Below are 72089 nucleotides of genomic sequence, written 5' to 3' on the forward strand. Positions count from 1 at the left end.
TTTTCTAACAAGAAATCGTTGTATTTTTGGGAGAAAAACTAGCATATATAGAAATAAACACTATCATGGTGGACAACAACAAATATAAGACCTTAATGTAGAACCCCACAAGCACAACGTATATAGTTAGGAGATAAGGCAATATCTTACAAGTACTATCTCAAATTATTTCAACAACTATCTTGGTGAAAAAGAACATATGAATTTTATAATCAACTTTGGAGCAAAATAAAAATGTTGAGAGTAGAGCTATCAAGAATATGTGGCTATCAGAACACTTGGGCTAGGAATCATAAACAACGATGTACTCAAACCAATGATGAAACAGACACATGTACTCGATATTAGACAACTTCAAAATTTTGATGTCTTTTACTAAAATGTCTCTAAGAGCTTTTATATTTTCAAGTGCCTTGTTTTAATCGCATAAAGCTTCAAACTTTTGATATAAGGAAGTTCTTGTGGTTTAATGTTTAACACTAGTCTTGTTACAAAATAGCCACTTTTGTAGCAATTTAGACCCTCTATAAAAATTTTCATTTCTCATCAACACAAAGTATTACTAAGAAAGGGTTGTAGAGAAATATGCTTAACATAAGAAAATAATTGAAAAAAAATAGAAAGGGTCAAAACAAGCTAAGAATTGTATATCTCCATGCCCGGGCACCTTTGAGACGAGTTTTACAAAAAATAAAAAACCTTTAGTACTTTTAAATTAGAACCATCTCCAAAAGAAATTATTGGGCTAAAACTTTCATGAAAAATACTTTGATGTGTATAGTGTATATTTCCATTAAGCGAAATGTAATTAGATTAAAAGCATCAATTTTGATCAATTTTCATGCACTTTTGAAAATCTAATTTTTGTAGAAAATGAAATTCAATTTAAAACTTCTTTTAAAATTTTTATTCTACTATATTAAAATATTAGTAAAGTCATATCCAACTTTGGCATCATATGCACATGTTATTTTAAATATAGTGAAATAGGAACTAAGCCACTAATGTGGCTTGCAGCCACTTTTGCGAGAAATTATAGAGTGTTAATGACTATAACCCATGAGGCAATGTCAGAACTTAAAGGTTTCCGTTTCAAAGTGGTGATGTCTCTGAACCATGCTACACTCAAGTTCTTTGAAATTAAACTCAGGAAGCTTCAATTTTTGATGACTCTAACACATCATGTAATGTAAGTAGTTAGATCTTCCATAGGTTTACAAGTGGATACCATTAGCACACTTGTAGCTGCTACTATCAGATTGGTAGCTACCACTATCTTGCTACTACTGGCTACCACTATCCTTCGCATAGCTACCTTTATTCTATTGGTAATTATCTCTATCCTCCTGGTAGCTACCTCTATATTCTACCTCTATCTTCTTAGTTACCTCTTGGTAGTTACCTCCTCGCTCCCTCCTCATAGCTACCTCTATTTCACTTGTAGTTAGAGAGTATCACACACAATGCGGTTGTCATTTGTCCTAGAGAGTACATGATGGACAAACAAGGAGGGGGTTACATGGGCATGGAGTATGATTTTTTTGGGTATTTAGGATGGAGTGGGATGGGATGAAGATGATTTGTTTTTCATTTTGGGAGGAGGGAGGGGCAAAGGGGGAAATCATGATTTTTTTGAGTCATGGTATGGAGGGGGTTTTGAGCTTTTCTTTAGAGGACAGATGTGGAGTGAAGTCTTTTCAAGTTGTGTTGTGGAGGAGTTTTTGAGCTCTTCTTTGGGGAGGGGACCATGGAGTGGGTTCTTTTAGGTCCTATGCCCCTCATCATGATGTGAGAGTTGCAGATATGATAAATTTTCTACCACATCCTACTTTTTGCATTGGAAACATGATAGTTGTGACAAGTTAGAGTTGCAAGGTAACTTGAGGCATTGATCATATGAGCTTAAATTCATAGGGATCTCCTTGTGCTTGCTGGAACCAAACTCCCGAATATTCCCACATGCATCTTCGAGAAAACTATCAGTCCTCATCTTTTCTTTTGTGCATTTCAAGATGCAAAAATCCAAAAGCTCTTTGTTGTCATGTACATCTATGACTATAAAATTATCACCAACACAAAGTACATCAATCAAAGCATCACTATGTGCTAGTCTTCCACCTCTACATCATTTGCAATTTCAAGGTAATATACTCCCATTACAGAACATGTATTTTCATAGCAAAGAATCTAGATTTTCACAGCCTACCTTTTTATGTATAAGAAAAGTATGCATGCCTATAACAAACGACAAATAAATATATTAACTCACGTGATTAGTTACTTCTCAAGTTGAGAACTTTGTTGCCAAATTGTGACAAAATTTTTCAAGGGGTGCTTTAAAATATCATTACTTATGATTGAAATCCCAAGGTATTAAGAGTGACACTTTAGAGCTTTCTTTGGCTTGCTATGCAATACAAATTAGGTTGTATTTTAATTTTATTTTATCTTCATTCCACTATAATTAACAATCCTTATACGAGAAATGCAATGCATATATAGTGTAGAGCTTCTTTTCCTAGTCCTCTTGAATTAACAAATTTTCTTGAAACTATGTGTCTCTTTCTAAGTGAGGTGTCACCCTTAGGCTATGATTGATGGATTGCAAGCTAAAGGCATACAAATGGCACATATAGACATACATATATGTAGACAAACAAACCTCTTTGTTGATAGGAGTTAATTGTTGCTATGAAATTTAGTAACAAATCTATAGATATGAGCTCAAAAATGTAATGCATTTAAGGTTCTAAAATCCCCACCAGTAAGGAGATGAAGGTTTTTTTCTTTTTTTTTTCAGCGGCGGGAGGGGGGACTTAAGAGATAGCAAAAGATAAAATGATCTCATGATAGACATGGGTGACTATGTGCGTGGGTTGTGGTGGTGGTGGTGGAGAGAGAGAGAGAGAGAGAGAGAGAGAGAGAGAGAGAGTTAGCAGGCAAGTAAAGTTCATCACAGCAGGCTGAGGCTGAGAGAGAGAGAGAGAGAGAGAGAGAGAGAGAGAGAGAGAGAGAGAGACTTAGCAGGCAAGTAAAGTTGATCATAGCAGGCTGAGGCTGAGAGAGACAGAGCGCCGCCTTAGCTGGTTCGTCTGTTTGTCGCAGCTAGCTAGAAGGGACTCCATTGACGATAGCTTTACTCGTTATGATGATGGTGATGAGAACGACGATGATGATGGTGGTGGTGGTGATGACGACGCTGATGGTGAGAATGGGAGAAGATCACAGTGTCGGAGTGAAGGGCGATGGGAGCAATAATGTGGAGATAACGGTGCTGACGGTGCAGGAGGCGAGGGGCATGCCTGATGGCATGAACGCGGTGTCGATGATAGCGTCATCGTTGCTCGGGACCACCGCCCCAGCCATGCATTGGGGCACCATCCCCGGTGACACTGTCAACTACATCTGCGACCAGGTTAGTGCGCGCACGAACACATCCCAATCGCTCTCCTTGGCACCGAGAAATATGTAAGTATTGTATGAGAGTTCAACAAGATGTTTGGGAGAATTTTACATCAATATACTTACACACGGGGTTTCTTGAGGCACTTCTGCGAAGAAACCATGAGTTCTAAACTTTTTTGGGTCATTTTATTACGCTCAATCTCGCAAACATGGGTATTTTTTAGTTACCTTTTGAACACACATGGTATTTCCGTCTTCTTAAGAGTGAACTTTTTGAGAGTCTCTCTCTCTCTCTCTCTCTCTCTCTCTCTCTCTCAAGATGTACAAGGCCTAAATTTGATATGATGCCCAATATTTCATGTGACACTCAAGATTTGAAATACCTTTCATCTATCTAGATTACCCCTTAAGCTGCCTAGAAACCTAGGTATATTATACATAATACTAATAAAAGATGATAGATAACATCTTTAACAAGACATATTACAATTTTTTAAACTTGTTTTGCCAAGCAAATCAACTCAAAGCATGCATGATAATCATTGAGTTTAAGCCTTCTCCCAAATATTCTATCTAAATAAAATGAGACTTTCCACTAACCATTTTATCACAATGTTTAGAGGAAATACATCCATTATATTCAAATTTTAGATTTGTAGTATACCTATTCCATGTATCTTAGAATTGTTCTTATAATGTTAAAACTAGTACATGCATGTGTGTGTGCACACGCATAATGTGTGTGTGTGTTTTGATATGTGATTGTATGTATGTATAATAATATTGTGTATGAGAGAGAGAGAGAGAGAGAGAGAGAGAGAGAGAGAGAGAGAGAGAGAGAGAGAGAGAGAGAGAGAGAGAGAGAGAGAGAGAGAGAGAGAGAGAGAGAGAGAGAGAGGAGGAGGACTTCTATGTGAACAAGACTTGATCTTGCATTTCTCGCACATACAAAGTAAGAAGTGATATGTAAAACTACTTAAACTAGAAAGATAACAACATCAAATGTGAAAGTAATTGAATATAAATTAAGACAAGATTAAACCTTTGCACACAAGAGCTTAATGTGTATAAGATCTCTGTACGTAACAATAGTAAATGAATAGAAATAATAGCAATCATCTTATGAAAAGCTTTAGCAAAGTATCACAAATATAAGCAAAATAGAAACCTTGAAACCCTCATAAAAGGAGGATTCAAAAATCTCAAAATATTTTATTTTTTCATTATAACTAGAATTTCCATGTCAACACTTAAACGTTGATCTTTATTGAACTTAATGACTTTACTAATGAAGGGATAAGTTTTATGTATTTCCTAGCTAATTTTGTTGAGAAGGGATTGCTGTACCAAACAATCATTTTAGTCCATTTTTATCACCACATTTAATAATATTAATTTTATTAAGGATAGAGTAAAATTGCAACCAATATTTCACAAAATGTATCCTTTAAAGTGGTTTGATGAGGTTTTCTCATACTTTGGAGCAGGTTATCGAGACTGGACAATATAGCTTCCTTGCTTCCATCACCTATGGTGGAGAGGTCAAATCTCATAACATGCAGGTACTGTTACAAGTACTTCCCTCAATCATTAGAGTGCCTTAAAACCCTCAAATTTAAAACCAGAGTAGAATTTCATTTTGAAGGTGTATTTTAGGAACATTTTTCTAATTAATCATATGATCCATAGCTCTTGGGGGGTAATGGAGGAAACTTTTTCCTAGATCATCATTCTTTTTAGGGTCACTACTTGTGTTACCTTTCAAGAGTATTACAACCTTCAACTTTGAGGGTTGGTGTTGAAAAAGAATGCAAGTTCATCTAACCATACATACCAAAGCTTGATGTAAAATCAACTATAAATAATCCAATATTCAAGAAAAATATTTGATAGACAATAACAAGGCTTAATTATAGACACTCTTTGACTCGATTAGACCTATTTGCCATTCTTATAGGTAACAACTTGTGAATTTAAGGGTTCTAAACCTTTTTCTTGGAATGAGAATATCATTTTATAGAATTCGAATTTCATATTTACATGAATCCTCAGGTTGGAAGGCCACTATGTTCTCACTAGATTCAAAAGTTTACTCCCCTTTCTAAAGGGTATACAGCGGTCCGATCGGACGGGTGTGTTGGGGGTAAAGGCGCCCCCGCCTAGCCGCCCGTGTATTACTACACTGACAGTCATCACTGGGTGCCATCATGTGAGAGTATTATTCACAACTTTGGCGATCGATTCACCAAATGAGACCAAAAGGAATTGTTTCTCCAAATGAGGATGATAACTAAATTTAGAGAGCTCTCATGTCAAAGGTGAGGGAATTTCTTGTTATAGTTGGCCATGATCAGACAAAGAGATACTATGAGAACCAACCTAAACTAGTTAAATTGCCAAAGACAAGCCTTTTAATAGGGATAAATTAATGTATTTTTATTTCCTTTAAATATCATTTTTTAAAGAAACATTTATATAGTATGTTTAAATTCTCCTATTCTCAAAGTCATGTAATGCTTGTTTTTAAATAAGCTTTTTGGCAAAGATGTTAGGATAACTTTACTTCTCTTTATGAAAAAAATTTAAAGGAGAAACCTTTGTAGGCTCTTTATGAAAAAAATAAATTTAAGAGAAACCTTTGTAGGCTATGTTTATATGTTTCTATTATTAACACTATGTAATGCTTGGTATAATAACACAATCAATTATGAGGAAAACTTTGGTTATCAAAGCCTCTTCTTGAGAATCATTGAGTTTTAATGATGGAACCTTAATCTTCTTTCAACATAATGTTTAAATGTGGATTGCAAAACAAGTTAAAGGGTGGTTTTTTGTAACAATTTACTCTTTTTTGGCATGTTTATGTGATAGCATTAAGCCTTTCTTTGTTAGACTAATGGTTGAACTATGTGTGAAATAATAGTGTCTAAAATGTAATATGTGTGTGTGTGTGTGTGTGTGTGTGAGCATATGACTTCTCTAGGTTTCATTTATCACTTTTTAGTGTAATACTTCAGATAATTTAAAGTATTGTCTTCCTCTCTTTTCTTCACTTTCTTAATATCAATCTCATGCTTAATCTAAAGAAAGGGATGGTTATGGTCAAAGTTTGTGCATTTGATATCATGTGCAAGTAAGCTTCTACTTTTATTTATGATCATTTTAATTTGACCCCTTCAATTATGTTGATTGTGATATTTTGATGATAAATTTATAATTAAATTTGTATAGATTGAGGAAAAAGTTCTAGATATATTAATATGTGGCTAATCTACATAGCCAAAAACAAAGAAGTCAAATTTATAGTTGAATTTTTATAGATCGAGGAAAACGTTTTAAATACATTGATATATGGCTAATCTACATAGCCAAAAACAAAGTGATATGAACCAATATAAACCCACTCTAATGGTGCTATAGGTTTTTTGTTTCAATCAGATCACTGCACTTGGTGGTTGTAGGGCTGCAGGAGACTCATCTCCTGATGGAGTAGAGGCTGTCTTGATGGATGATGATGGAAGATCACGAGCGGTATGAAGTGATACATACGCCTTTAGACATACACAACCAACTAGGCATTGCAAGCACTTCTAATTAGTTAACTAAATATTGAATGGAGTTCAACCATTACATCCTTATTTCTAAAGAAAATTACTTAAGAAAGGGAAAGCCCATATCCATTTACCTCAACTTTACTACTATTTGCATTTTAACTTTAAAAAATGTTTGGTTCTTTATGAAAAGTCTAGTTTGAGGACCTCCTAATATTGTATGCATGTACCGACCACTTTTTTAACATGATTTTTGCATTTGAGCGCATACCCACATTTTGAGGGCATTTCTTTGCCCCTATGATTGCATTAAGTTGATTGGATTCCACCCAAAATTTTCCACTCCTAGATCTATTTGCACATAATGAGCATAATTTCCATTTGAATATTGCCACTCATGCTACTTATATTAAGTTTTCATCTAGACATAACTTAATGCCCTTCTCTCTTGTGTATGATTGTAGTTAATATGTGCGCAAGGATCCATTAACTCTGGGTGTGACTTGTTTGACACGAGTGATGATGTTAGTAGTATATATAGTGGTGCTCTTCAAGGTAGTAGTAACAATGCAATTGCCAAGTCTACCATTCTTGGGGCCGGAAGAAGAAAACTTCTTGGATGTTTCACGGAAGGATCATCAACAGGTGAAAAACTTATGGATAGGAGTCTTTTGCTAAGTTTAGTGTCCTACTTTTTGTAAATTCCATAGAAATTCCAAAGTCACATGAATCTTTCAAAAATTTGCAATCTTGGAAAAAAAGTGAATGTACTTTGCTATAATGATTTGCTCAATGAAGTATTTCCATAGAATTTTGTCTATGATGAATTGTTGTTGTCATTTCTTGTGTGAAATGCACAAGTCACAAGCCCTTTAATTAATTTGAGCTTTTTAAATATGATTTAAGATTTATTTTAAATGCATTTTTGGCACCATATTTGTTACATAGTACATTATTCTATTGTTTAGGTTTGCATTAATGCTAGCTTTAAGATGAAAATGAAGGTCAATATATAAGACATTGGAATTATTTTAAAGTTGAATATTGACATTATGCAGGTGCATATTTTGGATTTGTAGCAGGCATCTTTGGTGCCTTCTTTTTTTGTGGTATACCAGTAGTAGATTTGGCATGTGGAGTAGGAGCAGCTCTACCATTCATCGGTGTAGGTGCAGGCATGGGGGTCTTTGTATCATGTGGCTTTGAGCCCCTTCGTTGCTTTCCAGGTATTAGTGTATTAGATTATAAAGCCCTTGTGAAATTCAAATAGCCTAGTTCTTTAGATTATGATATTTTTCAAAAGTTTAGAATTCAAGCTCTCTATGGACATCTATGTGATTAAACTTTGTGAATCACTATCCACTCTGTCCAGGAGCAATTTTTAAATGTGTGATTAAACCTTGTGTATCACTTCCCACTATTCTCGTCAAGATTCATTCTTTAATTTTTGTGATTAAAACCTATTTATCACTATCTTCTCTAGCAAAGAGCAAGATTCTTACTAATGATATAATAAACACTAGTCGTACATAAAAAAAGCCACCATTGTGGCAATTTTAACCCTTTATAAAAAATTCCATTTCTCATCAATGAGAAATATTAAGAAGAAGTGGCTTTAGGCAAATGTGATCAACACAAGACAATAGTTCAAAAATATATAAAGGGTCTAAACAAGCTAGGAAGTGTATATTCCTATGTCTACCTTTGAGACCATTTTCATAAGAAATTGAAAAATTCTAGTACTTCTAATCAATATCATCTCAAAAAAATGTTAACAGGATAAAAATTTCATGAAAATTCTTTTGATATGTATAGCATGCATTCCCATTAAGAGAGCTGCAAGTGGATAAAAACTATCAACTTTTTAAAGAGCTCTAAATAACATTCTTGAGTATTGTTTTGACCAAATTTCTTGCACTTTGAAAATATAATTTTATAGAAAATTAATTTCTACTTGATACTTGTTCCAAATATTTCATTCTTTCATCTTACAATATTGGGAAAATCCCATCAAATTTGGGCATCATATGCACATGTTATTTCAGATATAGTGAAATAGGACCTGAGCCACAATAATGGCTTACGATAACTTTTGAGGCAAATTACAATACTGGTGTTAAACTTTGAGTAGATATCTATAAAAATCGAAACAAATATCAAATTTATATGGATAACCATGTGTTTCACAAATAACTATGCATTTTGATTCCTACTACATAGGCAATGCAATGGTGACCACATCATATGGAATCAAGCTACCAATATCTGAACTCTCCCTTGGAGATAGAGTAAGTAAAACCCTTGGTGCTTATCTAATCTATATCATGAGAACATGTATTCGGTAAATTCGTTATGCATACCATAATTTTACCTTACTAGGCTCATTTTCTTCTCTTGTAGGTGCTTGTTCGTGATGATCATACTGGGCACCTAGCCTATAGTGATGTTTATGCTTTTGGCCATAAAAATCCTAATGCAACTAGTATGTTTGTTATGTTTAGCTTAATCAGAATGAACAAGCATAATCACACCCTGCAACAACATTATAAAGCTAGCATCATACTCACTTTTGATCATTTGATTCCAACCACAACTATGGGTGGTAAGGCAACCTTTCTTTCTACTTAAGCCCTTGGAATGTTTTGGTTTATATGACATTTGATTCTTATCATGAAGCTTAAATGGTTTATGATTCTTAATTTTTTAGATCAACATGCGATTATCTATAAGAGAGCAAGAGATGTACATGTAGGTGACTTCTTAATGGTGGCACAAGAGCATGCAAATAAATCAACAATAGACATCATAGACTTTGTTGTAAATGGTAAATGATTTTCATTGCACATACCCTTCCATTCCACCCATTCCCCAACTTTTTAAAAAGTGCTCATATGCTTTATAAATCACTAAAGATGTATACAATTGTGTCATCCTTTCAAGAACCATAAGCTTATCCCTTACAATTGATTTTAAATTAAATATGATATCTAATGATTTAATTTATTATTATTTTCTTTTGTGAATGCAGAAAAAGTTTCTGTCATAGAAAAGGGCTTATACAACCCTCTAACTCTTATGGGAAATATTATTGTCAATGATGTTGTTGCCTCAGTCCATAGTGAATGGGTTCTAGATGACCTTTTTGATACTTTCAAGATCTCTTATCTTCTTCATGATAGCTATCAAGTAAGTGATTTCTTTAAATGAGCTAAAATATGTGTAAAAGGTAGAAACTATTACCAACATTAATAAGAAAGTATTACCGATAATGATAAAGTTTCTTTTCTCTAGGTTCTTTTATGGCCAGTGAGAGCTTTATACTACACCCTTGGTGTAAGATTCTACATCGACATATACCAAAAATTTGATAGCTTGGTAGATATAGCTAAGATTTCTATTGCTATATATGGTACCAATATCTACATTTTAGCATTCATAATTGTAGTTCTTCTTCTTCCCATGACTAGTTATAAATTATTCTTAACAAAATAGGCTAGCTTAAGCCTATGAACTATAATAGTTCTCAAGCTTCCTAGTTGATTATTATCTATTTTTGTTTTCTTTCACTATATATGGTGGCAATACCTATATTTTAGCATTCATAATATTAGTAATCTTTTCCCATGTCTAGTTATTCATTGAAGAGACAGGTTTTAGGCCAAGACCTATAACAATTATGAAATTATTATCTATGTTGATTCCACAAGTTGTTTTTAATATTATTATTTTATTGTTATTTATATTTCAACATGTCAATGTGTAAGAATCTCCAAGACTTTCAATTTTACTCGTATGATAATTTTGGTGCCGAAGAGAGTTAGCATTATCACTAGGATTCTATGGATACCTTGGAAATGCAATAATGTAGCATATTAAAAGTAGTATATCCCCATTCGACAGTATGAGTAACTTGAAAAGAATTAATATACCATTTTAAAGGCAATATAGGTCTCCATCCTACCTTATGCATTACTCATGTATGGTTTCTTTCCTCACTTTATGATATTTCAAAACACTTTAGTACAATGAACTATGAGATATACTTTTGCAAATGTTGGCATTTTATTTTACTTCTCCACCAAATTGAATTGAGGTAATTAAAACCTAAATGTGGCATGCAAAATCACATATCTAAATGTGAGATGCACATGGAGTGATTAACTCTCTCTCTCTCTCTCTCTCTCTCTCTCTCTCTCTCTCTCTCTCTCTCTCTCTCTCTCTCTCTCTCTCTCTCTCTCTCTCTCTCTCTCTCTTTGTGGCTCTCTTGTATTGAACATTCTAGTCATACCCCAAAAAATCCATTTATAATAATCTTTTGTACAAAATGACATCTTCATGCAATGGCTCTTGTAATTTCATTTTTCTTTCAATATCAGATTTCTAGGATAATATCAATGTTTCCAATATGGATAAACGTGTGCTTGATTAAATGTAGTAGTCAATGACACTCATAACCTTTGTTGAAATAATAATCATAAAGTCTCTATTTGAGTAGAACTTGCTAAATAAGTATCTTGCATAGGTGACCAAGATCCACCAAGGTAGTACGAGAATCAATAGATTAAATCATTTTCTATGATAATTAAGTTGGTAATTTGAAATAAATTGACTAGCCATAAAAATTGATAATTAAAATTATGTTAAAACATTTTGATAAGAGCATCCATAGCTTAAATCATACAGTGGTCTTGATAAATTAATTATATATTTTATGAGATCATATAGTTTTGAATCACTCATATACAGTTTATTCATAATCATATATGGGCCTTGATAAATTAATTATATACTTGTATCCATGTCCATTCCTTCACTTAAATTAGTCATGGATATGGATATAAGAAAAAAAACCATTTTGAAAAGAAATGTTTATATAAATCATATTATCTTTATTCTTCAAATAACTATTTCAGAGTCCATATCAAGATTTTTCTCGAATACCAAAAATAAATCCACGAAGTCCACACTCAACTATTAGCATCCAGGCCTTCTAAGAGATCAACCTACACTCATAGGGAGTAAGCTATTCCTAGCATACCCAAGGAATTACTGCCATAGCCCCCTAGCTCCTTGGTAGTTTCTAGCCTACACAAGTCCCTACTATAGAGAGACCTTTTGTGTTCAATGTTTGATCCTAGCAATCCGAAGTGATAAACCAACTCTCTTGGTTAGATATAGCATAACTATCCTTGAGGGATGCCTAGTGCACTCAATCATAAGTTCAACCTATATATAGGCTTTCATTTTTAGAAGCCATAAGCATTTCAAATGTTCTTTTTGATGTAACAAGTAGTATGACAAGTGATATTGTGCATGAGTGCCCATTTAGGCCATGAGTTTACAAGCATAGTTTCCATAGATCTAAGTCATGATTTTGGGTCTCTTGCTAGGTTATCTTGCTTTAGCTAGTAGTGGTACATCTATTTGAACATTAGAGTTTATCCCTAAAAGATCAACTACATTATCCTTATGTTTTAATATTAGCCAAATACTTGCTAAACATCCACCCTAGTGAATTTGGCTAATATCTTTCTTAATTTACTTTATGAGATATCTAGGTTATGGATTTGAACTTCTCAAAATGAATTCTCTAAACCCATTGTTCATTACTAGTGTAAAACATCCAATTTGTTCAAGGATTCCTATATAAGGACTAGGTGCCATCACTAGAGAGTAATTCTTGATTGAATAAGCATCTATTGTATATTGTCATTTTACTCAGGTATCCACAAGGATCCCAAAATATCTAGTAGATGCTATCTAGATTATTGCCATTTCTTAAAATCTAGGTTTTCTATAGTTATTTTAGCAAGTTTGCTTTGAAATACGAAGAAATAATGTGGACTTGGGGTTGTGTGATGGGGACATCATTGATGCATGCTACCTCTTGTCCAACTCCATCGTTTCTCTACTTTGGGGGCATCTTGTTCATACATTTCTTGCCTTCCTTCTCCCTTTAGTCTTCGTCAATATTTTATTACTCAAACCAAGGCTTGTTGAGATATAATAGCAAGCTTAAAGGGTTATAGGTTGGGATGGATAGACAAGTTTGGCTTTGAGAAGTAAGCATTTAGTAGTAAGATGAAGAAAATATGATGGTTTTTCTTCTTCTTTTGTTAGGGGGAAACAAGCTCACAATAAGTAGAAAAATTGGGTTGAGAATAGAGAACTTCAGGTAGACTTAATAGCAAGGTGATAGGGAAATACAATGGATATGAGGATGGGATATGATTTGGAGTGGTTGAAGTGAGATGTGGCAAAGGGGTCTTGTTGAAGGAGAATGCGAAAAAAGCTCCACTCTATATACCTCTCACTATCTCTTACTTCACACACACACACACACATATGGACCAATGCTCAGAGACTAAGATGAATAAGTAATGATTAACATAAGCCTTACAATGTAAGGATTTATATAGCCCTTGGTCTCATATTTTGTTGCATCTAGCTTTTTATAGACAATCAAATCAAGCTTATCATGATCAAGATTCTATTGGAATGCTTTTGTGTCAATTAGATGTATCAGAGTCTGATGTAATTGCAAGCTTTATGATTGCAAGAAAGGAGGGATTGCTGGGAAAGGATGTGATGATTTTGTATAGCTTGATGGGGATTATGATGACACGCATGGTGACATCGATGAACACCCGTGAGGATGGTCATCATGTCAATGATGATGTGATGGAGGCGATGGCGATGATGAGATGCAATTTTGGGTTGAAATGTTTATTAATAATTTTTATTTATGCTAAGGTTGAATGAAAAAATAAATACTATGGTATATTACATCCTCTCCCCCTTAGAGGAATCATAATGTCCTCATCTTGAGAGAAACTAGGGATATTTTTTAGTAGGCTTCCTCTTCAATCCAAGTGGTAACCTTTTTAGGATAATCTCTCCATTAGGTGAGGTACTCCCTTAAAATTTTGCTTCTAAATATTTTCCACTCAACATCAAGTATTCTCTCAAGCTGGAGCTCAAGCACTCCTTGGCTCACACTTCCAATTTGTTGATCATCTAATACATTATCAAGATTTCATACATAAGCCTTTAGTAGACTAACATGGAAAACATTGTGGATCTTTAAGTACTCAAAAAGCTGCAACTTATATGCATTTTTCCTTTGGCACTTGAAGATTTTGTAAGGTCCACAATATCTCAAAATATCTTAACCTATAGTTTCTTAAATTCACCCAATGATAGTGAATTCTTCTTTGGATGGACACATAGAAACATCATGTCTCCTTCTTTAAAGATCTTGCTTACTAAGTTGCTTAGAGTACAACTTGGGTGCACTCTCTCACACACTTGATAGTGACCCATAGGCTGTTTATATAGCCTCTGCCAGGCTAGGGTTAGGGTTTCACCTGCTCCTAGGACTATTCACACCCATCTGCCCTCATACTCCCTTGCTTATAGTGGGTTCCTATGCCTATCTTCTAACACCCCCCCTCAATGCCAGGGTGGCATTGAATTACAAGGCATGTAAGATGTCCCCCCCCCTTTCTTGGGATGCCTTTATAAATCAGGCTTACAAGAGTGTTTTAGGTAGATGATTTAAAGAGTCAAAACAATTGATCTTCAGATGGATTTGAGGCATAGTTGGCCACCAATTCTTTGTGTACATCAGGAGTGTTGGGGCATTTACTAGTGATATGCCTTGTCTTCTTGCATTTGTTACATTTCATTTTCTCGGGATACTTCTTCCAACAGTTGTTTACAAGATGTCCTTTTTTCTTACAGAAAGAACATCTAGTGAGAGCTGTATGTACCAATACTTGATCACGGGAAGTTGAAGATGCCTGACCGTTGCTGCTTTCTTTGTGGTTCCTCTTTTCTTCATCCAAACAAGATTGAATGGTACTTGCCAATGTAGGATCTGGAATGTTGGTGAGAGTGGTTACAAGAGTAGGAAACACCTGTTTTACAGCTTTTAGGAGAATAGCAATAGCATCTTCTTCATGTATTGGAGCTTGTACAGAGGCAAGCTGTGCCATAAGTCCCTTTATGTGAGAGAAGAATTTTTCCAAATCTTCTCCTGATTTATATTCTAAGCTAAAGAATTCAATCTTAAGGAATATTTTTGTATTTTTACCAGTGGCTCCATAGAGCTTTTCAAGCTCATCCCATTTTTCTTTAGCAGTGTTTAGTTGATCAACATGATGAATCAGGGACTCATCTAAGTGTAGCATTATGATTGCTTGGGCACGTTGGTCATCGTCTATATCAATTAGATTTGCAGAGTTTACAACTCTAGTGCCTTGAATGAGAGGCCAATACCCTCTCTCCATCATTTTGTACTTTATAAGTACCTGCCATGGGTGAAAATCTTTGCCATTAAACTTTAGAATTTGAGGACGGACATTAGCATATGTTGTGGTCATTGGGAAGGTCTTACCACTTGTTAGGACAAGGGCAGTGTCTAGTCCCTTACAAATTTTCCACTGAATGCGGAAGCAAATTAGACAATTTGAAATCAAAGTTGCAATGAAGAGAAAGGCTGAAAATCATACAGATGTAATATTTCAAGGTATGACTATGGTGGTCCTTTCTTATGTTCAATCTTCTTCCGAGGTTTAATAGTCTTTTTAGGTTTTAATGAAGTAAACCTAGACTGGACTTCAGACTCCTCCTTATGGTATGGCTTAGTGGATGAAGCTTGTGTTGGACAAGGTTGGTCTATGATCTCAATACTTGTTGCTAATGATTCCGAGAAGAGTACAATGACACTCATCCTTTTGATTTCATTGACCAGTGTACTTGAAACAAAGTCACTCAAGATATGCAATACACTTCTAGTGTATGATGGTCTATGTGTTTATAATTGTACACATAACCTTACAACAATATATAAAGAGGAATAACACTCACTAGATTTTAGTAAATACCCAGCAAGCAAATGATTAGATGATTAATGATTAGTGTTTAGAAACACTAATATCAACCTTAGTGAAATGCTTGAATGAAAGCAGGTTGAGAGTCGGCTTCCTGATGCACTTAGTGATGTCCATTGAGCATGTCCAAGAGCTTTTAGATTTGGAATAAGCTTCAGAGAATATGCTTCAGTGATTAGAATCACTATTAATAAAGCTCAGAGTGAAAAAGGTGAAAAATGCCAAGCTTAGAGCTTGCTGGCTATGGCTGCCAGAGACCCACAGTTAGGGTTTTGATCATTGTAGGATGTAGGAGATGAATCAACACAAACCCTCTTAGGTTAGTATAATCCTCTATAGGAGCTACAATAGCCCTAAGGTAGCCGACATTATTGCGCCCTATACCAAATGAACTTCAGCTCAAACCAGTCACCTACGAAATCTGTGCCAAATCTGGAAAACAGGCAATGTCAGCTACCATGTTGACTAATGTCCGCCTTTGTTGTGCTAGGTTGAGTCGCCCTAGGATAGGCAAGAAGTCCCTAGAAGAAATCGGAAGGAGATATGGCCTCCTTTGTCCTCCCCAAGTCCTCCAATGGAGGTAGGTTGCAGGCAGCTATCGAGGAAAGAAGGATAAGATGAAAGAGATGAAAACTCATGTGCACTTAGTGACAGTTGAGGCTGAGGGAAGTTGAGGAGATTAAAGATGGCTCTGATACCATGTGGAAAATTAGGGTTTGCACCAATGGAATGAGAGAGCTTAAAGTACAAGAACAAAATCTTGCTTACTAAGTTACTTAGAGTACAACTTGGGTACACTCTCTCACACACTTGATAGTGGCCCATAGGTTGTTTATATAGCCTTTGACATATTTGTAAATAAATATTCTAAAATAATAAAAGTATAATAAATTTATTAATGATATTTAAAATATAATTAAAGTCTTACAATTAATATAACTTGGATATCAAACTTGAATTTCCTCATACCTCTCTAAAATGTGGATACTCCAATTGTCCTTTGGTATATGATGTATTGAAATTTGGAGCTATGGCAAAAAGTGTAGTCTTTATTAGTGTAGAGAGTTGTTGTGGAAGCTAGTACATGTGAATTACATGCTTGGAGTTTTAAAGATTAAACTTTAGTGTCTATGAAAGAAATAAACTAAAATAGTAATAAAGCAAAGAGAAGAAGTCGATTTTGGGAAGGAAGCCAATTGAAAATAGCCCCCTTTAAAAGATTGAAATAATCAATGAGGAAGATGGGAAAAGAAACAAATCCTTTCGTTAGGGTTTCCCCTACCCCTAGGGCTATTCACACCCATCTCCCCTCATACTCCCTTGCTTATAGTGGGTTCCTATGCCTATCTTCTAACAGGATTGAGCATGGTTTGATTTGGGAAGTGGATGATGATGATGATTTGGGAAGTGCGTGTAGCTAGATGGCAATTGCATGTGTCAGTGGTTGGATGACTTGGATTGATCATGGTTTGATTGCTCTTTTTCTTTTTTATTTGGAATGGCCACATTCTTTTTAGGGCCATTATGTGGGTGATAGTCATATCAATCCCCTATGTCGGTAGTTAACATTATGGTGTGGGTGATGGAATTTATGATGTGGCAATGGATATTATTATGCTGCACTTTGCATGGTTGATTGGACTTTGTGATGCAGCCCACACCAACCATGGTAGTGGCCATGGGTTGCCCCCATGTGAGCGATTAGGATTTGTGGTGGAGGGTGGGCCATTTGAAGCCAAAGGTGACATCATGTGAGTGATTGAGGAACCAATGTGGCTAAGATGGGTGATGTGGCCTACCAAAATTGATATGACCAATTGAATCATCAATAAAATAAGTTTCAAGGCTGTTCCTTATGGATGTTGTGGTTTTTATTCATTTGTACATTAACTAAGAAGAGGAGGGAGGTGATGCCCTTTTTTGTTTGAAAGCAATCAATGAGCCTTATGATTAAGGACAAAAAGAAAAGAGAGAAATCTAATTCCTAGAGCTAAGGGTGTAGGTTGTGCTTGACTATCAAAGTCCACGATATTGGAGATTCTCATTTTGAGGTTGTGATTGACATCAAAAGCTCTAGTCAAATAGATTCACCTAAACAACCTATAAGGCATTTCAAAAGGACGTTACTTGCTTCTTGAGTGTTCAAAACAATGGATTGAGAAAGATTTTGATTCATGTTTTGTAGTCTTTGTAATGGTTTTATTGCATGAACTCTCACTGAGAGTGGCTGAGGACTTTCCTTGCATGTTTCTTGAATCAAGCTTTTAGTCTAAAAACTAAGAGGGATTTAAGACAACCATTGTGCTATAGAAGCTGAGAAGTTTCATGATTGTCACTTGAGGTGAGATTGCGTTTTCATGGTTTGGACTTTGTGTTGCCATTACGAGAAAACTTGTGAGCTTATTGAGAGACTAAAAAGATAAGGGAGATTAGTCTCTTGAACTTGAGGTTTGGCACTAACTTATTGTAGTGTCATTGTGTCAAAATATATGGAAAAAACACGAGCATCCTCTAAGCTGGAAGGGGGGGTAAGTGTTTACCTAAGATAAGTTTGATAATAGATATAGTGACCTTGAGTTGTTGTCATTGAAGATGTCGATAGTATCAAAGGGACTTGTGAGAGACAAGAGAGGTACACACTTGGATGCTACTGTCATTGAAGATGTTGACATTATCAAAGGAAATTGTGAGAGAGAGGTACCCACTTGGATGCTACCACTAAGAGAAGGGCTAGAGGCAAAGAGGGATTGTAAAGAAGCCTAGATGTTGTGCTCTACAAGCTCAATATTAGGACTATTGGGACACATCCTTATTGATTTAATGATTTCAACACATGCAACAAGTGGCGATCTCTAATCTAGTCTACTTACATGTTTACAAAAATCCAAATGACTCGGTGCAATATAGCGAACACACTTACCAATACTTACAACATTGTAGACATTTATAACAGTAAGCTACACTCCCACAATCCATGCACGAAATCACTTGCCTCCTTGATTCCGTTGTCATCAATACATGTGAGAGGAGGTGATGCCATAAACAAGAAGAGATAAAGAGATAGAGAAGAGCTTTGCATCACATATCCCTCACTCCCACACAATCTCAACACCATAATCTGTAGCTCAAGTGCTCATCTCACCATGAAGGGATGAAGACAAAGAGGACAGAAGAGAACAATTGCAAAGAGAGACCAAAGTGAAGTTAATATACACGTGAATAGCTTGTTCTATTATTTTCATCCCTTTTATACATGATTTTTTAATGTTAGGGTTTCCCATTCCCCAAGTTGGGCATCCAACCCTCTTTGTGGCCACATAACCAACCTTCCCTCCTTTTTAATGCACCTAGAGCTTGGCTCTAATGAAAAAATTAACTAATGTACATCATAGCCTTATGTTGCTTCCTAATTTGATACAATTTGCATGGGAAGGAGCTTGACTCTCAATAAAATATACATTTGATTTATATAAAAATCTATTTAAAAAAATTATGGACATGTCTTTCCAAAAATTATAGAGCCTTTTGCATTTGCATTTTGTTCCCCCTTCTAGATAAGTGTTAGTCCGATGGAACTTATCTAGATAAGTGCCAATCCCCTTCTAGATAAGTGCCAGTCCCATGGCACTCCTGCCAAATGTAGCTTGTTGCAAAGAGCAAGGAATGTTGGAACAATTGAGGAGGAGGCCTTGGTAGAGAATAAATGATGATTGATACTAAAGAAGTAGGTAAAGCGAGATGATCTTGAAGGGTCAAAGAGTGCTCCCATTCTAGCAAGACTGCATCTAAGAATAGTGGTTTTCTAGTGGGAGGAGATATGATGGGTCCTGATTGACATGGACCATCAATATTGAAGGGTGTATAAGAATTCTAGTGTACCTATTATATCATTAATGCTCTTCATAAGGGCTATGTCTAGCTTGGAGTGCATGTGTCTATGAAACTAGAAGTTGGATTGAATTCCAAGTAAACTTGGAATATTGTTCCCACACTTGAGGACCCATTTGGTATAAAGTTGTTATGTTGTGCTGATCTTAGGGTGACAAGTCATTCGAGCAAGTCCATGGCTTCTTTTCCTTGATGTGCCTTGAGATTATGATGTGGGGGTGTGGGCTAGGAGATTAGAGACAAAGCCAATCGACCAAAGCCACCAAACACTTCTAACTTGAGAACACTTAGTATGATGAAAGCATGATATGTTTTTCTTTTCTTTTGTTTACTTTTTTGGACAAAAATACAAATGGCTACACATAAAGCAACACACTACTTAGGGAATGACAAGAGCATTCTCTAGAGAGATTATTTATACCCTCTTGTTGTTTTCTAGGATGGAGTGCCATGACTTCAACTGACTTAGCCATGCTTCCCTTGATATTTGCTCGAGATATTTACCCCTTCTTTCTTGCACATGGAAGATATTTGGTAGCCAATGAGATCAACATGGTCAAAGAAACTTGGTTGCTATACTCTTACCTACGCATATGAGCAACCACATTGTGTGTAGGGTTAGTGGTCTTATGAACCTACTATTTGCAACAACTTTTTTAAAATTAAAATTAAAAACAAAAAACTACCACCATCCACCATACATGATGTTGTCATTGCCTTTGTCACTAACATGATTGTCACTAGCATCACACCACCAAAAGCTACTCCATTCATAAAAAGGCTATGCGTCTTGTGCAATTATGATCAAATTGAAAAAACTCCATCACACAAAGATTGAATGCAGAGGGAGCAAAGTATGCTGAGCACTTGGTGAAAGGGAGAGGGGGGATTGTCAAGTACAATGTAGGATATAAAAGCATTATCCCATACACCATAATAACTGATTTACTATTCACTATTGTTATCTCATCATTGCAAAGAGAGAGAGAGAGAGAGAGAGAGAGAGAGAGAGAGAGAGAGAGAGAGAGAGAGAGAGAGAGAGAGAGAGAGAGAGAGAGAGAGAGAGAGAGAGAGAGAGAGAGAGAGAGAGAGAGAGAGAGAGAGAGAGAGAGAGAGAGAGAGAGAGAGAGAGAGAGAGAGAGAGAAGAAGAAGAAGAAGAAGAAGAAGAAGAAGAAGAAGAAGAAGAAGAAGAAGAAGAAGAAGAAGAAGAGAGGGACAATGGGAGGGAGAGAGAGAAAGATAAGGAAGGCTATAATAGAGAGAGTAAAAGAGAGGGAGCTAGAGAGAGGGATAGTGAGAGAGATAGAGATAGAGAGAAATTGACAAAGAGGAGAAGGATCTTCATCGTCATCTTTGCATCAACCTTTCTCCTGCAAAATCACCTTGCCACTCTCTTCATTCCATTATTCATCTACTCTAAAATCCAATTTGTACCACTTCCTCTCAATTCCTTGTCGTCATCACCTTGCTCTTGTCATTTCTTTTATTATATATCGAAGTAATACATCCAAAACCCTTCATAAAATGAGTCATATTCTTATTACCAAGTCTACCCTCCTAGTAAGCCAAATATCTCGCTACTTGAACCCCATCCACACTTCCTTCATACTTATTCTCCTACTTTGATGAACCTTTTTTTAAAGACTCAAGTTCGACGAAGTAGAAGGAAGTAAGGAACGAGCTAACAAAGATGGCCCCTAAGCAAAGAAGTATAGGAGCTAGACACATGGTTTCCACAATCCCGAGTTTAGGTTATTCCTTCATATTTTTGTGGTGTTTTCATTAAAATAAGGATAGAAGAAAATCTCATAAAGTAGCACTGTTGATAAAATCAAACTTCTAGACAAACCCTGATCCTTATAGGTACTTAGGTTGTCGAGTAGAAAGAAAAAACACTTGAGCTTAGGAGAAAACTGAGTATGATGGTGTTGAGTCCTTAAATAAATCAAATATTTTTTATTTTAGTAATAAATTATGTGTTTATATAATTTTTTGTGAGATATTTAAATCTAAACCTAGCCACCTCACAAAAGGAATTAAGGAAGATACTAATCTAATTTCACTAGGTTAGCTATTTACAAGTACCTCGCTAGGGTTAAAAGATAAGAATTGATCATTTAGAAATGAACCTCAATGCTTGAATAGAGGCAACGGTGTTGCATAAAAGCAAGTTAACCTAGCAAGAGACCAAAATTTATGACAAAACTACAAAATCTATGTTTGTGAACTCATGGCCTATATGGGCACTTATGCACAAGAGCATTTGTTTATTGCATTTGAAAGACTATTTTAAAAATACATGTGATCTCTAAAAAATGAATACTTAAATACAAGTTGAACTTATGATTGAGTGCACTAGGCCTCCCCCAAGGATAGTTGCACTAACTCTAGACCAAGGGACCTGATTTACCGCTCTCAATTGCTAGGGCCGGCATCAAATGTGTGAGCTATCTATGTAGGGGCTCGTTGTAGGCTAGGAGAGGCCAAGGAGCCAAGGGGGGCTTTGGTTGTAATTCCTTGGGCATTGTTGGACTAGTGTATCCCCACGTCAGCCCAAGTGGATCTCTCAAAGGGCATCAATGCTAGCTAAGGGCAGATTTGTTGGTTTATTTTGGCCTTTGGGTAGAGTGCAAACATGAACTAGAAAAAATATTGAAATAAAGACAATAAAAACTAAATAAATATTTTCTTTTTGAAAATGTTATTTTTCTTTGTATTCATATTCATACCTAATTCACATGAATGAACATTGTTTTAAAAGAGATAATTAATGAGACTGATTTTTATATGTCTAATTAAACTGTGCTAGATTAATTTAAAAACTAAATAAAACCCTTGAGAGAACCGGGGAGTTAGATCCTTGATGGGTCTTTCCAATGGCATGATTGTTTCAATTTACCAAGCGGCTTCCATCACAAATCAAACATTAGATTAGACAAGTCACATGCATTGCTCTCCCTCATTTCTCATTCTCGTTTAAACCAAGTGTGACAATGGTTTGCTATGGCTTGAGGGATAATAGCAATGCTATCACCTCAGAAGCTGATGTTAGATGGCTAATAAGAGACTATAGCATTTAAATTAAGTTCCCACTTTCAAGTCAATCCTTTTGGGGTTAAGGTGGAGCTTCCCTTGTGAGATGGACTCAAGTAGCTCAAGATTACAAATGTTTGCTTATTCTAACAAGTTTTAGGTGGCAGTAGTCTTGATTACTTCTTGATTGGCTATTGAAATCCATGCTATCAATGTTTGTTTACATAAGTACATTACACCTCATATGCTATCTGAGCAAAGGTTAAGTATTGTTTGCAAATTATTAAGGTTAGATAAGAGCCCAATTAAGAAGAAGTTCTTATGATTTATTCTACCATTAATATCTAACAAAATTTTACCAGAATGACAAATCCTAGAACCATTTTCTTATGTTTCAATCCATGTTCACATCAGTTATGCAATTCTCCAAATTTTAATCATAGTTTAAAAAAAAATCTTAAGTTGGATTATGTGAAAGCTTTATATAGACATTATGAAAAGTGAGTTCTTAAATATCACAAGGAAATCCATCTATCATTGATCATATCAAACTGCAAAAGAAAAATCCCTTCCCACGTAGATCAAACCTCCAAAGTTCAATGGAAAAGGGAAAGATATGGAAATAGATGTAGAATTCTAGATAGAGTCCATGGAACCTATTTTTGAGCTATAGGGATGATTATCCCTAATCAAGCCATGTTTGCCAAGCTAAAACTAACCAAGGAAGCACATTTTGATGAAAACAATGGTGCAAAGACACAAGAGTATCAGAGGTTGTTACCACATGCAAACATATAAAAGAAGCTAAATATAGGAGGTATCTTCCTATCACACCTAAAAAATGAACAAGTTCTTTAAGATTTTTCACCTAGGGTTGAGCTTGGAAGCATATTAATCCCAATTTATAACCCTTTAAAGGTATGCTCCAGATATGGATATCGCCCAATAGTAGGTGGCCAAGTTTTATGAAGGCCTCAATCCCCCTTTGGATTCTCAGTTGGAAGTCACGTGTCCCACAAATCTAGAAGATGCCTTGATAAGAGCAAAGCCACTTAGCCTTCAACACAATCAAGGAACACAAGATATTGTGGTTGAGGGTTGCCCATAGAAGACCTTGTGCATTCATAAACAAGGCACAAGGGCAACAACAATTCAATGCAAAGAAGAAGCAAAAGTCAATACAACTAGCACGTTCATTCACATAAACCAAAATAATGGTTCCCAAAGGTCTTTCCATTGTAGCAAAAGTGGGTCACTACAAAAGACATTGTCCTAAACTAAACTAGCTCCCTTGGCAAGGATAGTTTCATGGCCAAAATAGTGGGGCAAGAGGAAGAGGAAGAGATATTCTAGTAACTATCATATGAGAGGAAGAAGAGTGACCCTCAACTGAGACCGAAATGAAATGAGGGATGATTCTCACCTCTCCTAACAAAAAGGGACCAAATAATCAACATCTCGACGATCCAAACACGAGCGAACTACCTCTAAACTATCAAGGTAAACCCTTCCAAGTGTTGATAGATTGTGGGATTACTCATTTCTTTATTTCTTTGAAGTGTGCATACAAATTAGGCATAGAAATTACACAATCGTATAAATTCTTCATAAAGTTAGGTAACAAAAAAGAAGTTGTGTCATCATACTAGACTAGAGATGTGAAGCTTGATCTAGATGATGAGCATGCAAACATAAGGTTTCGTGTCATGAATCGAGGTGTCTGAGTGCCTTCTTAGAATGGATTAGCTAATTCCTAATGATGCCCACATCCATTGTGGAAAAAGGATAAGTTACATTTCAAAATGCATAAGGAATTCAAGTAACTATGCAAGGCAAAGCTGGAAGGCCAAAGATCCAATTAGCAAAAACCATATGTATTATCTATTGACTAAAAAAAGATTTACTAGTCTACTTGATCAAGCTTAGCAAGGTTGATCATGATAAAGAAGTGAAACCAAAACATTCTTGGATGAAGGAATATGCTGATGTCTTCCTAGTAGAAATGATAGAGCTCCTCCTAAAAGGGAATTCGACCATGAGATTGAGCTTGTCCCAATAGCAAACTTGTGGCAAAGAGGCCCTATCAAATGTCAATCCCTAAATCCATCAAATTAAAGGAACAACTCAAACCAATAATATATTAGACTAAGTAATTCACCATGGGAATCCCTAGTTCTATTTCAAAAGAAGAAGGATGTTACCCTTCATCTTTGCATAGACTATCGTGATGTAAACCAAGTGATAGTTAAAATAAATATTTGATTCCTAGGATAGATGAGCTTCTTACCAGGCTTCAAGGAGTAAAGATCTTCTCAAAAATTGACCTAAGGTCGAGCAACTACCATATTAGAATATCGGGGGAAGACATCCCAAAGACCACCTTCAATACAAGTACGTGCATTATGAATTCATTGTAATGACTTTTGGGTTGACTAGCCATTTTCAACAAGTTGGTGTAAGATATTTTCAAAGCCTACCTTGATGAGTTTGTTTTAGTCTTCTTCAATGATATCTTAAATTTACTCTAAAATATAGGAAGACCATGAGACATAGCTCCACATTGTCTTAGAGACCCTGAGAACGCACAAGCTCTATGCCAAAAATAACAAGTGTGTTTTCTTTAAAAGGAAAATACAACACCTTGGCTTTATAGTATCCAAGAAGGGGATTGAAATGGATCCAGCCAAAGTCAAGGATGTGGAGGAGTGGCCGCCTCCAAAATTGATTAAGGAAGTACTGAGATTTCTAGGCTTAATGGAATGATATAGGGTGTTTATCAAGATATGCCTTGATAGCTGCATCTCTTACCCTCTAATGAAGAAGCAAGTTTCCATTGTGTGGACTCGAGTTGAGTAGTCCAATTTTGAGAAACTCAAGCAAATCTTGGTAATAGATCATGTCTTAAAGTTTCCAAACCTACATCAAGAATTTGAGGTTGTGATGACTGATGCAAGCTCCTGTCTTAAAGCTTCCAAACCTACATCAAGAATTTGAGGTTATGATGACTGATGCAAGCTCTCTTGCACTAGGTTGTGTACTCATGCAAGAAGGGAATCTCATCACCTAATCCTTAACAAAGCTGAAGAGTCATGAGATGAACTATGCTACTCACAACTTAGAGTTGTTAGCCATAATCCATTCTCTCAAGGTATGGAGACATTTTTTGCTTGGGACTCACATTAGTAACAAACCATAAAATGTCATTCCTTATATTCTTATTATGGAAGAACCTTCAAGAGAAAATCATTAGTTATTATAGTATTGATGCCGAGTAACCCCATCATTCAAATTGGCAGAGGAAGAAGTTGCAAAAGGAACCTAAGTAACTGACAACTATAGGAAGAAACTACAACTAAAGGATCAAGATTCTAAATCATAACTAAAGTATCGAGATTTCTTTATTGAGAAGGAGCTTGTGTACTTCAATAAAAGATTATGTGTTCCTTCTAGCCATGATCTAAAGAAGAAAATACTCTAGGAAGCACATGATTCCCCATGTTTAGGACATCTTGGCTATGCTAAGACCCTCTATGGAATAAGAAAGAGGTGTTTTTGGGAGAAACTAAGAGGTGATGTACTAAAGTATGTCAATGAATGCCTAAGTTTCCAAATACTAAAAGTAGAGCGTGTTAAAGTGCTAGGAAAGCTTAAACCTCTTGTATCCCTCAGATGAAGTGGGAATTCATTAGCATGGATTTTGTAGTAGGGTTGCCTTTAATTTAAGGATGATACAACTCTATCATGGTGATTGTAGACATGTTAACAAAGGTTGCTCAAATAATTCTAGGAAAGTCAAACTATAAGGCTTCTAACATTGCAAGATTATTTGTCAAGAAAATCTTTAGACTTCATGGTCTACCAAAAAGAATCATCAGTGATCAAGATTCTCTCTTTACTTCTTAGTTCTATAAGAGCTTATTTGAAGCTATTGGCACACAACTATGTTTTAGTATGGCATATCACCTACAAATTGATGGCCAAATAGAGCAATTCAATTATGTCATGTAGGATATTCTAAGGGCATAGTGTTGCAAAGAATCTAAGTGGTGGATACAATATCCACCCTTAGTGTAATTTTTCTACAATGACTCTTACCAAAAAAGCATTAAGATGACTCCACAAGACTCACTTACTCCACTCAACTTCTTTGATATGATGCTACCAAAAGAAGCCTTCAAGAAGATGCTGGAGGAAATGGACAAGCAAACCAAAGATATAAGACAATATATTTAAGTTGCCAAGAATGGTCAAAAATCATACACTAACCTTGGAAGATAAGATCAAATCTTCAAAGAAGGGGACATGTTGTTTCTTTGTTTCTGTCGAAAGAAGAGTTAACTATCATTGGGTGAATTCAAGAAGCCAAGCCCAAGATATTATAGATCTTACAAGATTCTTAAGTGCCTAGGGACCAATGCTTACAAGTTACAACTTCTTGAGCACTTAAAGATCCACAATGTTTTCCATGTTAGTCTACTTAAAGCTTATTTACCCAATCCTAATCATATATTAGATGAGTAAAAAATTGTAATGCCAAGCCAAGGGGTCCTTAAGCTCTAACCTAAGAGAATCCTTGATGTAAAGGAGAGTCTTCTCAGAAGTAGAACTTTAAGAGAGTATCTCATCCAATGGTGGAAGGATCATCCTAAAGAGGATGCCACATGGATTGATGAGAAAGCCCTAACTAAATAATACCCCTACTTTCTCTTCAGATGAGGATATCTTAATTCCTCTAAGGGGGAGAGGATGTAACGGCCTTTTTATTTTTAATGTAAACAAAAATAAGAAAAATTATGTTATCCTACATACATGATGATGTCATCATCTTTGTCACCAACATCATCATCGTCACCAGCATCACACCACCAACCATCACAAAAAAGCTCCATGCCTTGTGCGATTATGATCAAATTGACAAAAATCCATCATACAAAGATCTAACACAAGGGGAGCAAAGTACATTGAGTGCTTGGTGAAGGGGAGAGGGGGGATTTCCAAGTACATCATAGGCTATAAAAGCCTTATCCCATATGCAATAGGGGATTATTTACTATTCAATATTGTTTTCTCAGCATTTTTCTCTAGGCCAGCCGACACACACACACACACACACAAAAGAAGAAGAAGAAGAAGAGAGAGAGAGAGAGAGAGAGAGAGAGAGAGAGAGAGAGAGAGAGAGAGAGAGAGAGAGAGAGAGAGAGAGAGAGAGAGAGAGAGAGAGAGAGAGAGAGAGAGAGAGAGAGAGAGAGAGAGAGAGAGAGAGAGAGAGAGAGAGAGAGAGAGAGAGAGAGAGAAGGATAGTGTAAGAAGAAGAAGAATGAGAGGGGTAGTGGAAGACAAGGATAGAGAGCTAGAGATAGAGAAACATATAATAGAGAAAATAAGAGAGAGAAATCTAGAAAAAGATATAGTAAGAGAGCGAGAGATAGAGAGAAATTGACAAAGAGGAGAACGATCAACATCCTTAGCTTCTCCTTGACCCTTCTCATACAATGTCACCTTGCCACTCTCTTCATTCCCCCATCCCCCTACTCTAAAAGCCAATGTGTACCATCCATTTCCTATCATCATCACCTTTCTTTTTTTGTTTCCCTTATTTTGTATCCAAGGAATACATCTAAAGTTCTCCCCAAAATTCATCATAATCTCACTACCAAGCCTACCCCATAAATAGATCGTTTAATTATGAAATATATGTGTTGCTAGCACTACACCAACACCCAAAAAACAAAGACTTGTAGCTTCTAGGGTATATTTTCTCATCTTTACATGCCAACAACACAAAGCCAACATGATGTTAATGAAATGCCGACCATGTCTTGCAAACAAAGACAAAAACAAATACATGGTCTACCTGTTACCAGACTACACAAAACAAATTCTCAATGCACAGTTGTTACAACTTCAACTCTTAAGCATCACTGTTACTAGACTAAACAAAACAAATACATGGTCTCACTGTTACCAGACTACACAAAACAAATTCTCAATCTCTTCTCAATGCACAGTTGTTACAGCTTCAACTCTTAAGCATCATTGACACATCCATCTTAGTCTTCAAAATGGCAATAGTGATTGTGAACAGAACCTTGGACCGCCAATCAATTCTTGACAACACTCTAGTCTCTTGAAATGATGCATCGCTTTCACAACCATCTACTAGAATTGACTTGACTACATCTAACATTGTGGAGTTCGTATGTATCATATTACAGAATAATAATTATCTCATAGAAAGAACATCTACATTTAGGACAGACAACTTGCCTATAAGAAGCTCACCCTGCCTAGATATCACCTTGTAAAATGCAGTGTTTCCGTTCTTATTTCCACTTGGCCATGGCGTCTATGATGGCAACATCTATCTTAGTGAATATATCAAGATGCAAGTGTCAACCCTGTTCTTTCTGTACACCTTATACAAGCCTTACATCGTGATTCTATACCAACTAAAATAGGCTATCTTGATTGGAAACATCACAAGCACAACTTGCCTACAAAGGGACATTGACAACTATAGATGTGCAAACAAGAATAGTTCCAATGAGGAGGTCATCAGGCATATCCCCAGGCTATAGTGTTCCCGCTTCAATACCAAGATCCCCATCTTGGCATTGGTGTAACTTGAAGGACCTTATCACAATGATTGACGCTGGGACATGCCTCATTTATTCCTTATGTTCCCTGTAGATGAGGTCACCAGTATAAGGTGAGTCGAGATCAACAAGTTGGAATGCATTGCAAAGGAGTTTAATCTTGAATTCTCATGGAAAGACTACCCCATTGAGTGTGCCATCATCTTCTAAAATTGGTTCCACCTTTTCTTCAACCAATACATTTTTGGCAGAGCTACTTTATTGGATGCATCCAACATCATGTCATTAGGTATGAGATCCAACATAAGGACTCTTTACATGCACATGTGATCCTATGGTTACACGAGGTAGAGGTTGCAAATATGACAAATGAGATATGTGTGTACATTCCATCCAACAATGATAGGTGCAGTTTGATAGGAAAACTAAGAGCCCTCATCATGGGGCAAAGCAAATTCATAGGTATCGTTGTACCTGCTACATAAGAAAAAGTAATGGCCATGGTAAACACAAGTACGAATTTTTTGTATGCCTCATGGGACAATCCAAAACCAAAAATAGAGCCTCAAAATAAATAATACATCTACTACCATCCTAGAGATGAGCACTGAAATGTTGTGCCATATCACCCAATGCTACTGCTCCTCCAGGGAGCATACATGAATATTTAACAAGTAGCAAACTCTTCCATCTCTTACTACCTGATCAACTATGCAATAAAGATGGAGCCGATAGAAAAGTTAAACATCTAGACAGAAGATGCCAAGAGACTAGGACGGCAAGACTTGGACTCAAATAAGAAAAAAAATATTTCTACTGCAATATTGTGTAAGCTAGGGTCACCCCCACTGAAGTGGCATTAAATTGCGTGAGATCCCACTAGTCACACAAAGAGAGTGTGTGGAGTACATCCATAGCTTCCTTGCACAAATACAATAGCGAAAGCTCACAAAGACATGAAATATCATCTTGCACCCTGTAGACCTTTACAATGCCTGCGTCCATTGAGCTTAGAGCATGCAATATTCTATCATTACCACAAAAACTACAGTATCAACAAAACCGCCACTGCATCTAATCTCGAACCCACTCTCCACGATGCTTATGGCAATACCATGGAGTAGTATACGAGACTGGTACAATTCACGGATTTTCACCCAAGCCACCAAACTCAAGGTTTCTTGTTCAATATATTACTACAAAAAACAAGCTTTAGATTAGAGAGAAAAATAATAAGTGTTGAGAACTTGACACAATCATACTACATTGAGTGCCAACTTCGTGCTCTCGTGGCCAATGAGGAAGACCTCAAAATTTCATCACAAACTACACACAAAGAAGCTTGTTTACCTCAAACCGAACCCATTGACTAATGAACATGATCATTCAAAAGATCCCATTCATCAAAGATAACCTAGCAACATTCATAGTACCTCCAACACCTTCTGAATGCTACATTGCAATAAGCGAAGCTAATGCAATCATCATTGATGAGATGTCCATGTTAACAAGGACAACGTTCGATATAATAGTGCACCAAATAGTGAGCGTTTGCCAAGGCTCACTGCTCAGTCCATTCAGCAAGAAGCTTGTGATGGTGATCTTGAACAGTTACCGCCTATCCACAAAATGATCAAACGGAGCTCTGCAAACAATGTCACATCATCTCCTCATCATAGTAGGCACATGGAAAGCTACACACTCTCCAAACATTAGTTCGACATGCATGCGACCTGCCATTCCCACAATTTCTACAAGTCATCAGGCATCATTGTCCAACAAAGCAAGAGATACATGAATGCTTACATTAGTGCATGATTGATGAGAAGGATGTCCTAGATTTTTTCAAAAAAACAAAAATCATATACACACACAACGAAGATATTTGCAAACTACAACAAGAAGATTCTACACAAATACTACACAATAGAACAAATCAACACCGTAAAAGTTCAGACAAATGAAAATGATGCAAGCTAGTATTGCAGACCTAGCTACATGACAAGAACTTCCACGAGATATACAAGATAGCAGTTGGGGCACCTGCAATGATAACTAAGAACATTGACCTCACCATAGGTGCAACAAATGGTGTGATGTGTAAGATCAACCATATTGACACATTAAATGACAAAATGATATCACGGATCTAGGTCATGATCTAGTCAACGAACCAACAACTCACCCTATAGCGCAACATGCACCAATGTAAGGCATTGAATAGCAAGTGGTACCATGAATCCACATTCTCATTGACATTCATATATGTGATCACCGGTCATAAATCACAAGGAGCCACAATCAACCAAACAATACTTCTACAAATAAGAAGCATGTTCGTGCCCAGACTAGTCTATGTAATGCTCTTCTATGTAACCAAAAGAAGAAATTTGTGCATTGTCGGCCTTCCAAATCCATCTGCCTTCACTTTGATACCTTTCCTAACAACATGAATCAAGAAGAGAAACAATATAGCTCAACAAAAAACAAACAAAATTAAACTCAACACATTCCATCACATAACAATCTCATATGCTTATTGTAGCAGGTAATGAAGCAATCTTCTAAACCTTCTTTCAAACATTTTCTATTAATAAGTTAATGTGTTTTTCTAATTTTCTATATATACAAATCACTCGCCCACAGAGTCCACCTATAAAAAATCATCTATATAACATGCATTCAAAGGATATTAAGAAATACCCTTTCTTTACATGCTATAAGGCCTTAAAATGACCCTTTTTACTTTACTAAACTTATGCATTTTTTAAAATTGTAATTAAAAAACACTTTGTGTAAATATAATCATGTAAATTTTACTAAATATAATACCCTTTCTTTTGAACTTACATGGTATCTTACATGTTCTATAAGGTGGACCCTCGGGATCACTCGTTAAGGCCAAGATGACTCCGAACAAGGTACCCAAAATCCAAACGATACCTTGTATGTATAAAAATAAAAATATATTACTTCTCCTAACCACATTGATCTATGCATATAGATGTTCCAGCTATACAAAACCATAGGAACACCTAGTGCCAAATACACAAAATTGTAGGCACGTAACAACAAATTAGATGAGAATGGCAAACATTGCTGTATTGAGCAGAGAGGTATACACCCAGAAACATGGTGATCCGGGTTTTTTACAACCCGGATTACTACCACAAAATTTGGCCAACGCCCCTATCAAGAGCTTACTATATCACTTTGGGTTTACTCTTTAGGCACTAGGTATGCTACATTGCTTCTCAATTATGATAACTCTAGCAAATGGGGGGAACCAGTTCTTAGGAGGCATGCCAATGTAAAGGGTAAAAGGGATGGTTATCTTAGTGAAGATGAAAATGGATTACACCTAGGAGTTGAGTGAATGCATAGATTTTTCAAAGGACTAGCCTCCAACTATACATGGGCTCCGTCTGCATCACTAAGATTTGGAATCTATCACCATCATTAGAGGACACCTCACCCTAGCACACAAGTCAATATCCACATCATGGTGTCACTTGGATCTTGCACAAAAGCTTACAAGCATGGACCCCTTTTGTCACATGCTTATATGTATTTATATATATATGGGGGACTAAAGTCAAAGCAGCTTTTGGAAGCCGTTTTTAAAATCTCAATAACTCCCAAGAAAAAGCGAATTTCAAGAAAATTGCCGCGATGGTCAATCGGTTTCGACCTGGTCTACAAAGTTGCAGAAGAAACTTTTTTCAAATTCATCACGGATTTGAAGTTACGAAGGCGCAGACTGCTAGCTACATGCAATTTGCTTCTCTCTTTCACCACACCAACTTTCCACTTTATCCTTCTTGTAAATATATTATAATAATGTGCTTTGACACCCACCTCTTGTAATCTAGCTCCATTTCTCTATTTTGTCTACCATTACCCTTGGCTTCTTGCATGATGACCAAGGTGGGGACTTGTCCCATCCACTATTCTCCATATTTTCAAAGATGCCATACATCATCTAGGATTATGTTAATCAAGAAGATTAGCTTAATCTAATCCCTCATGGAGGCTATATAAAGAGCCCATGGAGAATGAAGAAGGGGAGAGGAAGGACAATGACAAGTCCATGAGAGCATTCTAGAATATCCTCATCTCTTTGAGGTAAGCTATGAGTAGTTCTTTTATTATGTAGTATAATGGCAAGCTTCCTCTACCTCTTCTCCTATTATCTCCCTCTCTTCTCATCTTCTCATTCCATGTAGCATAATGGCAAGCTTCTTCTACTCTTCTCGTCTTGTCTCCCTCTCCTCTCATCTCTCTCTCTTATATTCCAATATGGTGTCTAGTACATATATTCTCTCTTGTAAATTTATGTCTTGGTTCTCTTGATTCTCTTTGAGAAAAGGGATGTCCTAGCCCATCCTCCTTTTGGCTAGGTGGTGCCCCTCTTTAGTTCTCTTAGTGAGGATTGGAGGTTGGATGGGTAAGAGGCAACTCGTTCATCATTCCAGCCCTCATTTTTGGTGCCCCCGCTGAGGAGTTCTCAAGCTACGCTCTACAACTTCCATGAAGAAAGAAACATCTAAGGAGTTGTCCTTTTCTTCAATGAGTGTTTGTCAAGAAATCACTAAGGAGGAATCTTCATCAAACCCTATTCAAGGGATTCACCGCTCAAGAGTACCACTATGGTCTCCAAAAGAAGCTCAAGAGAAGAAGGATCTTTATCGACAAACGGCACATATGCGGGTAAAGCAAGTTAATTACACACACCCTTCTTTGCTTCATGAGAAATCTTGCTCTCATCAAGTCTCTAGGTCAAGGCATTGTGTTGAGTGCTTGGTATCTAGTGTAAAGACACTCCCTATGGAGCTTCGTCTTCAAGTGGTGAAGGCGCTTTCAAATTCGGGGATTAACAAGTTTTTGGAGGGTGAATTACACATCAATGGTGTGCGGTATTGGCGAGAGGCTACATATGGTGACGCCCTTCAACTACTACTAACAAGAAGACTCAAAGTAATTGAAAAGATAGCTATCGAAGCCTATGAACTTTACAAGGCTGATGATGGTCACACAAAAGCTACGCTAATCAGTGGTGAGCAAATCCTTCACATCTCTCGAATGGTGGGATCTAAGAGGCCATAGCTTCAACGACACGCTTTATGAAAGTTTGTAGTGTAAATTTGTAGTTAATGCATAAATGACTTCTCCTACTTTCTACAACTTTCAATCGGTTCAAAACATTCGGGTGGATGTGTGCATTAGTAGAAAGATACATTTTCAGCAAAGGTTGGTCTTCTATTTTGGAGCTGAGAGGTTGAGAGAGATCTTTTGTCTCCTGATCCCATAATACTCCCTATTTTGGATTATAACATCTCCTTTAATGTACACATATTCATTCTACTCTAAGTGTATCCCATGAACCATAGGGACTTGTACGGACCTATCTGTCCACTTGCTAGACAAACCGTGCATATAATTGTTAACACAAAGCTCAGGTTTCAAAATATTATAAGGGTCTTATTGGGCCCTCATCGTTTTGCTGAGATTAATGCATCTGTAAATCCATTTATTCTACCCTTAATAAGATATGACTTGGGCCTAGACGTGTTCATCTTTATTTTGTATTGAGCTAGATCAACATCTTCCTATCATGGCTTTTCCAAGTTTTTTTGGGCACAAAGGGGAGAAATCTCTGGACTTTTTGGATGACTTAGAAATGGCCTTCCTAGTCACAGGCCGGGATGATGAAGCAACCAAAGTACGGGCCTTTCCTTTAGTTCTAAAGGGTGATGCTCGAGTGTTGTATCAAGCTCTCTCAGAGGCTACAAGGGGTAATTGGGAGGATCTCAAGACCACATTCATGCACAAGTACCAAGATACAGAGCCACCTGAAGATATTTGGAGACAACTTTAGATCTTCGCCAAACCTTACAAGGGGAGTACCAAGCATATGAAGGCATGTTTATAAAATTGTGGGATAAATGGACAGCCTCTTTAGCCGAGGGAGAAAGAGTACATGATTGCCTTAAGAAAGATTGTTTTCTAGTCGGACTCCATCCTCTACTAAGGGATAAGGTCAAAGGAAAGTTTCCCACATCCTATGAAGAATCAATCACTTATGTGAGGGAGAAAGATAGAAAATTGAAGTATCAAGCCCAGTTGAAGGGGGGAGTTGAGCCCATACAGGTTTTACCAACCATGCCAAGGCCTAGAGAAATAGCAGAGGCCCCACCTGAATCGGAGATACCACAGCAAGAGCTCCTACAACGCATTACTAATCAACTTGAAAGCCCTTCGTTAAATTTGGTGCAAGGAGTACGACCCCCTCCCCTCATAAATGAAGGCAATCGAGGTCCAAGGAGACAAGAAAGAGAGTATGTTTGCTATAATTGTGGGGAGATTGGCCATGGTATGTACTTTTGCCCTCATCCTAGGCATTTTCTAGGAAATGGGTTCCAACCAAGAAGGAGGGGACAACAAGTGACACCACCTAGGGAAAGGTTTGTTCCATCGAATCCAGGGCCTCCACCGCCGGTTCAAGTTCTCCAGCATCCTCGACCACTTGCAGAGGTGCCGCCCTTGCCTGTCCAATCGCCAGAGAATTATGATGTTAGGATAATTAGTTTAGATGAGAGTGATGTCAAAGGGAAGGCCAAAGTAGTAGAGGTTGAAGCAATGCCGGTGAAGAAAGCCCATAGAATTGAGAGAATGGAGCCTACACCACCAAAGGAGGTTGAAAACATGTAAGAGGAGGCAGAGTCATCAATGGCTGCAAAGATACGCAACAGTAAAAAGAGGAGGGCTTGCTCATGCCGACACATTGAGCCAGATGATTTTTCCTTGGGTAAAGGTACTAGAGCTTATGATTTGCTTGCTGATGTGAGGAATCAAGGGCCAAAAATTTCATGGCCATAATTACTACATCTATCTCCAACAGTGCGGCGACAATGGTCAAAGACGGTAAGCATTAGACCCATGAAGAATAGATATGTGAATGCAATCTAGGCTAGAAAGATGAAAGATATTGTGCCTCTAGTGGAAGCCGAAATCAATGGGTAGAGAGTGTCAAAGACATATGTGGATGGAGGTGCAGAGATTTGTGTCATGACGGAAAAGTTGATACATCGTTTGGGATTAGAGGTAAATGAAACTACTAAATTTGGGGCCAAAATGGCTAACAATGTAGTAGTAAATTGTTTGGGAGTTATAAAGAAAGTCAAGGTAAAGGTGTGTGGAGTGCAATTGGAGCTTGACATGTATGTGATGCCAGTGAAGGGGGACGGCTATCCGCTCATTCTTGGGTGACCATGGCTAATGGGAATGAAAGCCAGACAAGATTGGGAGATAGGGGCTTTAGAGCTAAGGCCACAAAAGGGGATGCAGAAAAAATGGAAGAGCACTATCTACAACATGAAGGAGGGCCGACAGGAGGATCTTGTGTTAGAGACCACCGCTGATAAATGGAGTTCCAGCGAGGGTTGGTCATCTATGACAGAGGGAGAGTCTTCTAATGAGGAGGAAGAAAGCTCTCTAGAAGTGATGGGGATTACATTAAAAGGGCCTTCTAGTAGTGAAATTCCGTAGCAGCTTCCAAAGGTCGAGAAGGAGGGGTTAGAAAAAATGTTGGCTAAGGATCTATCAGTTGAGGAGAAGGCAGCCTACATGGAAGTGGTGATAAAACACTCTGCACTTTTTATTTTTGATTATGAACACATCACCGGTGTGACAACAGTACAACATCACATTAATCTAAAAGAGGGAGCACGGCCAGTGGTGCAGCGACTACGACGATTGGGAGTAGTTCAACAAAATGCTCTACTCACTGAGGTGCAACGACTTTTGAAGGCACGCTTCATCTATCCAACAGGGGACTCAGAGTGGGTTTCACCTGTGGTGGCGATACCCAAGAAGAATGGAAAATGGGGGATTTGTGTGGATTACAAGCCGCTAAATGCTGCAACAAAGAGAGATCACTTTCCTCTTCCCTTTCAGGATGAAATACTCAACGAGGTGGCCGGGCATGAGATATACACTGTTTGTGATGGGTATTCAGGTTATTTACAAATCTGAATAGCTGAGGAGGATCAACAGAAGACCACCGTCATTACACCTTGGGGTTGTTTTGCTTACAAAGTAATGCCATTTGGATTAACAAATGCCCCAGCTACCTTCCAACGATTCATGAATTATGTCTTCCAGCCATATTTTGGGAAATCCATCAGGGTCTTTATTGATGATTTTTGTATTTATAGTTCTAAGGCTCTACATCTAGGGAAGGTGGATGAAGCTTTCAACCGACTCGCACAAATGGGGGGGGAAGTTAAACCATGAGAAGTGTCGCATTAGCGAAAGCAGTGTAACTTTGTTAGGGCATGTCGTAAGTGAGAGGGGCATTGAAGCAGATCCAAACAAAGTTAAGGCCCTATTGGCGGTGCCATCACCATCTTCTGTGAAGCAACTAACCTCTTTCATTCAGAAGGTGCGATATATGGGGCGGTTCATTCATCTCCTCTCCCAATTAATATTTCCACTGCAATAGTTAACCCACTCTGAGGAGCTCCTGTGGAGTGACGAAAGCGAAAGGTGCTTTCACGAGGTGAAGAAGGCTCTTAGCACCCTTCCTATAATTTTATAGCCTTGTTGGAATCAGGAGTTTTTTGTCAATCCGAGTTTTGGGGAAGATGCTCTAGGGGCAGCACTAATACAAAAGGATGCTAAAACTGGCCTAATGAGACCGGTTTACTTTTCTAGTAGAGTAATGACAGCATCAGAACGAGGGTACAAGATGGTCGAGGTGATGGTTTTGTCTCTAATGTTTGCTATAAGAAAGTTTCGTCCTTATCTTCTCCCTAGGCCATTCACAGTGATCACGACAGAAGAGCATTTTCCCTATGCCTTACAGCACATGGATGTTTCAGCTAGAATCGCTAAGTGGGTGATACAACTCCAAGAGTTTGACTACACCTTCAAGGTGGAGGATTCTACTCGGGCTTGCCTAGCTGATTTGTTGACCCATAGATGCCATCAAAAGAAGGAAAAGGAGAAGGGAAAGGTAAAAGATGAAACACCTCCTCTTGAGGAGCCGCCACGGGTGGAGAATGCCCATGCCCTCTACTTCGATGGGGCCTACAAGCGTATTAAAGACAGAGCGGCAGCAGGAATAGTGGTGTTCAGCCGAAGGTGACAAACTTTATGGAGAAGGTATCAGCTTGGAGGATGTCCATTCTAACAATGAGGCAGAATATCAAGCCTTGCTTTTAGGTTTGAGGTGGTGTCTCTCACATGGTATCACTCGGCTTAATGTTTTTGGGGATTCTATGCTCATTGTTAAACAAATGAAAGGAATCTGGGCTTGTAAAAATGATCATTACAGTAAAGCTTCCCTTGTTTCAGGGTAAGTTTCAACTACAAGATGTGCTTTATTTTCTTGAGCAAGGTGAGGCACCTACACATATAAGTAAAAGTGAGAAAAGGTGGCTAGCTACTAAGGCCACTAAATACCGCTTGATAAATGATGTGTTGTATTGCAAAGGAAAGGATGCAGTGCTTAGAAGGGTGCCAACAGCAAAGGAGATTATAGATGTGATTAAGAGCTGCCATAAAGGGGTTTGTGGCAGACATTTTGCTCAAGAAATAACTAGCAGAAAGATTCTCCAAGCCGGTTTTGTGTGGCCTAGTCTACATCGAGATGTGCAACATTGGTGCCGCACTTGTGACGATTGCCAAAAGGCCAAACCAAGGAAGCTGGTGCATGAGGAACAAAATCCCATAACTACATATGGCCCATTTGAGAAATGGGGGATTGATGCAATAGGGCCACTCCCACGAACTCAATCTGGCAAGGAATACATCATAATGGGAGTGGACTACATGACGAGGTGGGCAGAGGCTTCAGCAACTAGTAGGATCACAGCCCAAGAAGTGGGAAAATTTGTGTTTGAAAATATTTGTTGCAGGTTTGGCACACCTTTGAAAATTATCTCTGATCGGGGTCCTGGTTTTAGGGTAAACCTAGTAGGGGAGCTAATGGAAAGGCTAAAAATCAAGCACAGGCATTCTACTCCCTACTATCCACAGTGTAATGGTTTGGTCGAAAAAGTGAATGGGCTGATTTGTAAGATAATTACCAAGCAGGTACACATGCACCCCAAGCACTGGGATAAAAAATTGAATGCGGCTCTTTGGGCCTACAGGACTTCATTTAGAACCTCACTTGGCTATACTCCATTTCACCTCGTTTATGGCCAAGAAACTTTGCTTCCTATAGAGGTGGAACTGGCCAGTTTGCGTGTTTTAGTAGCCAGTCAAGAGAAGAATCAAGATAAGAAGTTAGAGGAAAGGATCTTGGATCTAGAGAGGCTGGAGTTAGATAGAGAAGCAACAGTCCAACACTATTCCATGCAGGTTGAAGAGAGGAGGAAGACCTTTAATAAGAAGCTGGCTAGCAAACACATAAGGGAAGGATCACTTGTGCTACGCTATGATAACCGCTTTGATAACAGAAAGGATGCTAAACTTGTGTTCAAGTGGGAAGGGCCATTCATGGTCATAAGGAGATATCCAAATGGCAGCTATAAGCTAGGTGACATGGATGGGAAGGTTCACAAGACAAGGGTAAATGGATGGCGGGACTGAAGCCTTATTTTCAAAGAAATATGAACACTTTGGAGCAGTCATTCAATGAAGAGCCACCAATGAGGGGGTGCAGTCCTCCTTGCTCTATTGGACCATCATTCTCAAGCTAGAGGCATGAATACCTCTAGCCTAAGGGGAGGGCTAATGATTCGAGTTTTTTACAACCCGGATTACTACCACAAAATTTGGCCAACGCCCCTATCAAGAGCTTACTATATCACTTTGGGTTTACTCTTTAGGCACTAGGTATGCTACATTGCTTCTCAATTATGATAACTCTAGCAAATGGGGGGAACCAGTTCTTAGGAGACATGCCAATGTAAAGGGTAAAAGGGATGGTTATCTTAGTGAAGATGAAAATGGATTACACCTAGGAGTTGAGTGAATGCATAGATTTTTCAAAGGACTAGCTTCCAACTACACATGGGCTCTGTCTGCATCACTAAGATTTGGAATCTATCACCATCATTAGAGGACACCTCACCCTAGCACACAAGTCAATATCCACATCATGGTGTCACTTGGATCTTGCACAAAAGCTTACAAGCATGGACCCCTTGTGTCACATGCTTATATGTACTTATATATATATGGGGGACTAAAGTCAAAGCAGCTTTTGGAAGCCATTTTTTATAATCTCAATAACTCCCAAGAAAAAGCGAATTTCAAGAAAATTGCCGCGATGGTCGATCGGTTTCGACCTGGTCTACAAAGTTGCCAAAATTCCTCACGGATTTGAAGTTACGAAGGCGCAGACTGCTAGCTACATGCAATTTGCTTCTCTCTTTCACCACACCAACTTTCCACTTTATCTTTCTTGTAAATATATTATAATAATGTGCTTTGACACCCACCTCTTGTAATCTAGCTCCATTTCTCTATTTTGTCTACCACCACCCTTGGCTTCTTGCATGATGACCAAGGTGGGGACTTGTCCCATCCACTATTCTCCATATTTTCAAAGATGCCATATATCATCTAGGATTATGTTAATCAAGAAGATTAGCTTAATATAATCCCTCATGGAGGCTATATAAAGAGCCCATGGAGAATGAAGAAGGGGGGAGGAAGGACAATGACAAGTCCATGAGAGCATTCTGGAATATCCTCATCTCTTTGAGGTAAGCTATGAGTAGTTCTTTTATTATGTAGTATAATGGCAAGCTTCCTCTACCTCTTCTCCTATTATCTCCCTCTCTTCTCATCTTCTCATTCCATGTAGCATAATGGCAAGCTTCTTCTACTCTTCTCCTCTTGTCTCCCTCTCCTCTCATCTCTCTCTCTCTTATATTCCAATATGGTGTCTAGTACATATATTCTCTCTTGTAAATTTGTGTCTTGGTCCTCTTGATTCTCTTTGAGAAAAGGGATGTCCTAGCCCATCCTCCCTTTGGCTAGGTGGTGCCCCTCTTTAGTTCTCTTAGTGAGGATTGGAGGTTGGATGGGTAAGAGGCAACCCGTTCATCATTCCAGCCCTCAATGGTTCTAACTTTGATCCATTCAGCAACATAAACTACGTAACAAACATGTTTTCAAACACGGCTTCTTCTCAAAAATTTTAGAAAAAAAGTAAAAATATGAACTTCTCTTGCGAAAATGCAAATAGAAGCAAACCAAGAAGAAACCAAACTTTTGCCTCAGCACCGCCAAACTTGCAACCTCAGCCACTACAAGTCTTGCCACCAGCTCAAGTACTTCCATATCATTTGGCACAGTTTGTAACCAAAACCCACAAGCCAGTCTAGAAGCATTAACATAGAGACACAAAAGCAAGTACTTCATTTACAACATAAGATGTAAGAAAAGATGCAAGGAGTATGTTGGATGACAAATGATCAACATTGAGAAAAGAATCCAACAACATCAAAGAAATCTTGTCAAGAAAATGAAGAAATACATAGAAACATTTCAACTGTTTGAGGACAACTTCAAGGTTAACATAGAAGCAATAGTTGATAGCATAGACAAGGCTAGGAATTTTGAGCAGACCACTATCTGTGAGAAAAATGCAAGCACGATAGGATACAACAACCTATAGAGACACCTAACAAGATGTAAAATGTATTATTTTTTGAAGAGCAGAAACCTCATTCAACATAGCAAAAAAAATGTGAATGTTCAAACTCATGATCATTGACTCAAACTATATAAGTATATACATTCTCATTTTGAGATTCTCCATGTATTTAAATAACACAAAATCTTATCTACAAATGTACATCACTTTAAAACATGACACATATCTAAATACCATCACTAAAACTGTTATATAACAAACATGCAAGAATTGTATATGGAACTTCATACTCCTTGACTTAGTTGAGCATGTCAACCTATGAGAGCAAATTTTTAGAGCCTGTTTTGAAGCAAAAAAGAGCCTACGAGGCCGTAAAGGACAAAATTTTCATACAAAATGAAACAGTTGCAGATCGATGAGCTAGATTTTTCTTAGACGGAGTTTGATGCCAAGAACCCAATGCAAGTCTCGATTTTTCAATCAGAGTCCATTTGACCCCCTATTTAATCCCCATAAGGTTTCGCATTATGAAGCATCTATGTGATTTGAGAGTCGAAAAGTGCATGATGTAGGCTAGGTTAAAGATTTCGATGTCATGAAGCTAGTTGGCCAGACAGATCTTGAATCTGAGCTCATTTTCCCTACCAAAACAAAAAAACCACTTTGCCAAAGTGTAAAATGTCAAAGCATGAACTAGATTTTTTGGATTTTAAGTTTAATGAGCTTAGTTAGAGGGAATAATGAAATGAAAAAATTTCATGAAATGTGGGGGGAGGGGGGTACCGTTTTTTTCAGCACCCAAAAAAATTGCTTAAAAATTGCAATTTTCTGACTGTTGATAATGAGGAGGAAGCAAGAAGGCCATGAGATGCTCAATTCCTCCATTGTGACAAACTGATCAGAAATTGAAGCATTGAGTCAAAAGATCTGATTTTAGTCTTTCTCTCTCCTCTCTCCTCTTGTTGTAAGTTCTCATGGATTAATGTATGAGAGAAGGGGGTGGACTGAGATGAAAGATTTTGATTGTGTGATGATGTGGCAGTGCAAAGAAGCATAGATTAGGGTGATGGATTGTTAGCCACATTGTTGAAAAGCATCAACGGGCCTCTAATTGTGAATTATGTACGTTATATTATACGGTTATAGAAAAAGAAGGTAGATTTCATTGTTTTATGATAAATTTTGGTTGAAAATGGTTAGAAATGATTGTATTTGATTTTTTGTGTTCCTCTCCTATAGTAGATCATCCATATGGATCACTTCTTCGAAAACTTTGGCTAGCATGTCCCTTTTGTAGGTTCAAATTGCTTGCTTGCACTTTATAGAGTTCCTATGTTAACCCTCAAACAAACAAGGTGGAAAATCCAAAAAATCTAAAGTAGAAGACAAGGCCAAGCAAAAGTGAAACGGAAGACGAAGGTGCACCAAAGAAGAATCTGGAAACACAAGAAGTGCAAAATAATCCTAAATCAAGGAGGAAGGAGCACAAGAAAAAGCACAAGTCAATACTTTTGTAAAAGAGCACAAGGTGCACTATAATTTATTTTAAGAGAACTAGGCTCTTACCCATGCAAATTGTAAAGGTAGATGGGCGATGGGAAGGAAGCTAGGAAGATAGGAGGACAATGGTAAAAAGGGTTTAGTTGGCCATGGCTGCGGCCATGTAAAAAAGGGGATAACTGCCTAAAATGGATTTAGGGTTTTGTATACAAATTGAAAAGCGAATGAGAAGCTCATTCTTGTGTGTGGCGAAAAAGTAGCTCTCCTCCTCCTCTTCTTCTTCTTGTTGTTCTTGCTTGCTTGAGCTTGTGCTTGAGAGAGAGAGTGTAAGAGTGTGAGGGAGTGAGTGTGTGAGGGTGAGGGACCATGGTGGTGAAGCTCTCCATCTCTCCTCTCTTCTTCTCTTCTATTCTCTTCTCATGTCTTGCTCATGGCAATGGAACTTGGAGTGTGGAGCTTGTGGATTGAGCTTGCTTGAAGCTTTCACTTGGATTGTGGAGCTACCGGAGTGCCTGGGAGAGGAGCCAACTCGATCGGGCATGGAGGTAAGCTCACTACACTTGTAGAGAGAGATAGCGCGTCGGCTATGTGAAAGGTAGCCATTAGTGCTCTGCTTGGAATGCTTGAACAATAAGCGGTCCATGGGATCCATGGACCGCTTATTGTTCAAGCGTTCCAAGGGAGTACTAATGGATACCTCTCACATAGGGTCCCACGGACCGCTTATTGTTCAAGTGTTCCAAGCGGAGCACTAATGGCTACCTCTCACATAGCCGACAAACTCAACTGCTAAGACCCATGGATTGATTTTTCTTGTGCACCTTTCTTCTTGATTTAGGACTATTTTGCACTTTTTGTATTTTTAGATTCTTCTTTGGTGCACCTTTGTCTTCTATTTTACTTTTTACTTTTGTAAAAGAGTGCAAGGTGCACCATAATTTATTTTAAGAGCGCCCGCTGTGCAAATTGTAAAGGTAGATGGGCAGTGGGAAGGAAGCTAGGAAGATAGGATGACAATGGGAAAAAGGGCCTAGGCCACATCTGGCCTTGTAAAAAAGGGATAAGGGGATGACTGCCCAAACGAGATTTAGGGTTTTGTAAATAAAGTTGAAAAGCGAATGAGAAACTCATTCTTGTGTGTGGCCAAAAAGTAGCTCTCCTCCTCCTCCTCTTCTTCTTCTTCTTCTTGCTTGCTTGAGCTTGTGCTTGAGAGAGGGAGTGTGAGAGAAACTCATTCTTGTGTGTGGCCACACACAAGAATGAGAAACTCATTCTTGTGTGTGGCCAAAAAGTAGCTCTCCTCCTCCTCCTCTTCTTCTTCTTCTTCTTGCTTGCTTGAGCTTGTGCTTGAGAGAGGGAGTGTGAGAGTGTGAGGGAGTGGGCGTGTGAGGGTGAGGGACCATGGTGGAGAAGCTCTCTATCTTCTCCTCTTTTCTTATCTTCTTTTCTCTTCTCTTGTCTTGCTCGCGGCAATGGAGCTTGGAGCGTAGAGCTTGTGGATCAAGCTTGCTTGAAGCTTGCATTGGATCGTGGAGCTATCGAAGCGCACGGGAGAGGAGGCAACTCGATTGTGCATGGAGGTAAGATCACTACATTTGTAGAGAGAGATAGCTCATCGGCTATGTGAGAGGTAGCCATTAGTGCTCGGCTTGGAACGCTTGAACAATAAGCGGTCCGTGTCTCTTGGCGGTTGAGCTTGAGCTCACCTCTACATTTTACTCCATGCTTGATCAAGTTGTCTCCTTTCCCAGGCACTCTGGTAGCTCGATTATCCAAGTGCAAGATTCAAGGAAGCTCGATCCACAAGCTCCACGCTCCAAGCTCCATTGCGGCGAGCAAGAGAAGAGAAGAGAAGATAAGAGAAGAGAAGAGAAGAGAAGAGAAGAAGATGGAGAGCTTCTCCACCATGGTCCCCCACCCTCATACACTCACTCTCTCACACTCTCACACTCCCTCTCTCAAGCACAAGCACAAGCTCAAGCAAGCAAGCAAGCAAGAAGAAGAAGAAGAAGAAGAAGAATAAGAAGATGGCTACTTTTTGGCCACACACAAGAATGAGCTTATTCACTTTTCAACTTCATATACAAAACCATAAATCCCTTGTGGGTGGTCATTCCCTTATCCCCTTTTTTGAATGGCCGTCAGCCGTGGCCTAGGCCCATTTTCCCATTGTCCTCCTATCTTCCTAGCTTCCTTTCCATCGCTCATCTAACTTTACAATTTGCACAGGGTGCTCTTAAAATAAATCATGGTGCACCTTGCCCTCCTTTACAAAAGTATTGACTTGTGCTTTTTCTTGTGCGCCTTTCTCCTTGATTTAGAACTATTTTGCACTTCTTGTGTTTCCAGTTTCTTCTTTGGTGCACCTTTGTCTTTCGTTTCGCTTTTTCTTGGTCTTATCTTCTACTTTAGATTTTTCAAAATTTCCACCTTGTTTGTTTGAGGGTTAACATTACCCCCCTCCTAGATGAGTGCCAGTCAATGTCACTTCCTTCAGCCAGGAAGGGATGGAAGTTGTATCGATCTTGAATAAGCCTTCAATGTCACTTCCTTCAGCCATTATTTACTTTGGCTCCTCGAAATCCATAAGACATTCCACAATACCCTAGAACTTCGGTGACTTAATCCTAATCTCATAATCAAATTCCTGCAAAGTAATTACGTGGGGCATTCACTAGTAGTAATAAGGAGACGTTACCTGCGTGCAAGAAATATATGAAAATATCCCTATCTACCCCCTATTTATGGGACCTTACCTTATAAAATGTATATTCCTTCCCTTAAATAATCCCCCTCCCTTACACTCATGTGGTACCATACAGTAAACCCTAGCGGATTCCTCGAGAGTAATTAACCACTTTGCTAAACGGTCAGGTGGTTGTAACTTGTTTATCAATAATCCAAGTCCTTTTGCCTTCATAAAAAATACTACCTTCTCATAGAGAATATAGTGCCTAAATTTCTTTATCGCAAAAACCATAAGAAGACACAATTTCTCCATATAAGTATAGTTGACTTTAGATATCCTTGATTTCCCACTAGCAAAGGCAATTGGATGATACCATTTCTCCTCCCAAATTTGGGCTAAATAGTAGTAGCTGATACTGTGCATTGTTGCTGCTAGGAATATATAGAAAACTTCACCTCTTTTGGGTGCTTTTAGGATTGGCACTTTTGCTAATTCTTGCTTCACATGCTCAAAAGATACTTGACATGCTTCACTCCAAGTAAATAGACAGTTAAAAGATAATAAGTTTGTTAATGGCAACACCCTTTCTACCAATACATTGTTAAACCTCCGATAATAACCCACTAATGAGATGGAAACTTGTGCACTTCTTTTAGAGTATGTGGTGGCTCATAGAGACTATAACCTTTACCTTTTTTGGGTCAGTTGCAATACTAGCTAAGCTAACCACATGGCCCAGTAACAACCCATAGGCCACCCCAAAGATGCACTTTCCTAGATTAAGAGCAATACAGAATTGTCTATAATGCTCAAAGCATTTCCTTAAAATGATCAATTGACTTTCCCTTATGGTGGTTGCCCCCAGAACGTCGATAAACACTCTTAACTCCTCTGGGGAGATATCACCAAATGTCTTATCTATTGTTCATTGCCAAGAACCAGGCACACTATATAACCCAAGGCCATCACATGATACAAAAAAGTACCAAAGATAGTTGAGCTTATCTTTCTCAACAATAGCAATTTGATTGTATCTAGCAAAGCAATCCATAAATGAATAGATTTCCCTACCCACTAATTGATCCAAGATCTAATCAATGAATGGCAATGAATAGTAATCCTTAACCATATGCTTATGAAGCTTTGTCAAATCTAAGCAAAGTCAAATTTGATTATTCTTCTTCTTTTTGATAACAACTAGTGAACAACATTCTATGTGTTGTATCAAAAATATCAAGCTAGCTTACTATAGTTTTGTCAATTCCTCGACTAGCCTATCCCTTAGTTCAAAAGGCATACACCCTACTTTTTGATGCATAAGGTGGCTACCTTCTTTTAGAGGAATGGTATGAATAGCCAAGCTGGGAGGAATACCTCTTAGCCCATCATAACTCAAGTAAAGGTATTGCAGAATTTTTGAATCAAGGACACATGGCCCTTTCTTTCTTCCAAATTAAGCATGATTTCTAATTTTATTGGCTGTGAATCATTCATCATACCAAGGTCTCAATCATATCCACGTATCTTATCCTCTCCCAAGCCTCTATTGGCTCATTCAAATTTACTTGATAAATGTTATCCGTAGTGGACCCTTGTTGGATTCGTTACTTGATGATGTCTCACTAGTAGATGGAGAATCTAATGTATCTAACTCTGACAAGGATAAATGAACTCTCTTGCTTTGAGGAGATTCAAGATAGGCATCTACTACTACATAACTTGCACCTCTACCGAAGATCAACCAACAACATCAGGTATAATCCACCTGATAATTTTCTTGTTAGATCCATGGCCTACCTAATAATACTTGATAGCTAGGTCGTCCTGCAAACCTAATCACCTTGAAGTCCAGAATGCATTCCACATTAGCGACAGCCATCTTCAAGTTATCTTAAATTGTCATAAGCCATTCGAAGAATTGTGGATACATATTTTTTTATTTCTAATCCCAACCTCTCCATCAATTTCAAACTCATAATGTTGATAGAGGACCCCATGTCTATAATAGCATGATCCACTAATATTCCATCAATATATGTTGCTATCCTTGGGCAATGCTTTTCAACATGCTCAAACCAATCATCACCTACTCGCGCTATTCTCGAGGGCTCAATGATATACCTAGTGAAAATAATCTTCTTGAATTCTTTACGCACTCATGGAGACAACTTAATTAATTGTAAGAGATTTACATCTGGCTTAACTTCGCAAAGAGAACTCGCTAAATCAAATGCATGATAGTTAGCAATAACTCTCTTGACCATTCTCTCTTTTGGTCTTTGAACAAGCTTTGGTGTCTCTTTCTTGGCTTTTTCTTTCATCTTTAGCAATTCTTTGTTGGGGTTAGTTTTACCATCTACAGCTTTTAGAGGTCCGCCTTCCATGTCGGGATATTAAGGACTTGCGTTCCCTTATCATCTTGCTTAGCGTTTGCCTCAATAGGTTTTACCTTGTCTTTATGAACTTCTTTACCCTTTTGACCTCTCATAATAACCCATAGTTTAGAAGCTTTAGTGCCATTGATACACATATCTTTAATAAGTTTGACTCCACTACCACTAGGCACCTCCTCTACCATGGCTTTTCGGAACTCTTCGTAGTGTTTGCTTCAGTCCCTCATCTTGCTGGAGATTATTTCCTTGTGCTCGATGGTTGACTAGACCTACTATTTATTTCCTTGTTGGAGAGAACTAATCTTGCACTCCAACAAGTACTAGCTAGGTGGCCGAAATTTCCACATATGTCACATTTAACATTTGGACGATTCCTAGGGAAATGTTGGCTGTTACACCACTTACACCTGAATCTTGAGGGGGCACCCTCTTTAGGACATTGATTCCCTATCAAATTCTACTACTTCTTAAGGAAATTGACATCAAAAACTATTTGTCTATATTGTTTGATGATCATATGTGTATAGTGTTTCATCATATCCTTAAATTTTCCAAGGACATTCGAGGCACTTGACTCATAGCCATCATCGTTTACTTGTCGTTCCATTGGTCTAACCACTTAAGTAGGGATTGGTTGTTGATTCCCTGGAAAAACATTAGGATTTATTGTTTGGCCTCCAACACTTGGTGGAGCCATCTGACTAGCCATAGGCATGGTCACATTGGGAGGAGATGGCAACATGGGCACATTTTGAATCACACTTCCTCTCCCATTAGAAGTACTCATGGGCACCCCTTGACCTCCATTTGTTAGTACTAAAGTATTTCCAAAACCTAAAATCGGGTTTGCCCCAGAGGTATAGGCCACTTGTAATCATGACTCTACCTTCTCTGCTTGTGTAATAGCTATATCAATGTCAATAAGAGCAACACTGCTCAACTACACTTGAATGTTAAAGTCTATCCCATTCAAAAAGTATTGCAACTGAGCAGCAATTGGAATAGGAATATAGGTCAGCAACTTACGAAGTATTTCCTTCAATTTCTTGGCATAACCCCAAACATTCTCGTGAGGTTCTCGATCTGTAACATTGAGAACACGTAGTGAGTATTGACCTTCCCTTTTAGGGGCAAACTCTCTTTGGAAGGCCATAAAGAATAAATGAATATTAGTTATGGTTCCAACCTCTAGGTTGTGATATCATACTGTAGCTCATCCTTTCAGAGTCATATTAAAGAACATCATCAAGTGTCCTTCATCTTAGATTCTACAGTTGAACATTAACTTTTGGAATTTATTAATATGAAGTTTTGCATCTTTCTCTGCTAACCCATTAAAAATGGGTAGAGGGAATCCTAAGGCTGGCAATTCTGGTGTTCCTATTGGGATTGCAATGGGTTGCACCATGGTGACAACTGGATTCCGTAAAGGAGTTTGACCAATGGGAACTACTAGGTGGATTGGCTAACTTGAAGAGGGGAAGTACTAGAACTTTCTCATCCTAACAGACTATGTGTAGGGCTAGGGTTACTAAGACCCCTCCCTTGTAGGGACATTGGACCAATCCTTTGCAGAGAATATCTTTGAGTAATTTCGGCCCGCCATCTAGCCCGCTCATCTCTTTCTTGCTTCTAAAGCTCAGCTTGATGGTCTTTTTGAATCTATCTCACTGCTATTTGGCATACGCTAATAAATCGGTCCCTATTGATTGAGATTCAAAAACCGCCACTTATTAGCAGCTCCCAAAAAGTGCACCACACTGTCAAGATCTAAAATGGGTTCAACACTGGCTCTATGGCACTATCTGGGCCTCTACTATACACCTCAAACCACTCCACATGGCCTTGAGGCTAGGAGCATCTAAGAACTTTTTGTTCATATGGTTTGTAGTCCAATCGATAATTATTTTCCCACACTCCTCAAAGGGAGTCCCTAAACATATTGGTGTTATACACCACACATGTACACACAAAGGGAGCGCCCCTTGGCTAATCTTTGCAGCTCCACTATGGATCTCCTACACCTCGAGGATTGGCCCCAATATGCGTCATGAACATGGAACACATTTGAAACATAGTCCACTCCTTTGATTTATCGATCCAAGAGATAATAGATAATCCTCACTGAACAACTTTCAAGGAACCAAATATCTAACTCTACAGCTTAGGGTACCTCACACTCTCCAGCTAGGCCATCATTCATGAAAACAATTGCCATGCATCCAGGATATGATACCATATGGTATGTGCAATGCAATTGTGTACAACATATGGTACTCAAACAAGTTTATTCATTAATAATCAACATTGTGAAGGTGCGAAGACAATTCCTTTCGTGCTTTTCTTCTAATTCAATATTGCTTTGTTGCTTAGGGCTAGTATATCGAGCTTTCTCGTGGTGCTAGACTCGTTTGAATTTTAAACCATATATCCTAAATGCTGTGCATCATAAAAACATCAAATTTCAGCGTACTTTAAACATCAACAACCCCTTTGCCCTACCGTTTAAAGTTACGCATAGGCTCTAGGTTTAAGGAGTGTTTTTCATGCATTTTTCTTTCACAAAAGTAATGAAAACCCACTCTAACATAGAGATAGGGCTGAATTAAGGATGAACCTCATGCTTCAACTCTATGATTTGAAAATTCTATTTTTAACCATTATTCCTTATTTTTTACTATTTATTTTTGATAAATATGGACTTTTTTATTTGCAAATTTAAAATGATGGATCTTACTGAGAATTATTTTTCTATTATATTTCATCCCATATGAGCACTATACGCACGACAAAACCCCAAAAACTGTACATTTTTCTTTAAACTGTAAAGTTGTAGGTTTTACATGTTTAGCACAAAATTATTAGATGACTAGTTTTTCTTGATTACTTTAACATGATTGATAAATAAGAGCATTGGGGGAAGGCATGTACCTCATGCAAGAAATGGCAACACTGAAGCTAGAGCTTGCTAAAATTCAAGATGCATTATGATGGCCCACTAGACCACAAGTTTAATGTGTCCATTTTAGTGCTATTGTTTGTCATCAAAATGTCATGATCCATGATCTCACACCTATATGAACTATGGAATAATTGGGCATAAGGACATTCATTGTTGACTACTCAGGAGGTTATTCTCAACCTTATCCATAACCATACTATCCCATAAATATATAGTTTAACTATGAAAGATATGTGTTGCTGGCACTACTGGCATCCAACAAACAAATACTTATAGCTTCTATGGTAGATATTAATTCGACAAGAATGCCAAGGTCACTTGGACCCATTGTCACTCATCCACCTAGTGATACTCTGTATTTTGAGGAAGAGCTACTGGAAGAAGAACCATACATGAATCCTTATGTTACTAATGACATTCAACCTTGATGGATTTTAGACCAATTCTAGTTATGGATTTGGGTAGGGGATTAGGTTGAGCTTTGCAAGAGAAGGAATAGGCAAACAAGAAAAAAGCTGACCTAAGATATCTAGAATGTGGTGTCACACACATGTATGGCAATTATCCAAGAAAAAACTCTCCACTAGCTTAGCAATTGTATCATCAATATACTCAAATTCTTTAGTGTGTCAAAACACCCAATGATGATGCCACTCAATTTCCTTGAATGTTATGAGTAGAGCTTAGGTGAAACATGCTAACATTTTGTGCCTAGTCCTAGTAAATTGGGCACCTTATCTGTGAGTAGAAGAACTAGAAGAAGAGAAAGAAAAAAGCTAAAGAGAAACTTATGCTCAAAATTGATAGTGCCACAACAATGAAAAAAGGAAAGTAATTTCTTGATGTGGAAGCGAAAACTTCTACTCCAAATACAAAAGAGGAGGGGAGTGAGAAAGTTGAAGAATATCCTCTTTGATAGTTGGAGATAATAGACAATGCCGTAAGCACATTTGTAGGACACTAAACTAATCGTAGAAGAGGAGTTGCACAAGTTGTTGAATGTGAGTCCATCCCTTCTACTTAAATTAGGTTAGAAAGAAACCAAACACCTGAGGCATCTCATCAAGAGCTAACAACCAAGGCATAACCACTAGAGACAAGACATTGTAAGCATTTTTGCATAAACTAAAAACCCAAGAAAAAACATTAGTTTGGTAGGATTTTTGTAGCTTAGTCATTTGTGTGATAGTTTGTTTTGTAGTTTTGAAGTTGGATTTTTTGTGTTTGTCTAGTTTAGGAATTATTTTTGTCAATCTTTTTGGATTTTTGGGTGTAGAAACTTGATAACCTTGGTCGAGATTGGAGTTTTTTGGGCATATTGGAGCTAGAGTTTGTTGGTAGCTGTTAATAATCTTGGAATAGGTATAATTTCTTGTCGATACTCTTGCACATCACAAGGAAATTGGGTTTACACAGAGCACTTCACATTGCACTCGGGGGTTATCTCCTAATTTTATCAATCACTTCCATGCTACGGGTTGGGTTGATGCATACTTCTGCACCATTGTTGAGCATTAACATGGCATGATGCTCGCTACAACTATATACAATAAATCTTAGATGCACGTGCACTTGAGAGAGCACATTTCATTATGCATACATTGTTTGTTGCATGCACGAGAGTTGGGATACTATCATTAACTTAGAAATCTCTGGTTGAGTGGGAGAGGTAGTTGGGTAAATTTGAGGGTCGTGAAGGACACCGCCAATTGTGAGATGGGTTGTTTTCTTGGTCAACATAATGAGGACCATTATTTTTCTTGAGAGATTGTGAGATTTTGGATGGGTGGAGTGGAGTACAATATTTATCTTGCTGAGTGATGAGAGGCGAGGTTAAGGATTTAATCTAATCAAGGAATTGTGTTTGCATTTTGCATGACACACGGGCACATGTAGATAGGCTAGGCACTATTTTTCCAGTGCATCCATTTTTTTGTGTGGAGCATCACTTGTTTGATTGCATCGCATGGATTCAAATTTGCATTTCTTCTCAATGTCATGAATGATTGAGCATGGGGTATATTTTCAACATCATATTTCTACTAGGTCACATTGCATGAACTCAAAAGTAAGAGGACAACAAGAGATGAGAGTGGGATTTCAAACACCCAAGAAGTGCAGATAAATGTGGAATGATGCAAATTTAAAGCAGAATTCAAAGCTTGATGGAAGTGGAAGAAGTGGAATTCGACAAATTTAAGTGGTCATGAAAGACAAAAATTCAAAAATTTTCAAAAGACCGACCTTTGTAGTGGTTGCAGACTTTTCATATTTTTTCCATATGCCATATCAAAGTAGGACAAGTTCTCGGCCATTTGACACTTCAAGCCAGACAACGTGCATAAAATTTTAGATCGCAAATCGGTCACCGGATGAAGGAGAAGTGGGAAGCCATGCACAAAGGACCAAGGAAGAGTATGAAGAGGACGACGATGAGGATTTAGAGGTGAGAGGGGGCCAATGATGACTATGAAGAAGCAATCAATCCGATCATACTCACAATCTTCTTCAAAATTTTGCCATGAATCGCTTGTCTCCACACGGAGAATGGCTGCCTGGTTGAAGAGATCAGAATCTAGTCTTTCTCTCTCCTCCCTCTCTCTCCTCTAAGAGGCAATTCATGTAGATGGAAGGAGAAGAAGAACATGATGAAGAATGCTTGTTTGAAATGTACTAGATTGGTGTAAGATGCTAAGAATTGATGATCCATGCTATGTAGAGATTGATGGTGGGTCCGATGGCCGCATCTATCCGTTCAATTTCCATGACCCAAGACATGCAATTTAATGGTATGTCCATTTTATGAAGAAAATTGGCTTGTTTTTTATCGTTTATGATCCAAATGAAGTGCATATGGAATGAAAATTTGTATGAGCCTTGTTTGACATGTCTTTAAGGGCTACAAGTGATTATATATAGAACTCATAATTTAATGTGGTCAGTATTAATAATTAAAAGCCAGGAATGTAGTATTTAAGTAGAAAAATAAGGGTTTTTAATGTTGTTTTCGGGTGGAGAAATTGTGTTCTTATGGAATGAAATGGAAGATAATGATGAGTGTTAGTAACCACAATCAGGTTGGATCAGAAAATCAAGCAATAAGAATAATTTATTAATAAATAAATAGAGAAAAATTAAGAGAAATGTAAAAAATGAGATTTATATATAAGAAAATTATGGAAAAATTATACATGTATCCATGGCAATATGGTAGGGCTGAAGCATGAGGTTTAGCCTTAGTTTAGCCCTATCTCTATATTAGAGTGTGTATTTACCACTTTCCATACAAAAACAATACATTGAAATGCTCTCTAAACCTACCACCACATGCACAACACTTAATAGTAGTAGGGAGAGGGGGATTTATGAGTGCTGAATATAGGCTTAAATCTAATTTTTACAATGCAATTTACATACAATACACCTTTTTTTAAAAACTTAAGGGGTTTAGTAGCACGAGTATAGTCGGTGCTATGCCTATGCAATGAAGCAAATACGTGGTTTGTATAAAACCATGAAAATGAATGTTTGTGGATTATCACAATGTTATTTTGAATAAATGAAATGGTTGAGCATGACAGATCATTCACTCTTGCGCCATTGCATTCATTACATGGTATTGGAAATATATATATCCTGGATGCATAACACTTGCTTTTGTAAATGTTGATCTACATTAAGGGTGAGGATTCCCAAGCTGTAGGGTTAGTGATTTGTTTCTTTGGGGGACTTATTTAGTGAGGATTATAATTTATCTCTTGGAACATTTGATGACAAGAGAGGACTATGTATTGTATGTGCTATATGTTTGAATGGCATATCTCAGGGCCAATCCTCAAGGTATAGGAGAGTCGAAGTGGACTGCGACAGTCACCCAGGGGAGGTGTATATATGTGATACGATCTGATTGGGTACTCCCGATGAGGAGTTGGGAAGGGATCATTGGACCATAAATGATACAAATGCATGTTTAAGTTAGATCAGTGTGTGTAGACTCCGGACACTCCTGGGGCTGCGAGGCTGTGGGGTGATTTGGTTGAGTGTAGAGGCCCGGCTAGAGCCTTAGAGATAGTGTCTCGACCCATTTTAGGTCTTGAAAGGCAGTGCGTTTGTCATGAGCTGCTAATAAATGGTGGTGTCTAAATCTTGGGTGATAGGGACCAATTAATTATTGTATGTCAAAGAGTAGTGAAATAGATCCAAAAGACCATCAAACTGCGCTTCAAAAGCAAGAAAGAGCTGAAAGGGGTAGACAGTGCGTTGAAATGATTAGGAGGTATTCTCCTCAAGGGAGCAGCTTGATATCTCTACAAGGGAGGAGTCTTAGTAACCCTAGTTTTATGAACAATTCCTGAGGAGGAGGAGGAGGAGGAGGAGGAGGAGGAGGAGGAGGAGGAGGAGGAGGAGGAGGAGGAGGAGGAGGAGGAGGAGGAGGGAGCTCTAGTACTTTGCCTCCTTCAATCGGTTAGCCCACTTAGAGGAGTGGGGTAATAGTTTCAACAATTCAAAGACCTTTAGAAAATTTGGTCATTGTCATGATGCAATCCATTGCAATCCCAGTAGGAACACCCAATCTGCTAGCCTTAGGATTCCCTCTACCCATTTTTAATGGGTTAGCAAAGGAGGACATGGAACTCCACATTAATGAGTTCCAAAAGTTAACGTTCAACTGTTGAATTGAAGATGGATACTTGATTATGTTCTTCAATATGACTTTGAAAAGGACGAGCTACTGTATGGTATCACAACCTAGAAGTTGGAACCATAACTACAATTGATCTATTTTTTCTGGCCTTTCGAAGAGAGTTTGTCCCTAAAAGAGGAGGGTAGTATTGGCTATGTGTTCTCAATGTAAGATGTCAAGAATCTCATGAGAATATTTGAGGCTATGCCAAGAAATTGAAGGAAGTGTTTTGTAAATTGCAAACATATATTCCCATTCTAGCTACTCAAGTACAATACTTTTTGCACAGGCTAGACTTAAACATCCACATGCAATTGAGCAGTGTGGCTCTTTCCAACATTTATACGATTATTACATGAGAAACAGAGGTAGAGTTGCAATTGCAAGTGGCCTACGCCTCTAGGGTAAACTCGAATGGAAGTCAAGGAATACCCATGACCAATTTGAATGGGAAGAGGAAGCATCATACAAAGTGTGCCTATGTTACTAGCTCCCTCTAATGTGACTATGTCGATAGTTAATCAAATGGCTCCACTAAATAATGAAAGCCAAATGACAAACCCTAATATCATTCCACTCAATCAGCAACAACCGATCCCTAATTAGCTCGTTAGACCAACTACACAATAAGTGGATGATCATAGCTATGAGTCTAATGCATCAAATGTGCTTGGAAAAGTCAGGGACGTGATGAAGCATTACACTGATATGATAATATAACAATACACACAAATAGCATCGGTGTTAATTTCCTAAAGAAGCAATAGAACTTGATAGGAAGCTGACATTGTGATGAAGAGGGTGGCCCATCAAGATTCAGTTGTAAGTGGTGTGATGGTTAACACTTTCCAAGAAATTGCCCCAATGTCAAATGTGACATATGTGGGAAGTCTAGACATTTAGCTAGCACTTGCTAGAGGAAGATTAGCTCTCCATGTGGCTCTCTTGAATGTCATGTTATAAGCCCAGATTGCCACATATAATTTCTTATCCCAAGCATGCTTGCTTTCTGATATGATCTTAGATAATATTCCAACCACTTTTTTATTCGTACTCTTAACTTGACCATTTGCTTGAGGATTATACGGGGTAGTCTTATTGTGCTTAATCTTCAAAGCTTCAGTCAGGGCCACTATAACCTTGTTCAAGAAGTGTGTCCCTCGATCAAACACAATCTCCTTCGGTGGACTAAAAAGGCAAACAATTTTCTCCATAATGAAACTGGCCATCTCCGTGTCATTGTTGTTCACCATTGCTCAAGCTTCGAACCACTTGGTAAAGTAGTCTATTGCTATAATAATATACCACTTTCGCATAGTTGATGAAGGGTATATTGGTCCAAAAAAATTAATACCCCATTTTTCAAAGGGTGACATAACCAAAATGGGATATAGAGGTCACCTATGATTTTCTCTCACATTGTGTCTTTGACAGACATCACATCGCTTAACATAACTAAAAGCATCTTGGAAAATTGATGGCCACCAATATCTAGGACGGAGAGCTTTTTGGGTGGTAAGCTGGCCAGCAAAATGCCCCCCACATGCTAAATTGTGGCACTCCTCAAGAATAAATGGTACCTCATCGGGTACTACACAACGCTGATAGATATCATCTACTCCTCTCTGATACAAGACACCCACTATAATTGAAAAGCATAATGATTGTTGCTCAATCTTTCTATTTTCAGACTTTGATAATGCAGCCCCAATCCTCCAGTGGTGGATAGATAATGCATTATAGCCATGTACCAAGAAGGAATGGAAGCTATATCAATTTTAAATAGACCTTCAATATCACTTCCCTTAGCCAGAATTTCCTTTGGCTCCCCGAAATCCACAAGACATTCTACAATACCCTGCAGCTCCGGTGGCTTGCTCCTGATCTCATAATCAAACTCCTGTAAAAGTGATTAACCACTTTGCTAAATGATTAGGTAGCTGCAACTTGTTCAACAATAATCTAAGTCCTTTCACCTTTGTAAAGAATACTACTTCTCATAGAGAATATAATGCCTGAATTTCTTCATCGCAAAGAATAATTAATTATACATACATTTCCTAAGAATAATCAATTGTCGCTCCCTTGTGGTGGCTACCCCTAGATTGTAAATAAAGACTTTTAACTTCTCTGGGGAAATATCACCAAAAGTCTTATTGGCTGTTTTTTGCCAAGATCCAGGCGCATTGCATAGAGCAAAGGCCATCACATGATACATAAAGGTACCGAAGATAGTAATAAATATCGTTTTCAATTTGTCTTCCTCTGCAATAGCCATCTGGTTATATCCAACAAAGCAATCCAGAAACGAATAGATTTCCCTACCCACTAATTGATCCAAAATCTGATCAATGAGTGAAAAGGGTAGTAATGCTTAACCATATGCTTATTAAGCTCTCTGAAATCTACACAAAGCCAAATCAGATTGTTCTTTTTCTTCTTGAGTGAACACCATTCCATGTGTTGAATGGAAAATATCAGACTAGCCTTTCATAGTTTTGTTAATTCTTTGAACAGATCATCCCTTAATTCGAAAGGCATACACCTTACTTTCTATTGCACATGGCAGCTACCTTGCTTCAAAGGAATCATATGAATAGCTAGGCTCGGAGGAATGCCTCTTAGCTCATCACAACTCCAAGCAAAGATATCGTGGAATTCTTGAACCAAGGACACATAGTCCTCCCTTTCTTCTAAATTGAGCATAGACCCTAATTTAATTGGCTGTGAATCATTCATTGTACCAAGGTTAAGCTCAATTACATCTACATCTCTTATCCTCTCTTGAGCTTCTATTGGCTCATTCAAAGTCACTTGGTAGATGTCTTATGTATTGGATCCCTCATTAGATTTGTCACTTGATGACATCTCACTAGAAAATGGAGCATCTAGCGTATCAAACTCTAAGGAAGATAAAGAAACTCTCTCACTCTAAGGAGATTCAGGATAAGCATCTACTACTACACGTCTAGCACCTCAACAAAAGATCAATCGACCATCGAGTATATCAACCTGATAGTCTGCTTGTAGAATCCATGGCCTGCCTTGTAATACTTGATAGCTCGGTTGCCCTGTAAACCTAGTGACCCTAAAGTCTAGAATGCCCTCTACATTGGCAAGGATCATATGGAATTTAGTAATACAATCCTCGGGTTGTCTTAAACTGTCATCAGCCATTCGGAGGACCATGGAGGCATCTTTTTTTATTTCTAGTCCCAGTCTCTCCATCAATTCCAAACTCATAATGTTGACAAAGAATCATGTGTCCACAATAGCATGGTCTACTAGTATTTTATCAACATATGCTACTACCCTTGGACAATGCTTTTTAGCATGCTCAAACCAATCATCTCCTACTCAGGCTATTCCCAAAGGCTCAACAATATACCTAGTGCATAGAATCTTCTTAAATTCCTTATGCACTCCTAGAGACAACTTAATCAACTGTAGAAGATTTACATGTGGCTTAACTTCACAAAGAGAAATCACTAAATCAAATTCATGATAGCTAGCAAGAGCTCGCTTTTCTCACTAGACGATTCTCTCCTTTGGTCTTTGATCCGATTGCTTTGATGCTTCTTTCTTGGATTTTTCTTTCTTCTTTGGCAACTCCTTATCCTTCTTGGGGTTGGCTTTACCATCTATGGCCTTGAGAGGTCCGCCTTCCATATTGGGATTAAGGACTTGCGTCCCCTTATCATCTTTCTTGGGGTTTCCCTTGACAAGTTTTGTCTTGGCCTTGTCAACTTCTTTACCCTTTTGACCTCTCGTAACAACTCACAGATTAGAAGCTTCAGTGCCATTGACAGAAATAACTTCTATCAGGCTAAGTCCATTGCCGCTAGGTAGCTCCTCTACCATAGCTTTCCCTCTTTATAATAATTGCTTTGGTCCTTCATCTTGCTAGAGATTATTCCCTTACGCTCGATGATTAACTGGACATGGTTGTTTATTTCCTTATTGGAGAGAGCTAATCTTACTCCAACAAGTACTGGCTAAATGACTGAACTTCCCATATATGTCACATTTGGTGTTTGGACAATTCCTAGGGAAATGTTGGCCACCATACCACACACAGTTGAATCTTGATGGGCCACCCTATTTAGGGCGTCGACTCCCTATCAAGTTTTATTTCTTCTTAAGGAAATTAACATCAATAGTTATTTGTCTATATTGTTTGCTAATCATATCAGTATAATGCTTCATCATATCCTTAACTTCACCAAGGACATTCGAGACACTTGACTCGTAGTCGCAATCATCTATCTATCATTCCATTGGCCTAACCACTTGATTAGGGATTGGTTGTTGATTCCCTAGAACAATGGTAGGATTTATCAATGGGCTTTCAACAATCGGTGGAGCCATTTGACTAGTAGTAGGCATGGTCAAGACTAGGAGGAGCTGGGAATATGGGCATATTTGGAATTATGCTTCCTCTTCCATTAGGATGACTCATGGGCATCCTTGACCTCCGTTCGGCAATGCTAAAGTATTTCCAAACCCTAAACTCGAATTCCAGTTTGACCTAGAGGCATAAGCCACTTGTAATCGTGATTCTACCTCTTCTGCTCGTGTAATGGCTGTATCAATGTCACCAAGAGCGACATTGCTCAACTCTAGTCGAATGTTAAAGTCTAATCCATTTAGAAAATATTGTAGATAAGCAGCACCTAGAATGGGGATATAGGTTTTCAATTTCCAAAATACCTCCTTCAATTTCTTGGCATACCCACAGACATTCTCATGGGGTTCTTGACGTGTAACATTAAGGACACATAGCCAATATTGACCTCCCCTATTAGGAGAAAACTAAATAATAAGTCGATTGTGGTTATGGTTCCAGCCTCTAGGTTGTCATACCACACCGTAATCTCCTTTCACAGTCATGTTGAAGAACATCATCAAGTGTCCCTCATCTTGAATTCGACAGTTAAACATTAACTTTTGGATTTCATTGATGTGAAGTTCCGTGTCTTCCTCTACTAACCCATTAAAAATGGGTAAAGGAAACCCTAAGGTTGGCAAGATCAACATTCCAGTAGGTATAGCAATAGGTTGTGCCATCATGGTAACAATCGGATTTGCTACATGAATTTGAATAATCGGAACTATCACTCAACTCGAAGTGGACGGACTGATTGAAAGGGGGGAAGTACTAGAGCTTCCTCCCCCTAACGGAGTATGCGTCAAGCTAGAGTTACTAAGACCCCAACCTTGTAAGGATATCGAGTCACTTCTTTGCAGAGAATATCTTCTATTTATTTCGGTCCATGCCGTCTAGCTCGCTCAGATCTTTCTTCTTTTTGAAGCCCGGTTTGACGGTCTTGTGAGTCTAGCTCACTAATTTTTGGCATACACTAATGAATAGGTCCCAATTGACTAAGATAAGAAAGCTGCCACTTATTAGCGACTCCCAGAAAATGCACCACTTGTCGAGACCAAAAACGGGCCCAACACTGGCTATAGGTACTAGCCGAATCTCTCTATACTCAAGAAACCACACCCCCTCAACCTCGCACCCAAGAGCGTATAAGGGACACACTGACCTAACCTAACGTGAATCTTGTGTTTGTTTTAAGTTGTAGTCCAACGATTAAGCCCCACACTCACAGAGGGAGTCCCCACACATCTTGGTGTAGTACATCAATGTGATGCAGCAAAAGGAGGTGCCCTTGGGTTGAATGCCGTGGCCCCACTGCAACTCTCCTACACATTGGGGATTGGCCCCAAGATGCACTGCTAACACAAATAATACAGATGTAATAAGCTCTACTCTTGTTTTAAATGATCTAGGAGATAGGAATTCTCTCACTTGAAATTTTTCCCAAAGAACCCAATGCCTAAACGTACAGCTTAGGTGCCTCACAACTCAATGTGGGTCATATATATCGAAAACCAATTGCAATGCATCCAGGAGTTACCATGTGATATGCACATTGCAACTGTGAATGCCATAGTGCACAAACAATTTAAGATCTATAAATCAGCATTGTGTGGTGCAATAAACATGTCTTTCCATGATTTTAGTCTACACATCATGCTTCATTGCTAAGGGTCAAAGCCCTGAGCCTTCTCTATGGCTTAACCCTTTTAAACTTAATTTATAACGTCCTATATGGTATGCACAAACAAATAGACCAGAATTTCATATATTGTTAGCAACTAATAAGCATCAAAACCCCTCTTTCCCCCTACTGTTTAGGTTGTGCATCGTCGATAGATGTAAAGAGTGGTTTTGTGTGTTTTTTTAATAAAAAGGAATAAAAATGGACTTTAACATGATGAAACAGTTGAACTAAGGCTTATCCCTCATGCTACAACCATGCCATACATTCATGTACATAAACCTTATTTTTCTTTAATTTTCTAGAACAAAAAACTAAAATTTTATATTTGTTTACTATTTATCTTCATTTATTTTAATAAAAAAATAATATTACCGATTTGTGGATTGGGACTGATCACAATCACTGAGAATTGATTTTATATTCATTTCTACTCCATGTGAACCCCAAAATCACAACAAAACTCCCAAAATTTAACATTTTCATGAAAACCACTTAATTGCGGGTTTTGTGTGTTTTGTTTTAAATTATTAAATGACTCAATTTTCTAGGTTTCTTAAATTTTTTTTATAAAGTTCAGAATTTGCAATCAAATGAATCCATTTACAAATAATTTTATCAAACATCTTTCATGAAATGAATCAAATGAATCCATTTACAAACAATTTCATCAAACATCTTTCATGAAATGAACAAAATGAGTACTTATGCATAAAAGCCCGATTTTGGAGGCACGTAATTAATGGTTGGGAGGGTGCTGATGCTTCTGACAGCCCAATCTATGATCTCCTCCACTCCAGTACCATTATTCCATCTAGAACGTCCATTAAACCCCACACCCTTCTCTCATAGAATCACACATGTGAACATGCAATAAGAGGAGAGAGGAGAGAGAAATAGTAAAAATCAAAATTTTGATTCCCTCCATGAAAATTAGCGTGCTTACATCCAAAATGGAGCCCTTAGAGAGTGGATTAGGAATGTGCAATCAATTCTCGATGATGCCTAGCATTAGAGAGGCGCAATTCTCCAAAAAAATGGGGTGCAAAAAAAAATTTGCACCCCCTCCCTCATGACTAAAATATTCATTTTCTTCCTCTTAATTAAGTAATATTTTCTAAAATTACTTGGGATTATCCTTCATTGTAGCATAAGCTTTAGACCACTTCATGAAATAGTTTGTCTTGCCGCAATGATATAACTCTTTTGTGTAGTTGATGAAGGATGTACATATCCAACAAAATCCCCACTTTACAAATGGTAGTATAGCCATGATAGGAACCAGTGGGCACTTCCTATTCTCCCTATTATCATATCTATGACATGTATCATATCTCTTTACATACGCAAATGCATCCTAGAAAATGGACAGCCACCAATATTTGGCTCCCAAAGCTTTCTATGTAGTCAACTATCCAACAAAGTGCCATCCACAAGCAAAGTCATGATACTCTTCCAAGAGAAATGGAACATCATCAGGCATGATACATTAGCAATGAATATCATCGACCCCTTTTCAATATAGTGTTCCTACAATTAAGGAAAATTTCAAGGCTTGGTGTCTAAATTTTTCTCTTTTCAAACCTTCGAAAAAGCAGTTTCAGCCTCTCCTGTGGATAAATAGTTTGTTATGGTAGCATAGTAGGATGGAATGGAGGCCATATCGATTTTGCATAGACCCTCAAGATCACTATCTTCAGCCAATACTTAATTTGGCTTCCCAAAATCCATAATATATTCAATGATTCCTTTCAACCTCGGTGGCTTACTTCTAATTTCATAGTCAAACTCTTGCAAAGTGATCAACCACTTTACTAGGTGGTCAGGTGGTTGTAACTTATTCATCAATAGCCTCTACCCCTCTGTCTTTGTATAAAATATTACCTTTTCATACAAGATGTAGTGCCTAAATTTATTCATTACAAAGACCATCCCAAGGCACAATTTCTCCATATAGGTATAATAAATCTCAAACACCCTCAATTTGCGATGATGACTAGCAAATGCAATCAAATGGTACCACTTCTCCTCCCAACTATGGGCTAAACAACAGCTAATACTATACATTATACCCACTAAAAATATATAAAATACCTCACCCCACTTAGGTGCTTTCAAGACTGGCACTTTTGCCAATTTCTACTTCACATCCTCGAATGATACTTAATATGGATCACTCCAAACAAATAGACAGTTAAAGGATAACAGATTTGTTAATGGCAATGTCCTCTCAACTAGTGTATTAATAAATTGTCAATATACGGATTGATGACAGAAAGCTATGCACTTCTTTAGGAGTATGTGGAGGACTTATAACAATGATATTCTTTATCTTTTTAGGATCAATCATGTAATAACAACTAAGCTAACCACATGCACCAACAAAAATCCATAAGACACTCCAAAGATGCACTTTCTTAGATTGAGAGCAATGCAAAATCACTTGCACTGCTCAAAAAAAATTATTAGAATAATTGGATGTCTCTCCCTTATGGTTGCTATCCCCAAGTCATCAATGAAGACCTTCTACTCCTTTGGAAAAATATCACTAAAAGTTTTATCAGCTATAGGTGCCAAATAACATAATATACAAAGGTGCCAAATATAATGATAAATATCATTTTCAATTTTTCTTCCTCTATAATAGCCATTTGGTTGCAATGGAAAAAGTAGTCCATAAATAAATAGATATTCCTACCTGCTAAACTGATCTAGAATCTAATCAATAAATGGCAGTAGATAGTAATATTTGATTATCTGTTTATTAAGCTCTCTAAAACATATGCAAAGTTGGATTTGATTATTTTTCTTTTTCTTGATATAACTACCATTGAACAACACTCTGTATGTTGAATAAAAAATATCAAGCCACCTTACACAATTTTTGTAGCTCCTCAAATAGTCTATCCCTTAGCTCAAAAGAGATACACCTCAATTTTTGTCGAGAATAGGACAACTACCTTCCTTCGAGGGAATAGTATGCATAGCTAGACTACGAGGAATACCCCCCACCTCATCATAGCTCCAGGAGAAAACATTATGGAATTCTTGGATCAAGGATATGTATTCCTTCCTCTACTTTGAACTGAGCATAGATCCTAATTAAATTAATCATGGCAGCTCATTCAATATATAGAGATTTAGCTCAATTACATCTGCATCTTGGATTCTGTCTTGAGCTTCTATCAACTCATTCAAAGTCACCTGCTAGACATCTATAGTGGATCCCTCTTTTGATTCATCACTTGACAAAGTCTCACTACTAGAAGGATCCTATAATGCATCTAATTTTGTTGATGATAAGGGTACTCTCTCACTTTAAGGAGATTCAAGATATGCATCCACTATTACACGTTTTGCGCTTCTGCCAAAACTCAGATGACTAGTGGGTGTATCAACTAGACAATCAGATTGCAAAATCCATGGACTTCCTAATAATACTTGATAGCTTTGATGTCCTGCAAACCTAATAACCCTAAAGTCCAAAATGCATTCCACATTAGCAACAATCACGTGGACTTTGGTAATGCACCCTTCTAGTTGTCTTAAACTATTATCAGCCATCTAGAGAAATTTGGGGGTATGTGTTAAACCCAAGCTGAGAAGGCGGAAGGTTGAATGAAAAAGCAGAAAGAAGATGGAAAAGGAGCAAGGACATGCAAGCGGGCTCCAAAGCTAAGCCGGGGCCAAAAGCGTAGTTTTAAATAAAAGGCACCTCAAAAACTCCAAAAACTCTTGTAAAAGAGCGCTAGGCTCCCTCCTGTGCCACCTGTAAAAGAATAGTCAAATATAGGCCTAGGGAATGAAGCAAAAAGAGGGAATTCGAAAAATGGACCTTGCTACAATGGCCGATCATGTAAAAAAGGATGGGTGCCCATGGAGTTTTAGGGTTTGTATATATAAAGTTCAAAAAGTAAATGGAAGCTCATTCTTTGGTGTGTGCCCAACAAGAGCTCTTCTCTTCCTCTCTTCTTCTCCTCTCCTTGCTTGTGTGTGCTCTTGAGAGAGGGAGTGATTGTGAGAGTGAGGGAGGGAGTGAATGGATGGAGGGATCAAGGGGGTGAATCTCTTCATCATCTTCTCTTCTCTTCTCTTCTCTTTCCTTCTTTTGCGTGCACAACTATGGCAGTTGGAGCTTGGAGAAGGAGGAGGCTTGAGCATGCTTGAGCTAGCATCTAGGATCGTGGAGCTATCGGAGTGTGGAAGAGAGGAGGAAACTCATATCGACATCAAGGTAAGCTCACTACACTCGTAGGATCGAGGGCGCGTCGGCTATGTGAGAGATAGCCATTAGAGCTCGCTTGGAACACTTGAAACAATAAGCGGTCCGTGGGTCTTGGCGGTTAAGCGAAAGCTCCCACATTTTGGTTTTCCGTAGCCGGGACCATAGATTCAAGCTTGAGCGCTTATCGCCCCATATCAAGCATCGAAGTAAGGGATTCTCCCCTGAAACAGAGCTTGAGGTAGATAGGAAGGTTGGGTGTTTTGATCTTTGAAACAAGTAAGTATTTTGGGTTATTTAGTTTGTTTGATGATTGGAAAATAGGGAGAAATCATGTCAATTTATTCCTTTTGATTCTCGTTGCATTTAGTGTAGGATAGCATTAGGAAATTGAACTGGGAAAGGGTAGGGTTTACTGTTGCAAACAGGGCAAAACAGGGCATAAAACATGCAAAAAATGGGAAAAAGCTAGCTTGGGATGCTAAATGTCGGCAAGTGGATGATTGAGAGTGTCAAAGCCCTGCCCGGGAGGGGGTTTAAGGGTCATGAGGCCAAGGGAGAGCTCATTTGCAACCATTGCAGTGAGAGAGAGAGAGCTCCCACAAAGATTCGATTTGATCGTGTCGTTAGAGAGCCTACCGCTCACCCCAGGTATGCCAATCACTTCCCTTGGTGCCTTAGCCGAGATCTGGAAGTTTATGCAGGGGATGATTGCCTGACTAGGGAGATTTGATCGAAATCATCATTGCGCGGCATTCTTCGCGCCACATTTGGCCTGTTCGAATGGCCCTCGTTAGGCCGAGTCCTAGACTCGCCCCTTGGACCCGCCCATTTAGACCTTGACCCGAAAATCCTACTCGGCCCTCGGACCCGATACTCGAATCGGCCCGTCCGAGTTACTCAACTCGGCCCTTTGACCAAACTAACATTCAGCCTTAAGTCAACTCGGCCCGAGTGTCCACTCGGCCCAGGACACGATACTCGGCCCTCGGCCCAACATCTGGCTCGGCCCGTCCGAGTTACTCCACTCGGACCTCGGCCTATAAAAAAACTTTTTGCACTTGGACAGGGCCCATTTGAGTCACCCGCTCGGCCCCTGCAATTCAGGCCTGTTGGGCCGAGTGTGTGCCCCAAGTCAGTCTCAGAGATTTGACTTGACCCAACTAGAGCTCAGCGGCGCAACCTGTCGTAAGCCTTCCTGACGTTTAAAGCTTGATTCTGGTGCATTGAGTAGACAAAATCATAATGCATGGCCGCCTAACAGTTTGAGTGGGCTGTTGCAATACCTAGAAACCTAGAGATCTAGAGGTAACCCACCGAGCCATAAAACCCTGATCGAGCCCAAAAGAAATGGCAAGTCAACGTAGTCTAGAGGCCCTAAATCCCTCCTAGATGGCCAGAGAATCGATCTACCAAGCCTATCAGGCCCAAGGGTGCCTGAGACGCTTAGAGGTTGTTTGTCGCACTCACCTTGAATTTTCGTACTTGAAGGGCACTTAAGAAAAACTGAAAGCCTGATTGAACACACGTGCACCAGAAAGAACACCCGCACGGAGTTGAGATAACTTGAGAACTGCATTTAATAAGTCAAGGAACTCACTCAGATAAGCCAATCAAGGAACCCACATATAGGAGGGAACCTAGGGATAGAGACAAACCATCAACACGCAAAGTAGGACCAAGCAAGCGACACAAGAGAAGGGGATTTGACAAACCCACTCAATTCGATTGATAGCTTGGCAAAGCATGAGAACTCGACCATGGCGGAGGAAAGCTCAGACCTCAAGTCTAACAAGGAACTCGACTTGGGCGTCTTCCCAGAGGCTATTCAATAATTGGTTAGCAGCTACGATGCGCACACTCGATATGAGCATCGCGGCCGGACAACAGATGCTATCATTGCAGACTTGGAAGAAGAGAGGAAGCTAGCCCATAAGGCATTGCCAGGCATAGCCATGTACAATAGAGACCAGCAGGTCAAGAGCCAAAGGAAAAGCATGGAGTTGCGTGAGGTACAGTGAGTGTTGAACTTAGCCGGTAGAAACTAAACGGATCACAAGAGAGCACTAGAAGGAGACTTAACGCTGAGCAAACTTCTTATGAAGCGCTTGTTAGACAACACCATAGTAGAGCAAAGTGCTGTAGCGTTAGCAACCTCATTGCTGGCTGGGTTAGGAGCAACCCAAGGCTCTAAGAGCTAGTCTAAAATCCAGATAGTCGCAAAGCAGCTCGACAAGTACCAACCCCATGATGACCCATATAGCTTTGTAGAGCAGTTCGAGCAAGTCTGCAAAGCCAATGGCCTTAGCGACCTGACTCAGCATTCTCAAGCATTCGGACTCTTCTTAGGTGACAAGGGAAGGACCTAGTATACAAGTTTAGACGCTAAAGAGCAGGCAAACTTCAACAGCCTCAAGGATCTCTTCATTAAGAGATTTGCCAAGCTTGGATACTTCGACAATCTGCTGGTGCGATTGATGAATGTCAAGAAGAAAGAGAAGGAGGACATTCATGATTACGTAACCCATGTAAGGAGCCTCTTCAAGATAATCCCTATAGGTGAATGACCAATTGAAAGAGCAGTTTCAACTGTGTTCATCAGTGGAATTCAAAATGAGGAACTGTATAAGGCCTTGGTAGCTAACTCGAGCTTGCAGCAAGACACGCTAGCTAGGGTTTTTGGGGAAGCTATCAGAGTTGACGACCAACTGAAAGAGAGGAGCTCCAAGAACTCCAATTCAGAAGAAACCAGCTCGCGAGGTTTGGAAAGAGCACCAACCTCTGGTGAGCGACCCGCACCATCATCCCAAGATAAGGGGAAGGCCACCGAGACGAACCACAACTTAGCTGACGTCAAGATGGAGATAGTCAAGCTGCAAGACCTGTGGAGATGACCAACGCGGCCACACATCCAATGTGTGTACTATGGCGGAAATCATTTGCCAGCTGAGTGTCAAGACCCTCGGTCGAGACCTTGCGCTAACTGCAGTAGGTTCGGTCACGACGCTATGCACTACAGATTGCCCAGGAGACTTCCGTACTCCCAACAATATGGTCAACCTTACCTAGAAAACAGAACGCAACCATTTCTCGGAAGGGGAGCCCCATTGGCCCTTCCTGCGTCTAACGACATGAAGCCGGCTGTCCTCAGAATGGACATAAACCCCATAGGTATACCTAGGCCGCCCGGTCCCTATGTGACCCATCCACCGAGTGACGCTCCAGTCCACTACGTGGAAGAGCCAAATGAGGAAGAGACTTACTTATACCCTTATGTCTCTCACGACAAAGAGGGTAACGCCGTCCTCATGGACTATCAACCAATACCAGTGATGGCGTTAGGAAGAGGATGAGGTAGAGGCCTAGGGGGGCAGATGCAGGATCTAATCATCTATTGGACCTGTGGACACCCAGGCCATGTCTCAGCGTGTTGCCATGAGAGGGAGCAGCAAAACAGAGACAAGGCTGACCTAAGATGTGTAGAGTGTGGAATTGCGCATCTCTTCTTCGATTGCCCAAACCGGAAACCTTCTACAAATTCAACCGAAGTACCATCTGTCCCATTCGGGCTATTCGGTGTCGAGAACCTTGGTGGGGAGGCCATGCCCATCCCATTGCAGGTCATGACCCATGCCCAGACAAAGCATGCCGGCATATCACTACCAGGGCCTAGCAACCTCGATGCAGCCTCGACGGGAAAAAAGAGCCGTAGGCGAAGGAAGAGGAGGCCGGAGGCTAAGATCGCACTGAAAGCTGAGAGTGCTACAACTCTACCTATTGGAAAGAAAGTCGAGGATGTAGAGATGGAAACTTCAGCCCCCAAGATGGCCGAAAAGGGGAGTGCCAAGGTAGGGGAGTACCCGCGTCCGAAGAGCCAACTCGAGGCCATAGAAAAGGTGAGGGACTGGGTAAAAGAGGCACAAGTGCACTTAAGGGACGCTGAGCCCATCCTAGAGGACGGGAGCGAGGATCTCATCAGCATGACCACGGCAGACTCACCCCCTCAACCAAAGTCAGGAAGGGCAACTGCACCCCAGACAGCACCCCTTAGGGCAAGCCTTGATGTTGAAGGCCCACAAATTAGTCACGGCCATTGGCCAGGACAATTCAGCATAGGAGAGGGACGAGCAACCAACAGCCTCCTCACCACGCTAGTGACCACCCCAGTGACGCTAAGCCTAGGAGACCTGCTTAAGCAGCACCCCATCCTATGCCGAAACCTCAAGCAGTGGGTCAAGGAGTCACGAGAACAGGCCTCGGATCTATAAGATCAGGACGCAAATACACAAATATCGAGTCTAACGCTACACTCTGTGCCAAAATCCTTGCACATTAACACTTTCTCGGAAGGCACTGAGATGCATGCAGTGTTACTAGTCCTAGCCTTAGGAGACACAACAAGAAAGGGGATCATAGACATGGGAGTTGGGGTTAGTATGCTAAGCCATGTGGTACTGCAAACTTGGGGAAACCCACCTATTGAGACCGCTCAGTTTAACGTCACGCTAGCAAACAGCATGAGGGTGAGGCCATTCGGGGTACTTAAAAACTGGCCACTAAAAATCGCAGGTGTCCAGTTCTCGGTCGACTTTATACTCATGAAGGGGGTGGACTACGATGTCCTGTTAGGCTGGCCTTGGATGTGCAATGCCAGAATTATTGAAGATTGGGGTAATAGCTTGATATTCTTAGGCAATAGGACAGAAGCTGTGAGGGTGGAGATGGACACTTGGAAAACCTCACCAGTCAACTTGGATGACATTTCCTCGATGCTCAAGGGTGACAGTCAGGTCAAGAAGTCTTATGGGCCCTTGACCAAGTATATCCCATGTCCAGAAGATGAGTGGGATTGGATGCACATCCTTGCTACAATCGACCTGCAGTTCTCGGACCAAGAAGTGCATGAGCAAGCCATTAAGATGATGGGTGCCACCGATGGTATGCCCACTATACCAGTGTGCATGATGGAAGGAACCCATCTTGGGAGACCTAAGCCTCTCGCCTTCCAAGTGCCAGGCAACAAGAAAGAACTCCAGGAGGCCCTGGAATACTTAACAGACAAGCTAGCTGACAACTCAGCAGCAAACCTCACATCTCTCCAGGACCTGTTAGGCGAATCCGAGTGGCAATGGACCAGAGTGCATGACTTGAACCTTGTGTACAACTGGGCCTATTGAGATATCGAGCTCCACTCGTGATATGCCAGGGTGACCGTTGTGCATTTATGTCACCGACTTGTCAGTTTTGCAGATGCGGTTGGTACACTACCCATGAATAATAGCTACATGACAACTATCCTTATCTACTCTAGTTCGTGGCTCAGTTAGTATGCCACCTTAGTTAGTTGAGTTTGGTTTGAGACCCATATATAGGGTTCTTCTATTTCTTTGTACTTGACTTCTTTTTGGCTTACACAACTAAGAAGAGGAAAACTGTTTTCAGCCTCCACCTCTGTGTGTATTCCCCCATTGTGCAAGCAAGAAAGCCACAAGTGAGACTCCTTCCTTCTCTCCCACAATGTTGACAGGGCCTTAGTCCTAGATCAACGACAAAAGAAGTACCAAGCCCTACGGGACGATGAACTAGC

At 38.9% G+C, this 72089-nt stretch overlaps 1 protein-coding gene across 1 annotated transcript; it reads left to right on the forward strand.

Moving 5' to 3' along the window:
- The first annotated feature begins 3169 nt into the window (after positions 1-3169).
- Positions 3170-9795, forward strand: LOC148035831 (uncharacterized). Its single transcript, XM_087678845.1, has 9 exons — positions 3170-3319; positions 3421-3468; positions 4893-4967; positions 6844-6936; positions 7421-7601; positions 8015-8182; positions 9177-9244; positions 9357-9558; positions 9664-9795. The coding sequence occupies exons 1-9, from the start codon at positions 3170-3172 to the stop codon at positions 9786-9788; spliced, it is 1110 nt and encodes a 369-aa protein (XP_087534971.1). The 3' UTR covers positions 9789-9795.
- The last annotated feature ends 62294 nt before the right edge of the window (positions 9796-72089 follow it).

This window comes from Lygodium microphyllum, chromosome 5 (genome assembly GCF_053477565.2).
Source record: "Lygodium microphyllum isolate KBCC chromosome 5, Lygodium_microphyllum_v1.1.10, whole genome shotgun sequence".
NCBI lineage: Eukaryota > Viridiplantae > Streptophyta > Polypodiopsida > Schizaeales > Lygodiaceae > Lygodium > Lygodium microphyllum.

Bases quoted from the DNA above. Each gene is read 5' to 3' on its own strand.
- LOC148035831 (XM_087678845.1), top strand. From the start codon at position 3,170: ATGATGATGGTGGTGGTGGTGATGACGACGCTGATGGTGAGAATGGGA. The intron at 3,469-4,892 runs GTAAGTATTGTA...ACTTTGGAGCAG, and splicing joins TCCTTGGCACCGAGAAATAT to GTTATCGAGACTGGACAATA. The intron at 7,602-8,014 runs GTGAAAAACTTA...GACATTATGCAG, and splicing joins CACGGAAGGATCATCAACAG to GTGCATATTTTGGATTTGTA.